A 72089-nucleotide genomic window follows, 5' to 3' on the forward strand; every position below is an offset into this window, starting at 1 on the left:
TGGACTTGACTCCTGGCCAGCCCTCAACTTCCCAGACCTTAGCCTTGGCCACGTGCCAGGTGCTTGTGCTTCGAACAAAACCTGATTCAGCCTCTGGGCTCTGAGACTCTAAGGACGTGGGAGACATGGGGAGACGAACTCAGACAGTGAAAAGCTGCTCTTTATCTTCTCTCCGATAGACTTGCAAAGAAAAGCAGGCGCTGTGCTATGTGCGCTCAGGGCAAAATATTAGGATTAAAAGGCAGGCTTGATTTGAGTTAATCTGTCAACGAGGAAAGAAAAAAAAAAAAGCAAGTCATGTAGGACTGTTCTGTTGCATGCAGCCCCGAAGCAATCACAATGTGGGTCATTAAAGAAAAGTGCAGACCTGAGCTAAGACCAAGTTCAGGAATTAGAGGGCACCGGTGACACGGTGTTAGGAATTTAAGTCAGTCCTAGAGGTGGTACCTGTCATGTGCTGAACCCCTCGATTCAAAGTAACAAATGATTGTAGAGCATTATTAACAAAAATATAAGCGTCATTAAAATGAAGGAGATGTGCATAACGGTTTTTGGGTTTTATTCAAAATTGTCTTTGATCTGGGTATTTTGAGAATCGATTTGTGTGTTTTCCTTGATGTTAACGAGAGTAGTGAACCTCCTCAGATGCAGCAGATAGAAGAGCTGTGTCTGGAATATTACTCAGCCATAAAAAGAAACGAAATTGAGCTATTTGTAATGAGGTGGATAGACCTAGAGTCTGTCGTACAGAGTGAAGTAAGTCAGAAAGAGAAAGACAAATACCGTGTGCTAACACATATATATGGAATTTAAGAAAAAGAAATGTCGTGAAGAACCTAGGGGTAAGACAGGAATAAAGACACAGACCTACTGGAGAACGGACTTGAGGATATGGGGAGGGGGAAGGGTGAGCTGTGACAAAGCGAGAGAGAGGCATGGACATATATACACTACCAAACGTAAGGTGGATAGCTAGTGGGAAGCAGCCGCATGGCACAGGGGGATCAGCTCAGTGCTTTGTGACCGCCTGGAGGGGTGGGATAGGGAGGGTGGGAGGGAGGGAGACGCAAGAGGGAAGAGATATGGGAACATATGTATATGTATAACTGATTCACTTTGTTATAAAGCAGAAACTAACACACCATTGTAAAGCAATTATACTCCAATAAAGATGTAAAAAAATAAAAAAGCTGTGTCTGCTGTTCTGCTGGGTGTTTTCATTTGCCTGGTTTTGGGGGGGAGGGGCACACTTCCCCGAGCACCTCCCTTTCTCTTTAACACAAGAGTGACTAAGTCACCAGTCCTTTGCTTCCGCCTGTATTAATCCCCAGGCAATGTCCCCAGCATTGGCCCCCTATACTTTCATCTGGAGGCCAGCAGGTAACTGAAGTTGCTTTCCAACAGTTGAAGGTGGTAGCTGTCAGCCCATGTTCCCGGTGGGCCCCCCTGGATGTGATATCTTTCCTCCAGACACAGCCAAATCCTGCGTGTCATCCGTCACCGAGCCAGGTCTTCCAGCATGGTGAGCCTGAGCATTTTTCTACTTCCCTGTTCCCCCCGCACTAAGTCTGGGGATTCCTGTGCTCTTATTTTCATAAGGCCCTTCTATGTTTTTCCACCTATTTCAACAGCATTTGAATCTGTCAGCGTCTGACGTGCTGGTGTGTGGTATTTGGACTTTCAAATGCAGAAGGGATGTTCAAATGTAAAGTAAATAAATAAAGCCCCACTCCCTCTCCAACTGGATTTGTGTAATTGTGTCAGACAAAATTGAGTGTGTGTATAAGTGCACGGTGTGTACGTGTGTTGAGAGATGGTTTCCACACACGTTGAATATAGGTTTGAACTCTTTACGGTCTGATAGATGAGAAATTAGTGGAACCGACTCTTGGAGGAATCAGCACCTCGTACTTGACAGCAAGAAACGAGACTCGAGAAGATTCAGGCGTGTGTGAGATCTTCATCTGAAAGTAGCATCGATCTGTCCTAACTCTGTCCGATGAGAAGGTCTTAAGGCAATGGATCCTCAAGTAATATGGCATCTAACACCCAGATGTCAGCTACTAGACACCATTCTCCACTGAAAGGAATCTGGGATCTTTAGAGAAATGGCTGGGGCAAGGAGAGGTCAAAAAGAGCCTGTAACGTGAGCTAGAAAGTGAAGAGGCACTCAGAGGATGGTGGGGCTGTATTAGTCCACTCAACTGCCATAGTCACAAAGACTGGGGACTTAGATAACAGGAACCCATTTTCTTAAAGTTCTGGAAGCTGGAGGTCCAAGATCAAGGTGCCAGTAAGGTTGATTTCTGGTGAGACCTCTCTCCTTGGGTTGCAGATGGACTGTGTCCTCACCTGGCTTTTCCTCTCTGCAGGCATGGAGAGAGAGACAGAGGCAGAGACAGAGACAGAGAGACAGGTGTCTCTTCCTCCACTTATAAGGACGACACCAGTCCTGTGGGATCAGGACCCCACACTTACACATTCATTTAACCTTAATTACCTTCTTAAAGGCCCCAACACAATCATATTAGAAGTTAAGTCTTCAACGTATGGATTTTGGAGGAAACAGTTCAGTCCGTAACAAATTCCAAAAGTACACAGGAGTCAGAAGGCAGGGTTTCTGCTAGCTAAATACGGTACCACTTGAGGATCAAAATAAATATTGGTAGCTACAGAGTATAACCTTGAACAAAATTAGAATTTATGCTCCCAGGTAACTAAATGAATGAATAAACAATTAACTGAGGTGGGAAAGAGAGCTCTTCCTGGCAGTAGAAAACCAGTTTAATAAATGTATAAAAAATAATGGAATTAGACAATCACAACCACCATTCAACAGGCAACCAGTGATACCTAATTCAGGCAAAAACTGAAAGTAGTGAGTAAAATTTTGAGGAACAGAATATTTACAAGATCTCAAAGTATGTCCCCTTAGAAATATACATTTTACAAAGAGAAAACTAGAGCTCTGCAACAGAGAAACTACCTTGACCAAGTGAGCAAATATAACTGAAGTCATGACAGACCCCATCCTGTGCCTCCTGATATGATGCACGGAGACCAGTACTGCCTTTCTGGGTTCTTCCTGTTGAAATGTGCGTAACTTGAATCTCTTCACAGGGAAACATCAGACAAACATAAAGTGAGCAAATTCTACAAAACAACTAGCACTTCACAAAGGACAGGGTTGTGAATAACAAAGACCAAGAATGAGAAAGCATTCCAGGTTTATAAAGACTCAAGAGGCAAGACAACTGAACACACAGTGTGATCTTGGATTGGGTTCTAAACCAGTAAACACACACATACCAAACAACACATATACACACAGATAAAGGATATTGGTACAGCTGATGAAATTTAAATGTGGACTGTGGATTAGATAACAGTATTACATGAACATTAAATGTCCTAATTTTACTAATTCTATTGTAGTTATGTAAGAAAATGTCCTTGTCCTTAGTAAATATACATTATAGTATTTAGGGGAAAAGGGAAACAATGTCTGTAACTTACTCTCAAATTACTTGGAAAAAAGAGAGTGTATGTATGTGTGTGTGTATGTGTGTGTGTGTGTAAATAGGCATGTGCATGTATAGCTGGATGGATGGATACATAGATAAATGATAGATAGATAGATAGATCATATAAATGGAACAAAATGTGAACTACGAGTGAATTTGATGAAAGGGTATATGAAAGTTCTTGGTACTATTCTAGCCAGATATTGTCAATTTATATCAGTTTATATCAGTGTATTTTAAAAGAGACTTGGGTCCAAAGAGGTGAGTGACTTAGTCACGTAGCTGAATAGTGGCAAAATGGGGACAGGAACTGAGATGGCATGCCTGTCGGTTTCCTAATCTTACTCCTTCCTTGGATGACAGGGGTTGTGGAAATCTACCGTGTTTCTATATTTGTCTCAGCTTTACCACCCAGTAACTCAGGCCTGTCTGAAATGCTTTACCCTTTCCACTTTTGGAAGTCAAAACACCAAACAATAGTGAACTCTTTGTACTGGCAACCTACCTGCTTTATGAAAATCACATGGACTTAAGGGCTCTCCTGATACAACCTCAACCACTAATTCTGAAACAGGAGGGAAGGAGGCAGGGCACAACCTAAAAGAATGACACAGCCATTGGATATGACATAAACTGTTTAGAACCAATTAGGTCCAAGATGGTGGAAGATTCAACTTCCAGTAGACCTTGAGCCACATTATATGCTCATTGTAATACATCAGCTAAATGACACACCCACAGATGCCATGACACTTCTGAGGCCGACCATAAAAGGCCAAAAGGTGGGTGGTGGCCCAATTTATGGAAATCCCCGCCCCTTCTCCAAGATAGTTGGAATAATCCTCCCACTCGTTAGACTATGAAATTACCCAGCCCATAAAAACTAACCACGCCATATTTCAGGGCCTCTCACCTTCTGAGATGGCCCACACTCTATCTGTGGAGTGTGTTTCTCTCTAAACAAATCCACTTCTTACCTATCACTTTGTCTCTCACTGAATTTGTTCTTTGATGAGACATAAAGAACCTGAGCTTCATTAATTCCTGAGACCAGGTGTGTGATCTCAGCTAAAAGACAGTGGGTTCAAGTCCCAGTCTGGGTTCTGGCTGGGTTAGAGTCATGGCCTGTGGGTTCGAGTCCCATATGAGGTGTGCAGTTTCAATTCCTCCCGAAGTGGGTTTAGTGACAACCCACCTTACACCAAATTCCACTTGATAGCAGTTAGTCTACACCATAACTCTATGAATATTTCCACTCTGATCTGATCTCAGACTGAAATAAGTTTCCAGATAAATAAAATTTTAATATGCAGACCCTCCTGAGGAGAGACAGAGTTTCCTCCAACTCAGTGGTATAATTCAACACCTATTCCAAAGCCCGAGTATAACAAGCAACATCTTCCTAAAATGAGGCTTAAAGTCAAGGTGAGATAGACACCAGGGGCCATTGTCATGGTAAAATCTGAGAGGGATTTTGATAAGGCTTTTGTCAAAAACATTGATTATCAATGGCAACCATTCTTCCATGATTGCTGTATGCTTTTAGTTCTTTGGGTCTTAAATATTTCCTTTAAATTACAACCCCTCACCACCCGCCTCTACAAAGTTAATTAGCCAGTGCTTGTCTCAGTTAATAACTTCATGATAGTTAATGTCAGCAAAGATGAGCCTGGGTGAATTGTTCAGATGGACATTAATAATTATAATGCTTTGGGAAAGGGCCTGCACCTGGTGTTTAGATGACCCTGGTGGCAGAATTGCAAGATCTGTAGACAGTGGCCATCCATCCACCACAGCCAACTCACCTGTCATCACCTCCTTTTATCCTGCTGGGAAGATGGGGCTGTGGGCTATCATCACACCTTTGCACAGCTCAACCACGTTCTTAGAAACGACAACTTCAAATGCCAGATTCACAAGTGGACAACCATTGGTAGGGCATTTCCCACCTTCCCCTCCCCTTCTCTCCTCTCATTCCACATTCCTTGCTCTGAGTACTAAATACACGAACAGGGAACACTGGTTTTCCAAAGCACAAATCCTAGAACAATGGTGCCATGCACTGTACAGCAGCGACCTTCAACCTGGGGAACTCTTACTCCTGGATGAAGGTGAACACCTTCCCACAGGTATTCAGGCAAGGATTGTGTAAGAACACCTCTGTTCACACCTTAACTCCTGCACAAGCATTTCCTAAGATTGATCTGAATAGTCCATGTCCCGCTCTCCATGGAAGGCAGACCCCTCCCCCATCCTAAATCAAGCTGTGCTGCCCTCCAGGGTGGAAAACCCTCCGAGGCATCAGCAGGAGAGGTGTGTTCCTTAATGATGAATCCAGCCATTATGACTCAAGGGAGATTCCCGTCTTTGACTGGCTTCTCCTAAGAGTGAAACACGTCCTTAATAGCACACATTTGGAGTCTTTTGGGGATATTCTGAGTTGCATATGTTGGATGGATATAATACACTGATGGGAGCTATCTGATGATACAGATATTTAAGGACAGGTGAGCCCTAGGACCTTTGTATGGCTAAACTTGACAATTCCAAATGAAGAGACCTTTACCCACAGAAATCAGTTACTATTTGCTTAGTTCCTTTCAACTAGAGCCTCAGTGCTATGTTTCTCACAAAGACCAGTAACCTAGGAAAAGTCTACTTCTTCTGCTAAGCACATCACCCAGTTATCAGAATCCCTAAACCTGCTGATTTGCCACCCTACCTTGATGAACAAAAGAGGTAGACCAGTTGTCTATGCTCACATAATTTTATGTTTGGGCTCAGTGATTTGTGCTAATTAGACATGGGGCAAAATAAACTCCAAGCCCCTTAAGAGAATGATCTCTCTTTATTTCACTTGGTTTGCCCCAGTGCTTGACCCTCCACAAACTTTTTTAACTGAAGGAATTACTGAACACACATATTACCAAGACCGAAGTGTGCCCGAGTCCGTATCATCATCAACACAACTCTAGAGAGAGTAACTGAACAAAAGCTTATATTCCTACAGTGCAGTTTTATTTGGCTTAAAATAAAACCCCCCATTTTTAGGTAGCAGCTTACAGCTTCCTGCCCACTTTCCCGCCAGGTAAGATGTTCATCTCTTAGTTGAAATTTCTTAGAGATGGGTTGGCAGTCAGGGCCAGTAGAGACCACTGCCAGTGTTAGGCACAAACCACAACTCCAACAAGAACCAGGAGGTGAAGGTGAAGGATGGAGGGGAAGGGGCTGGGAGCATGATAGCTGTTTTCCAAAATCTACTTGGCTACAGCACTGCTGGGTTCATCTTAGGGTTTTTGAAATACCCAGGAGCGTTCGTTTCGTTTTGTGGTTTCCTAAAGGAGACACCACAGAGCAGGGGGAAGAGCATGGATTTCACAGCCCATGAATTTCAATTTGAAAATCACTCCCAACTTAATAACAAACTAGTGGAGTGGTCAGAAGACAGGGAGATCTGAGTTTGGGATTCTGGTTCAACCACTTAAATTACCTTGCGAACCTATGCATGTTTCTAAACCTTTATAATCCTCAGTTTCTTCATCTGTAAAGTGTGGGTAAACCATACAATCTCCCAAAAGACTTCATAGCCAGGGTCTGACATACAGCACGTGCTCATGAAGGCTGTGTTCAAGTTTAACCATGTGAGGATCATTTAACTTCTCTGACCCTCATTTATCTTCCTCCTTGTCTGTGCAATGCTAAGGACAACCTCAAAATGTTTACAAGGGGGTCTGGCACCTGGTGGCTCTAACGAACAAGTTATGATTAGTAATCTTAGTGTTAATAGCATTATTAGTGTCATTGCTATTAAGTTTAATACTACTTAATACGAGTACGATTACTGGCTTTGGTGACAGTTTTAATAATATTTTAATAATCAGGAACATGTAAGAGAGAAGATACAATCAAGACGCAGACCTGGTCTGGAAAAGTGATGATCCCAGGTATATTTTTATTATTTTGTATTTTTCAAATCAAATGTAAGTTCGCCTCAATTCTCACCCCTTCATTTCTCTCTTCTGCCCTTTCAAGGCCATTCATCTCGTATTTTCAGATTGATTAAAAAAAGCAAGCCACAAGGCCAGTGTCTGCCCTCGTTCCTCAGCTGAAGTGATTTCAGTTTCCTCTAAAATATTAGATTTTTCTCTGGCTTGTATTTACTATGCACAGATGCAGAAGGAGAATTACTCAAGTTTTGCAATAAAAATAAGCTTGGCTTTGCAAGCACCTGCTTTCCGCCGTTTAATAATGCCGAGCTCCCTTCTCCTACGTGCTTCTGTTTACTCTTCTGCAAATTATTTTTGTTCTCAGTTGACAAAGATAAATGATGGGATTAATATATATTGAAGAAGTCTCTGGGAACAGTATGCCAGCCCAGAGGAAGGGTGGGTATTATTTCCCTCAGGTAAGGCAACACAGCAAACTGGATTAAGAGTAATTTGCTGTGGGGCTTACAGATGATTGTGATCCATTAGTGGTACACCATTTATGAAAATTGCTTTTTCTTAAATAAAAATTAGAATGACTTTCATTACCTTGTCAGGACTGAGCGGAGCCATCCGCATTTTTCCCCCAAGGGAAAACAAAACGCCAGTGACAAGGTTAAGATTTTTGATTTAACCTCAAAGCAATCTCCAAACTGTTGAAAGTAACAGTGAAAAAAAAATGTGTGGCAAGGAACTTCGGTCTGTAAGGCGCACGGATACTGTTGTACACTTAGAGCTGAAAACTAGAAAAGAAAATGTTTGTCAGAACAAGGAGGAAACTGAATCCAGGCTTGTATCTTTTGAGGATTGTTTTTAGAATTACACACACTGGTGTGATTTAAGCAGAGATTTTGCAAAATGGCGTCAAGACTTTCAAGACGAAGCCATTTTTGTTTCAATCTCACCGAATGTTTTTGAGTTATAAAAGTTGTATTTTCAACCAACTGATTCAAATTTCATCTAAATATCTCCCTTATCTTGGCATCCCCAGCATCAAGTCCAGAGACCCACACAATTGGTCTGATGTGTCGTAAACCCTTATTTATGATCTTGGCTGTCCAATTAGAGAACATTTTTCCCTTGTGAGGAATGTATCATTTATGGTTGAGCCCAAGATGAATGTTAAGACCTTTTAATATGTGGACAGATTTTTTAAAGTGCATTAATAATGATAGTGAAAAGTATCAAATGTGCTCTTTAATTAAAAGTGTGGAAATGTTTTTACCTTCCCTGTTTTGGTGACTGGGCAAAAGAGTCTTCCTCTTACATTATACTTCCAATTCGCATCTTAGGGTGGAGTTGCCATCAGGTCAATACCTTCAAAGAGAAACAAAAACAAGGTAGGGCTCAGCCATGCCCGTACACTGTGCTTACACCAACCCTGGGTTTGCCAAGATCAAAGGCAGCTGTGGGTTTGGTACAAGATTATGTCACGGGTGGCTGCAAAGTCATGGATCTCCTGCAAGAGAATCGGGGTGTGGATCATATTCATGATTCAGAAAAGAGAAAGGAAGACTTGTGTGTTCAGGGCAATTGGGTGAGGTTAGAATAACACACGTTTCTGCCCCGAGTTAACCATCAGGGGATTGGACTTCTCTTGAAGTGAGAAGAGTTACCAACCAGATGCATTTTAAAAATGGAGATTCTAAACCTCTCACTGGCCCTGACACCTTGATGGGCCAGGTGGGCCTGGCATGACCTCAATGGTTCCCTTGGTCGAGTGGATGGTCTTTAGCGATGGTGATAGGGCCCCTTGAGCAGCGGCTGGCTCCCACCTCTGCATTTGTCCAGCTCATGGACGCATAAACCCCAAGGTCACCAGCCTTCACCCCGGCACTTAGACCTGGGCAAGCACAGAAAACACAGACTCTGTGTGAAAGATTCACCAACAAGGGGAACTGGATGGAAGGATTCAGCAGAGTGTAAACCCCCAAAACTTGGCCTTATTGCTTCTGTAACTTTTATGGCGCCTGAGTGAACCAAGTTTTGGCCGGAGCCTTGGGAATATCCCACTGAGGCAAGTTCCACATAGGCCGATGGGTAATAGGTCTTCTCACACCCAGTGGTCCACAGCGGAATTTTCCAAAGCTGTCCTCGAATATTTGCTCAATGCCCAGGTGAGCCAGATACCTTCATGTTGGCTGGAGGCTAATAGCTGAATAATGATATAACCCAGGATCAATGAGGGGTTAACTTTCACCTCCACATGAATCCCCTCCTCCTCAAAATTACAAAGCAGGCCATTTAGTGCTGCACTTACACAACATCTAAGGATGGACTGGACAGGAAGAACAGAGACTCACTCGGTTCAGAGATACTGAGTTCTCTCTCCGGTAGAGAGAACCACAAGCAATTTCAACCGATTTCACAAGCAATTAAACCAACTCAGGGTCTTCTATCCAAGAAACTAGAAGTCTCTTGGTGTGCTTACCTGTGAGAGGTAAAGAAAAATGAGATTCATGGTGGAGATCAGTTCTCTCCTAGGTGCCACATGTCATAGAAATATGGGTTACCTGGGAGCACCCTTGTTATCACTGTCTTTTAAATATCAGGGCTGCATTTCATGTAAAACTTGCCTCCAGGAATCCTATAAATATTGGTTAAGAGAATGAGTGATTAATCACACCATCTTCTGCAGTTGGGGCTCAAATCAACCCAGAGACAAGATTTGGGGAACATGCATCAAAAGGATCCCTGAAAAACATACTTATTAAAGGATGAGAGAACAAAGTGTAGAGATCATCAGAGGCCAGGGCCTTTATTATAGGGGGAGGAACCACTTTAAAAAATCCCTTTGCCAGGACACCTCATAGTTCAAATTATCTTCAGTATTGTTTTCAGTATGTTCCATATAAAATAAAAATGCATACCAACAGGTATTCTGAACATATTAAATACACTAAAAGTAATTTTGCTTAGGACAGAGAAATTCCCAACAGCCATCACCTTTTTGTTCTTTTTTTTTTTTCTGGGTTAATTTCTGTACCTATAATCTACCTTCCTATGTTGTGCTGAAAAAGATACATCATTAAAAAGTAAAGTATGTTGATGGACAGTTACATGTAAAGGAATGAGATTAGAACATTTCCTCACACCATATACAAAAATAAACCCAAAATGGATTAAAGACCTAAAAGTAAGAATGGAAATCACAAAACTCCTGGAAAAGAACATAGGCGGAATACTCTTTGACGTAAGTCATAGTCATAGATTTTTGGATCCATCCCCTAGAGTAATGGACATAAAAACAAAGATAAACAAATGGGGCCCAATTAAACTTAAAAGCTTTTTCACAGCAAAGGAAACCATTGACAAAATGAAAAGACAACCTACTGAATGGGAGAAAATATCTGCAAATATGACTGATAAGGGGTTAATATTCAAAATGTATCAACAGCTCATACAACTCAGAAAACAAAACAACCCAATCAAAAAATAGGCAGAAGAGCTGAGTAGACATTTTTCCAAAGAAGACATACAGATGGCCAACAGGCACATGAAAAGATGCTCAACATCACTAATTATTAGAGAAATGCAAATTAAAACTATAATGAGGTATCACCTCACACCACTCAGAATGGCCATCATTAAAATCTTCAGATAACAAGTGTTGGTGAGGATGTAGAGAAAAGGGATCCTTCCTACACTGTTGGTAGGAACGTAAATTGGTGCAGCCACTACGGAAAACAGTATGGAGGTTCCTTAAAAAACTAAAAATAGGGTTACCATATGATCCAGCAATTCCACTCCTGGGCATGTATCCAGAAAAAACAAAAATACTAACTCAAAAAGATATATGTACCCCAATGTTGATAGCAGCACTATTTACAATTGCCAAGTCATGGAAGCAACCCAAGTGCCCATCAACAGATGACTGATGTAAGAAGATGTGGTAAATATATACAATAGAATATAACTTAGCCATGAAAAAAATGAAATCTTGCCATTTGCAGCACTATGGATGGACCTAGAGAATATTATGCTTAGTGAAATAAGTCAGACAGAGAAGGACAAATACTGTATGCTATCACTTATACGTGGAATCTAAAAAATAATACAGACAATTGTAGCAGAACAGAAACAGACTCACAGACGTAGAAAAAAAAAACTATTGGGAAGGGAAGGGGGAGGGGCAAGTTATGGGTAAGGGACTAAGAGATACAAACTACTATGTATCAAATAGATAAGCAGCAAGGCTATATTGTACAACACAGTAAATTATAGCCAGTATTTTTTCATAACTTTAAATGTAATATAATCTATAAAAGTATTGAATCACTATATTGGATACCTGAGAGTAATATAATGTTGTAAATCAATTATATTTCAATAAAAGGTTAAAATAAAGTATGTTGCTCCTGTGTCGTGCTTAAAAAGGTACATCATTTAAAAGTAAAGTATGTTGTTTTTGCTTTTCTGCCCTTTCTTTTGGTGCTTGTCTTCCTGTTCAAGGACTCACTTCCCTGGTCCCCTGTGCCCCAGAGCTAAACTCTCTCTGTTTTCATTTTGATTTTGGGAGACACAGAGCTGAGCTTATTCCCTAAGCAACAGCTGTGGTCCTCTGTCTGTTCTGTGTCCTCTCAATGCAGATGGGCAGGGATCTCTTCATCATCTCCTAGTGCCTGCAGACCAGAGAATGAGCTTGTTCTTGCTAAAATGTACAAGAATTTATTGAGCTTGTATTATGATAATTAACATATATTAAGGCTTATAGTACTTAATTTTTTTAAGTGCTTTCTTATATTGAAATCCAGAGCTGTTGTCTTACCTAACCTGTATCCCTCCTTCTGGTGGAAGAGCTGCCTTCGTCGTTTAGGGCAGGGCTTGTGGTTTGACTGAGGTGGCTCGTCTAGCAGGGATTAGCACCCCACCCAAGCCCGGTCATTGTCAGCCCACGGTCAAGGGTCTTCCGCTGAAAGAGACGTGTTCTCCGGGGTAGCCGAGAAGGAAAATCAAGTCTCAGGCTATTGGGATCCATTTTTCCTGCAATGTGGGAGAACCGGTCCAGTGAATTCAACAGAGTAAAGCAGAGGGGCCAGTGAGGGGAGAGCACAGTATCACTGGGCTGCTGGATCCTTCTATGCCTGCGCTCCCATCTGGGTGAGCCAATCAATCCCATGTTCTGCTTCAGCAAATTTAAATTAAGTTTCTCTCTCTTCCAACTGAAAGAGTCCTAATGAATACATAATTTGACAGCTACTTATTAAGCTCATACTGTGTACCACATGCATAGTCCTAGATGTTTTGGTTCTAGAATCACTTTACTTATCACTACAAACTGGGAGGTAAGGCTGCTCAACTTTAGAGAAATGTTAGACACATAGAAAAGAGAAGCAATGATAATATTAATAGTATTATTATTATTAAATTAAAAAGAAACTGAACAAAATTTAATAAATATTTCTAGAATTAACAGTTTTTTTGGAGCTAAGAGAAAGTGAAGTTAAAAGTCACTTTAATATGAGGCCAAGCAATTGTATACAGGTATCGAGTGGCTGAATGCTCAAAACCGTTAGGTTTGTTGATTCTAATTTCAGATTAAACTTGTTAGAAACAACTGCACTCATGTAAGAATTAGTTCAGCTAACTTTCCTTGCCTTCCAATCTTGTTAAATGCATTGCTTTTAAGTTCTAAATGGTATTCAAAAACCAGTTAATAAGAAGTAACAATATCTTAGAGGGTTTTTCTGTATCTATAGATCTATATATCTATATACGCATGCACATGTATACACACATATATACACATATTATATATGTTATAAAATTATATATAATATATAATAAATATATAATAAAATTATTTACCATTTTGATTTAATCTTGTTCTTATTGACTTTGACGGGGATTTATCATTTCAAATCTTACGTATTATGGTAATTTTGGTAGTTGATTTCTTTTCCTATTAAAGTGAACTAAAGTTGGTTAAGCTTTTCTTGTTTATAAAATAATTAAAATGAGAAAAATAAAAAGAATCACTTTACTTATGTTATCTTAAAGGGGGTAGTTTTATTTTTAACAGCACTTTGAAAATCGGCCAGCTGAGACTCCAGGGAGTAATTACCTCCATTTCACAGAGGAGGAAACTGAGGCTCAGAGGGATTTATTTAATTTATTTTTTAATTTTTGGCTGCTTTAGATCTTCGTTGCTGTGCTGTAGTTGTGGCGAGGGGGGGCTGCTGTTCGTTGCAGTGTGCGGGCTTCTCATTGCAGTGGCTTCTCTTGTTGTGGAGCACAGGCTCTAGGGCGCAGGCTCAGTAGTTGTGGCTCACGGGCTTAGTTGCTCCACAGCATGTGGGATTTTCGCGGACCAGGGGTTGAACCCGTGTCCCCTGCATTGGCAGGCAGATTCTTAACCACTGCACCACGGAAGCCCCTCAGAGCGATTTAGCCACATGCCTCTTTCCTTCTCCCCCTGCTCCCAGCACTCTCCCCTCCTCTCTCCTTTCCTCCCCACTGAGGTCTCCCATGTCCTAGTCCTTCTCAGACACCTAGGATCGGGAGCTCCAACAGAGGACACTGGATGTAGAATCAGGATATATTGTTCCCAAGCCTGTCTCCACTTACAAATATACGTGACCTGGATGAAGGTGTTTAGCCTCTCTTAGCCTCAGTTTCTCTGTCTGCAGAATGGGGAGAATCCTTCCCCAAATGCTTGTCAATGCCTGTCCCTCACATGAACTTTTGGCCCGTCTGGTTCACATTCTGCTTTTTGCTTTGAATGAGGTTTTCCAAGCACAGTAGAATCCCCTTGTCCCAGCCTACCTTCCACGGATCTTGGAGCTAAGACAATTGTGTCCTCAGAGGCCAAGTCCTCTCCCGTGGTCCTCACTTCCCAGCCTGCTCGTGGAGGGATTGTGGTCTCAGGCTGTCTCTCCATCAGCAGCTTCGGCAGCCCCTGGGGCTTGTTAGAAATGCACGGTCTCAGGCCCCCAGGACCCTTGAGCCAGAGCCCGCTTTTTAATTGGACCCAGGAAAGGGGCGTGTGGGCCCGAGGTGGGAAGCTCTGCTCAGACTCCGCGGTTTCACACCACATTGGCTCCCTGACTGCGTGAATCACACCTCAGTGCAGCTGATTTAAAAAGTGAGACACGCACATTCCATCCCTCCTGGACTCCTCCCTAAGGTTCAAATCACTCACTGGCGAGTCTCAGACATCAGGAGAAGCAGCAGGAAAGGGAGGGTCTTCCTATTGGATCGAACTTTGAAATCTGGGAAGCATTAATAAGATGCAAATTGAAGTACTCGAGGGTTCTGAATCCAAGGAAGGGTGTTGACAGAAGCTGGTCTGGCTTTAGTGTGTAGGGCATGGAAGTGGGGGACACCGGGTCAGAAGAGCAGGGGTACTGCCCCCGAGGTGCAGAGTGAGGGGACCACCGAGCCAGATGACAGAGCAGTATTTCTGTCCAGCTCCTCCTCCGATGTCCCTGGCCCCACCCCTGCTCCCTCAGACTCCAGAACCCCGTGCAGGGGACGGTCTGGTCCGGATCACCCCAGCCCACTTGCTCCGGAACCTGGGCTCCTGTCACTTCACTGTGGTTGAACCTGGGTGAGGAAAGCCAACCTGGGAGATGTATTCATCCTGGAATTTTAACCACCGGAGATGCTCAGGCTGAAGGAGTAGCCCCTGATGGGTCAGCCTGGGCTGCCCTGTGGTCGGGGGTTCTCTGTCCTCCCCAGGCCCCCTCTTCACCGGTTTTGGGTCACCCTTCTCCCAGTTGCTGGTGTCGTCTGGTGCCTGTGCCCCCAGACCCAGGCTGGACTTGCCACCCGGTGTCTGCAAGGCCCCCTTCCCAACAGGGACCTCACTTTCCATCTGCTGGGGGACAGCAAGTGGGAAACGATGCCCCAATCAGTCTCTCTCGTTCCTGCGTGATGAACGGGCCTCTCACCTGGGAACAGGGGCCGAGGGGCAGAGAAGGAGCAAAGCCCAGGAGTCAGCAGACGTGGGAATGTTGGGTCCAGCGGGGGAGCAGAGCTGGACATCCACGGAGCCGACCTCACATCACCAGGAGGGCAGACCCCAGCCACAGCTGCCTGTACCCCAACTCCCCTAGTAACACTGGAACCCCTGACTGCAAATGGTCTCAAATCCAGGGAAGCACTACACCCTGAGGCCTTCCAGACGCCTCAGTGAATAAGCCTGCTGACATTTTAGTAACTGAAATCATAGTTGAGTGAACTCACAACACTACCATCCCCATCTCAGAAGAGGTTACCTGCTCGCCGCTGGAGGGACGGAGGTGGGTGGTGCCTGTACATTTTAGTAAATGATCTGGAAATCGGTGCTCCCCCAGGCACCCAGGATGCTGGTCACTCCTTTGGGCCCTGTCGCTAATGTCCGTACCTCCTCACCCCACCTGGGTATTAGCCTTACCCAGAGAACTTTCTCCAAGTGTGAAAACTGTGTCCCACCCCCGAGACTCCCATTCAGCTGGTCTGGGGCAGGGCCAGGAACTGGTATTTTTTTAAGCTCCTAGATAATGTCACTGGGCACACACCATCACCAACCTTTGTTCTGTATTCCTGGAATCTGGGCAGCAGGGAGGAGGCTAAAGGGAGAGAGGACCGAGGCCCAGAGAGGTTAAGCCACTCACCCAGAGGTCACACAGCTTAACTAGTCCCTGAGCCAGGACTGGCACCTAAGAGGCAGAATCCTCACCTAGCTGCCTCCAGGGAGCTCTTTCCCTCCCTTTTCCTGCTGTTGACATCTGGGGACATCTATGGGCTTACTGCGGAACCTCAGAGCTTCCTGAGTCAAATGTTGGAATTAATTCCAGCTCCACCAAGTCAAGTCGGCCTGCGTCATCAGAGTCAATGCCGGGAGCCGGCTTCCTGGGTACAGTGCAGTGGGGTCTACCATAGTCGTGAGGAGGCCCCCAAAACAATGAGGGAATCCTTGCTGCTTTGATTTCCCAGACAGACCTTTGATTAAATTTGGGAGTTACAAATTTAGAAAAAATAAGCTTCCATATTCTATCCCTTCCAACCCACCCCAAACAGCGCTGCAAAGTGAACCTTGCAAAACTCAGTGCTTACCTGCCTTTTTGCTGGCTCTCCATCACCTACAGGACAAAATCCTGACTCTCAGATGAATGTCCGCTGCTCTCCTCTGGGCCTTAATGCTCAGCTTACTGCCCACCGGTATATTTCACAAACCTTCAGCGCCACCAAACCAGTCTATTCATTATTGCCCAGGATCCCTTGTTCACACCATGTCTCAGGATTTGGAAAGATGAACTCTCCAGATGCATTTCTCTGTCCTTCCTCTCTCAGTGACCCTGTAAAAGGCCACCGTCTCCGCCAAACATCCTGCTCTAGACAGCGACTCCCGATCCACATTCCTAGATTACTGTTTATTCGTCTGTTCCTGCTCCGGGGTCTTTGTACTTGCTTTGGTTCGATCTTCCTAGCTTTTTCTCCTAACACCTCCTTCTACAGTCTCACCCCCTTCCCACCTGGTGACACTCTTACATCACCTGTTTTACCTTCTTCCAGGGCACATCAGTATCTGAAATCATCTTGACTCTTTGGCCCACATGTGTGTTGTCTGCCTTGCCCCACGTAAACATAGACTCCAAATGTGGCGCTTCCTCTGTTGCTCAGGGCTGACCTCCCAGCCCCTAGCACAGTGCAAGCTCACAGGAGTCTCAGTCAGTGTCAGTGCGATGAATTAACCCATGACTGCAATCATTTGTGGCCACAGTGTGCCAGATACACCCTCTTGGGCTTGTCATGCAGCCCACACCTGGCCTCTGCTCAGCATCTGGGCTAACATCTGCCTCTCACCTCCACAGGTGAGCTCTTCTTTTCACCAATTAAATGGTAAGTGCATTCTGAGATGGGGCCTTAGACATCTGACTTCACTAGTGAACAACAGGTGATCAGGAAATACACAAAGCTGACCTGCCCGCCTCCCTGCTGTGATCCAGGAGGCCAAGCTCTGTGACCTAGGGGGTGAAGGACAGCTCCATCTTTGCCCAGGGAGAGGATAGGCTATCTTGAAAACAAAAAAGCTGCCTTGTTTGCAATAACATTGAGTCACAAAACTTTATAGTCTGCAAAATAAATCATAAGCAAGGACAGGGACCAGGAAACTACGACCCCTGGGCCAAATCCCGCCAGCCACCTGCTTTTTTGTGTCCCAGTAAGAACAGGTTTCATGGTTTTAAATGGTAACCTTTTAAATGGCTGTATATGCCCCCAGATAATATTCTTGAATTTTCCCTCTTGACCTGCAAGCCTAAAATATTTACACTCAGGTTCTTTAATGAAAGTTTGCCAACCTCTGGTTTAGAGGAAACTTTTTCTTCCAAAAATCTTACAAACCAACAAGTGGATGACTGCGCTGTTGCTCAGGATGAAGGGAGCACGTGGATACCGTGTACTTTCGCCAGGAGACAGACTGACAGCCTCGCAGGGAAGGGGCTGGTCAAGGAGCAAGCTGTCCACCACATGACGGGAACAAACGTCGGGGTCAGAAATCAGGTCCAACAACAAGTGAGGACTGTGGGACCCTGGATGAAATCTGTCCTATGGAAGAGGAATGTGCCCAGTCCTACGAATTCAGGGCTGAAAACGCCCACTTGACATGTTTCAGCCCGTTTTCACTCACCAGCATTCAGAACGGCCCCTGAGGTCTCACGTTTAAGCACAGTGGGCACGTCATCATCCTTTCCATCAGATCAGTGCCTGCGGGGTCTGTGGACCATCCTCACTTGCGTACTGAAGGCTCACCTGTTCTTCCAGCCCAGCGGCCGGACACGGAGCCGCAGGTCTGCGCGCATCCGCTGGGGGGCGCCATCGAGCCAGATCTGTGTTGCAGTGTCGATAAAAAATATGTAAACCAACAGTATCTCCACCGCCTGCTCGGGCTAAATGTAACCCATATCTGCATCGCCCGCCCAAATTTGTAATTTTTGCAGATACGTGAATAAAAATGATCCGATGTTTTCATTATTGAGAAAGAAGGGGTTTTAGGTGATATTTGTTCCAGCCAGAGAAGCGAATCCAGGAGTTAAGACATAAACCTTGCTCCCATTCACATAAGTGGACTTGGGGACTGGGGGCCGCCTGCCTGGGAGAAGCTGGGAGTTTAGGGGTCACTACCTCGCTGTCTCTGAAAGGAACACTCTCTCATGAGCCCCAGCACCGGCATGTCATACCAGACTGGGGCTGTCAAAAGTCCATTTTCTAAACCAAACGATGCCTGGTCTGAAAGAAGAGAGCATTCCTAGTGGTCCTAATTCCACTAGAAGTAACATACAAATGGTATCCTTTTGATAAGAAAGCTATTCATGTCATCTGGACCTCTTCAGAGTCTGGAAGACATTTAGTAATGATTATGATGTTCGTTTTTTACAGCTCTTTGTCATTTTTCTGGACTTTCACTTGTATATTTCATTTTATCTCTTAAAACATACATAGGCTAGTATGTGACTGAAATGAAAGTCCCTGAATTAAAGGTCTAACTTTTATAATCTCTGACCCAGTACTTACCATTCCTTGACTATCTTTCAGAGGTGGAGTTAGTTTACTTTAAACATCTGTATGCCTTCCTTTCAGACTTCCTGAACTTTATGAAGCATAACTGTGCGTTGTAAACAGATAAATCTGAGCTGTTTCGAGGCATCAATCGTTGGTACCTTAAGTCTGTAAAACCCTTTCCTGAGGCACCTGGTTACCCAAGAGGTAAGGCGGGGTCCTCTCCTTGGGGTCCTCCTGCATTTTTCTGAAATAAAAAACAAATATCACCAATTCCATTTAAACTCTATCCTGCTATTAAACTAGAACAATAACTGTATCCATGCTGTCATGGCCTTATAGTTCTCCTCCCCAGTTTGAAAAAATGTTACCAGTTTCAAAGCTTTTGGAATTATTACCAGATAATAATTTCACTAGCTCTCTGGGTTTAGAAAACAATACTTGGGGTAAGCCCGTTTTGATGGCCTGCTAATCCGAGATATTTGCTTGCGGGCTTCATGGGGAAGCTGAGATTCTCAACGCCGGATTCACTGAATGGCTCTACTGGAAGGGGATGTGTGGGGTGTTTGGCCTCTGCCAGCAAACCTGTAGAGGTTCTATAGCAAAAGTACCTCTTCCTTTGATGACCCCCAACTGCCAACTCCCTGATTGCATTCACTGAGCAATTCTAAGCTACTCTTTTACAAATTCCTTACTTCCTCCTTGCCTCTCTTTTCAGCTCTCCTTCCTTTCCATATTTCTTCATGTAGTTGTTTTCCAGTTGTTTAACAGGTGTCTGGTAAACCCCTAGCCAGTGGCCATCGAGGATGGTTCTCTGCTGCTTGGAGGATTTGAGTAGGTTTGAGTGGCAAAGCCTATCCCCGGGCTTGGCTTCTCGGTTCCTAGGAGGGAACATCAGGACGGTGTTGGTTTCTTTGCGGCTCTGCTGGTAATATCCCCAGACGCTCTGCCAGTTCGCTTTGAATTCTCTAACCTGCCACTTGGCAGTTGGTTCTAAGAATTTACATTAAACTCAGACCTCATCACCTCAAACAAAGAACGCTGAGGGGCCGGGACTTACTGCCCAGTTGCCCAGAAACTGTAATTTCAGGAATAGGGCAGGAGGGGCTGGAAATCGGAAGCGCAAGGCTCACGATGGAGAAGCAGCTTCTCCTAGGACCACGTGCGTGCTCTTTGCGAAAGTGCAAACCCAGCTGTTCCCCAGGCCCTGGAGTCTCCTGGATGCGGTGCTTTCACACTCTAGAAGGATTTCTCACACCTCCATTTTGCAGGAGAATCGAACATCATGGCCAAGGGCTCTGTCAGCCAAGTCAGTAAACCCACCCTGCAGCTAGTTTTCTTGGGAAATTCAGATTCATAACTGCTGTCTTTAGGCCTCAGAGTGTTTCCACGTGTTTGCATTTCTTCCCAGCTGCCTGCTTGTTCCCTCTGCAACGTGGAGGCCCAGGTGTCCCCTTGTCCCAGGTTGGCTATAAATTCCCCCTGGAGTTAGATTTGGTTTTTGGAGGTATCATCACAGCAGAACTTAAGGGACTACTAAGAAAGCCAAAGGTCATTGAATGTCTGTACTTCCTTTGCAGCCCAGGGGGTCAGATGTACTCCAGTGCAGAAAACGAATTTTGAACACTAACAACAAAAATCTTAAAGCCAGGCCTGTCTTGATGATTTTCCTGTTGGTTGGTTTGTTTGTTTTTTCATTCTCCTGTTGAAATCAAGCAATTAAACATTGAAAAGCCACAAAATTGTATCATTTTTCTAATATTTTGCAGTAAAATATATCATTCATATTAATCAATTGTATTAACTCTGTACAGCAGAGTTGATACAGTGTTCTAAGTTTCTTTTAATATAAGAATAGATTTAAAGTACATGATGTCTATGAAAGAATGTCCACCACACAATAAATGGTCATATGTGAAGGAAAAATTTATCTTTGTAAATATCTTCAGAGTTGATGTTTGGGCCTTTGTTACAAAAGAAGTGCATGAGGTATTATGTGATTTTTCTCCTTTACCCTCATGGGAAATACATCAGGTGGTAACTATTAGTGATTCCCCACCTCACAGAGAAGGAACTAACCTTGGACAGTTTAGGGCAATTTCCCAAGGTCATAGAGGTAGAGTCCACAATGATGTCCATCTCATGCTCTGTACAGTAAAGGACACCCATTTTGCAGGAAATGTCTCAGAAGGCAGGGCAAGCAGTGCTCTCCAGGGCTTGGTTATGTTATGTATGTTCATTGTTGAGGGACCAGAAACACCACCAAGAGAAACCTGTTGGCCCAACAGAGCTGAATTTATTACACATGCTGCAGCTGAGGGGACAGCATGTGACCGTAGGGCCTCCAAACGAGGATGTCAGGAAAGGTTATTTACCGGGTCTTGGGGCTGGAGTGATTTTTAAATCAGGTCTTGTGAAGTGGGGAGCTGTTGGCATTGGGCAGAGATTTTTTCCCTTATCAGCTATGGATTGGAGGACACAGAAATGTGGCGGGCATGAAATGGGCCTCGAGGAGCTAGTGTTAGTCTTGATAAGTAAGCTATTTAGTGGCTACAGAGTCTTATTTTCCGGGAGCAGACATTTCCTAGAGTACCCCGGTGAGTTATTTTTTCCTGTTCTCAATTTTTTTTAACAGGGCATGTTGGTTTCTTCTTTTTTTAAAAAAAAAAAATTAATTAATTTATTTATATTTTTGGCTGCATTGGGCCTTCGTTGCTGGGCGTGGGCTTTCTCTAGTTGCAGTGAGCGGGGGCCGCTCTTCATCGCGGTGCACGGGCCTCTCGCTGTCGTGGCCTCTCTTGTTGCGGAGCACGGGCTCTAGGCTTCAGTAGTGTGGCACACGGGCTTAGTTGCTCCGCGGCAAGTGGGATCTTCCCAGACCAGGGCTCGAACCCGTGTCCCCTGCATTGGCAGGCAGATTCTCAACCACTGCGCCACAGGGAAGCCCGGTTTCCTCTTTTTTTCAAATTTTTTTAAAATTGAAGTGCAGTTGATTTATAGTGTTGTGTTAATTCCTGCTGTACAGTAAAGTGATTCAGATATATATATACATTCCTTTCTTAATATTCTCTTCTATTATGATTTATCATAGGATATTGAATATAGTTCCCTGTGTTATACAGTAGGACCTTCCTTGCTGTTGATCAGGTCATATTGGTTTCGATTCTCAAGGATTAAGGACAGAAAGGTGACCACAAACAGATAAAATGGCTGTTTTCAGGGAACTGGGTCCCCTGCAAGGTAGCCACTGTCCTTACTGGACAGCTGAGAAAACAAAGGCTCAGGGAGGGGGTGACAAGATTCCAACTCACACGGGGGTGAAAGCTAGGCCTGGGCTTGGAGTCAGAGTTTGCACTTTGACCCCAGGAAAGTCAGTGCCCCACCTGGGAACGTTCCTCTACTTCAGGCCACTGGTGTACCTAGAGCAGGGTCAGTGGAGAGAGAAGAAAGTGCCCCTGGGAGGAATTTATTCAGAGATGATTCCAGAAAAGTAGTCTATCACAGAGTCACCTGAGGATACCAGTCACCTGGCTTCTCTTCTCTTCTCTCAAGGTCTTTAAACCTCTGGGAGTTTTGATGGACTTTATTAACCTACAGATCACTGAACTTTCACATTTTAAGTTATAAAATATCCTGGGTAGTGCAGTGGGTATATTGTGTCTTATTGAACAATAAAGGACGCTTGCTTTATATCAAATTATAGGTCACTAAAGGTCCACTGCTATATCTTTAGTCTCAGACGTGAACCCTCTGATTTGTCTCAACAGCAGAAACTATAAGGTAGCAGCAGAATATTAGAAAACAGCCTGGAGTTTGAGGCATTCATACAAACAACCAGAAATATGTGAAAAATCTAATAAAAAATGGAGTGACTTTTTTTTAAACAGAAACATATTTTTATCGCAGAAATGGTATGATTTTAATTTTTTTAGTCAGTTTTTTTTCATATTTTGGCTTTATACCTTTTTTTTTTTTTAAGTCCCTGAAGGTGGCAAGCCTGGGAACACCTAAGACACCTTGAGTCATTTGGCCACCAGGGGGCGAATTAGACCAGCAAATTGATATTGTACAACCTCCATCCGCAGTCTGCTCAGCCCTGGACACTTGGGGAGGTCAGTGAAAAACAGGAGCTTCCTTTTAAGATGGATTGAGGGTAAATAAAGATGGAGGTGAGCTTGATAGGGAAATGAGGAGGGTAGAGGATAATTGGAAACAGAACTCGGAGGTCCCTTTTGCTCAATTCAGCCAGGCGCTGTCTTTCTTTCCCCACCATCCGCGGATGAACTCGTGGCAGGGGCTGAGGCGGGGCGACCTCCTGAAAATGGCAGGGGCTGTGGTTTGCGCTGAGCCGCTCCAAACTGGTGGCCGGCCGCTCTTACAGGAACCCAGCTTTCTGGAGTCTCAGTCTCTTCAGGACAACTCAAGGAAGACTGGGCTGGGCAGATACGAGACAAAGTTACGTGAGGCCTCTTTTATGAGTCCAACAGGGCGGCAGTATTAGATCAGACAGGAGACCTGGTACCAAGTCCAGTGCAATAATGAGCCTGGGGCTTGTCACGGCAGCGGTCGGGCCATGCCCGACTCAGAGCCGGCCTTGGGATGCAGTGCTGGGGCCCTGCGGAACCTCAGTGCGGCTCTGCCAGCCGCTCCCCGTGGGCTCTGTCTCTGCTCAGCGTGCCAGAGAAGGACCAGCTCCCTCCCCCAGGACGCCCCTCTTCCCGCCAGCATCTCCAAGCAGCGCCTCTTCACCCCGGCAGTGGCAGCTCCTCCACGGCACCAGCTGAACTCTGTTTGCCGTTTTCCAACGCCCGGAAGCAGCCTCCAGCACAAGCCGCTATCCCTCCCAACTCCTGGTTGAACATCACAACCTCTTCCTCTTGGACCCCCCAGCCCAAGGGGGGGGGGGCAGCTGCCTCTGCTGTGGCTGCCTTGTGACACCTTGGGGTCCCCCTTTGCCCTTTCAGTTCTGTATTAATAGGAACAACGCTTTATTTTAAACTCTGTGTTACAGTAACTGCGGGGGTGTGTTTCTCTGCTAATGCATGTCTACCATCATCTGACAGCCCATCAGCAGTGCAGATAACTTGGGCTTCAGGTGTGAATTGGAGGAAATATGGAAGAAGGCAAGAACAGAGCTGGAAGAGAGGCGACAGGGTCCTGTTAGAGTTAGCACTCATTCCAGATGGGGGAGGAAGGGCAGAAACCTGGAGGACTAGAGGCAACTTTCAGCAGATCAGGTCTGGCCCACCAAGAGGCCTGGCAGACGGTGCTGATTCTCACAGTTGCAGTCTTCCCTTTCTGGGCCTTTCTCCTCCTCAGTATTAATCTGGTCTCTTCCCCTGGTAGAGCCTCCTTGGAAAATGATCTTCGGGTCACATTCACACTAAATATAAACAGTTGAAAAAACTTTAACACATCACACGGAAACTTGAATTTGAAAAATTACCTCCATGGTTAAAATCCCGAACACTGACAGCACCAAATGCTGGGGAGGCACGGGAACTCTCATCCACCGCTACCGAGTTACTGCTCATCCCTTCCAGCAACGCTCTCACATTCTGTTTATGTTACATGGAATGGGTTTACCCTTTTATTTAAAATGAATTACTAAATATTTTTAAATGTCTCAGTTTTAATATCCAGTACATGAACTCTCAATAGATAAAACCCACACAGTGCGAAGCTCTTGAAGTCCTCGATACTTTTTAGAAATGTAAAGGGGTTCAGAGACCACAAAGCTCGAGAACCTTTGGTCTAGACTCTAATATTGAGATAAAGAGCAGGTTTAGACGTTCGGCAACAATAGGATTAACAGGAAGATTTAAAAATATATTGACGTGGGCTTCCTTGGTGGCGCAGTGGTTGAGAGTCCGCCTGCCGATGCAGGGGACGCGGGTTCGTGCCCTGGTCCGGGAAGATCCCACATGCCGCGGAGCGGCTGGGCCCGTGAGCCATGGCTACTGAGCCTGCGCATCCGGAGCCTGTGCTCCGCAACGGGAGAGGCCACAACAGTGAGAGGCCCGCGTACCGCAAAAAAAAGAAAAAAAAAAAAAAATATATATATATATATATATATATATATATATAGACGTGTACACACTGCTCGTTTTAAAATAGATAACTACTAAGGACAGGGAACTATATAGCACAGGGAACTCTGCTCAATATTCTGTAATAACCTAACTGGGAAAAGAATTTGAAAAAGAATAGATACATGTATAACTGAATCACTTTGCTGTACCCCTGAAACTAATACAGCATTGTTAATCAACTGTACTCTAATATAAAGTAAAAGTTATAAATAAATTAATACATACATACTTAAAATAAGAAATATATTCATTTACAGAAGGTTGGGCTTGAATGGAGCCTTGACACCCAAGCAGGCCAGGTCCAGAAAGGCCATATTTCTAGTCTCCTGACCCTCCCTCCTCCTTCCTCATCAATTCTCATCTGCCAGGAGTTTGGATTTGACCTGCAATAATGAGCCCCTAATTTCAAGTCTCCCCCTATTCACCTTGTCCTTTGTACAAGCTGAATTCATGATAAACTAAGAGCAAGGAGGACGTTGAAAGATCTGCTGATGATAATTCTTCCTTCTATTTTTTTTTAAGATTTTTTTGATGTGGACCATCTTTAAAGTCTTTATTGAATTTGTTACAACATTGCTTTTGCTTTATGTTTTGGTTTTTTGGCTACAAGGCATGTGGGATCTTAGCTCCCTGGCCAGGGATTGAATCCACACCCCCTGCATTGGAAGTCAAAGTCTTAACCACTGGACCACCAGGGAAGTCCCATTCCTTCTATTTCTTAGACTCATTTTCCTAAGAGGTTTGCCAATCCATCATGGCCATTACTTTCTTTCTTACAACTTAACCAAAGATCAGGTTGGGTCACATAGAGTTATTTTTGTAGGTTGAAAAACCTTAGCTGGATATTGGCAATTTTCATATTAGGTAACCAAATAAAATAATGTCTTACTTAACCCAGAGGAAAAAAATGTGTTTTGCACAATTGAGTATACAGAGAATAGCTGTCCCGAACTCTTATTCTGACAATGGCAAGATGTCTGAGTAGCCTCTTACAACACTGTGCGTACGTAGATACTTCAGACAGCGCTGGGGAATGGAAGGAACACGAATCCAGAAATCAAAAGCCTGCTTCTTACTCCACTGCATTGCTCTTTGCTGTATTATGTTGGTTGCAAAATCCTTCATCCTCTGGGCCAAGTTTCCTCACCTGCAAAATGAAGGCATGGAAGATGGCTGCAGCCTCCTGGGGTTAACAAACTGTTCTTTGACAAACATGAACAATGGCTTCAGAGTCTGCAGGGCACGAGTTCAAACCCCAGCCTCATCTGGGGTATTTCCTTCAGGGCTTCATTGGAAGCCCTGCTTCCTCCTTGGTTATGGTGGGGAGCATTGCCAGCCTGGTGGGTCTTTGTGAGAAATAAAAGAAGTACAGGACACACCTAACCACTCTTAGGTTCAACAGAAGGACACCTACCAGGTGACACTCTCATTCCTCAGGCAGAGGCCCCGCTCCTTTCCAGACAGTGAAGCAGAGATCTTCCTGCCTTCTCTGGATGAACTTAACACCATGTTCAAGCATCATATAAGGAAAAAAAAAAAGAAGGAAACCCCTCACACCCACTCCGCTGCACCTTGATGTTTGCCATTATTAGAACAGCAAACTGAATGCTATTGATTTAGAGAGTTTGTGGTTTACTGACCTGGTGCAGCTCAGTTCCTCTTTCTACCCCATGACTCATGAATACACATCAAATCCTAAATAGTTCATTTACCTTTTGAATAGTTTTTTTGCTTCTTGTCCCATTTCCCTTTGGGCAGATAACACAGGATGTGTCCTTTAGCCACAAAAGCAAATGCAACACAAGAAATGCTGTTTTAGAAATAAAGGAAGATGTAAGACCATAAATTTTATGGGGTAAAAAACCCTCAGTAGAGGACCTTATATGAAAAACATCTCAGTTCCAATATGTCCCAATATAACGTATCTTTCACTCTCAAAGTGTCCCAGAATGGATGAGAAATTATATAGTAACTTCACTTAGAAGCAGAACGTTTACTTAGGTGGAGTCAAGGCAAAGATGGGGGAATGGGAACCAGGGCAGAACTTGGACTTCCACATGGGGGATGGGGGGGATTTCTCATGAACTCCTCCTAATTCACATGCTCTTTAAAACCTTGCTACTCAGAAGGTGGTACTGAGCCAGCAGCACCATGTCCTGGAGCTTGTCCCCCAAACAGAATCTCACACCCCATCCCAAACCCACTGAACCAAGATCTGGATTTTAACAGGCCCCCAGGCAATCCCCGTCAGTCAGAAAGCAGCTGCTCGGAAACCTTGCCTAGAGAACGTGGGTCAGAACTTCAAAACTTTATCAACATTTCACTGGACATTAAGGGATAACTTTTCCAAAGTCTTGGAATTAGAGAATTTCAAGGTTGAAAAGACCTTTCCTCTGTGTAGTTAATGCATGAGTTCCCTCGGAGTGGCCTCACAGCTCGGCCCCCTAGAAAGGCTTTTTAGAAGGGCTTCCTTAGGGCAAGTTGGAACTTGATTCTCTAGAAATACCACTCACCAGCCCATTGTTTACATCAGAGAACCACTCAGAGGTAAGACTGTCCCTTCCCGTGTGAAGATTTTTTTGGAGCACTAAGACAGGTCCCAAATTTGACCCTATACCCATTCCTTTTTGAAGAACTCCGGTAGGTCCAGAACCCCTACCTGAAGGCACAGCATCCCTCCGTGCCCTGGGTCCACGCCTCTTCCGGCCGGGCCGCAGGAAACCACAGCAGCAGGACGAGAGGTGGTTCCATTCATGTGCTCTGCTGCACCAGGGCATTGTTAAATTACGGTTAGCCACTTGTTTCCCAGACAGTCCAGTGGAGAGCTGTGGCTGGCTGGACCCTGGGACTGGTCCTTATCTGCCTGCTGTCAGCAACACCTTGAAGGTGACAGGCAGGGTGATGACAAGCGTTTGGGTCTCAATCAGCAGCAACAATAAATCTTCCTGGAGCAAGACTAGATTCTAGAGATGCCAGCTACGGCAGAAAATTCATAGACCAATAAGACACAGTCGACCCGAAGATATACCATGGGCCTGCAAGTATCAGCAGTGTCAGCCCTCTGTATCTGCGGGTTCTGCATCTGTGGATTCAGCCAACCATGGGTGGAAACCTATAAGCAAGTCTATCCATCTGGGTGGAGGGACGGGTACTCTTTTTAATCCATCAGAGTAGGGTGGACGCAGGATTTCAAGCACAGTTGGCAATGACTTGCTGTCATATTGTGGATTCAAATTCTTCTACACCACCATAAAACTTTTGAATAGTTAGGATGTTGCATCATCCTGAAGAGGTTAACTTATGTTTGGTGTGATCTAAGTGAGATGGCAGATAAATGTGTAAAGTGATTTTGAAATTTTTCCGTTAGAATGGTCAAAATAGTTATTCTTTATTATTCCGTGGTGCTGTACTGGAAATGAAGTCCTTTTGCATACAATTGGGAATGAGGCTGACCTGGCTTTAAATTCCAGCTCTGCTACTTACTAGTTGGTAAATTTGAGCAAATAACCAAACCTCTCTGGACCTCAGTCTGTCATCTACAGAATGGGCTTACTAATACCACACAGCAATGCATCTGGTACGTAACAAGAAAGGAAATTAAATTTATGAGATAAAAGTGAAAGGATCTATCCATCAGGAAAAGACAGTCCAAGACACAGCTGTGCACAAAAATATATTTGTATACCCTCTGGGAAAGAGAAGATGGCAAACGTGAGGGCTGGGGTTGGAACCGCAGGTGACCCATTCTGCTTCTTTTAGCACAGACTCATTGAGAAGTTGAATTTGAAGGCTGGGACAGAATGTCAACAGTCATTTGGGAGAGGCAGGTGCTCTGTGTCTAGAATATCATGGCTCAATAACAAGGATGAACGAGAAAGGAGAGCTGGAAAGAACAGTAACGGGGGTTGATCTTAGAGTGAGAATGAGAGCAGGCATTGGTAGGTCGTGGGAGGCTGGCTTGTATGCCCTACAGCAGGGGTAGGCTAACATTTCCTGTAAAGGGCCAGATAGTCAATATTTTATATTTTGTGTGCCGTACAGTCTTTGTCCCAATGACTCAGCTCTGCCGTGGTAGCAAGAAAGCAGCCATAGACAACCTGCGAATGAATGGGTGTGGCCGTGTTCCAATAAAACTTTATTTACAAAAACAGGTGGTAGGCAGGATTTGGTCCAGGGGCCATGGTTTTGCGACTCCTGCCATAACTGATGGATTTAAAAAAATCACTTGGAATCTCACCATCAAGAAACTTCCTAATACAAGAGATCCAAAAGAAGCTATGAAAGTCCTGAAATCCAGTCTGAGAAAATTTATAGGAACAGACGATTTCTGCCATGAAAAATAAACTCTCTTCCTACCTTGAGACAGACTCTCAGGAAAATCTCTCTGGTGGGGGAGTGTTTTCTCTACTCCATGTCTGAAAATATACCTTGACCAGAACGCTATTTCATCCAAACAGAGGTGTTGGTTGGGAGAAGTGACAGGCTCGGGAGCCAGAAGTCGCTGCTGAACAGAGAGGTTTGTGTTTGGAGGCAGAGGACGTCATGTGGTTCCCGTGTGTCAGCTGGGCTGGCAGCAATGGCCGCATTGCTGTAGCTGTGCTTCCCAAGCAGGACAAGCACAAGGAGACCTTCTTTCCCTCTGTGAAGGAGGAAGCTGGATGCCTGAGCCACTTCATGGTTCCATGACTGGCTTATTGAGAATTTATTGGACGAGTTGCACACATGGAGATTCTCTGAAGGAATTCTAAGGCATTTGCTGGGAGGGACTTCTATCTAAAGGTCAAAGGAAAAAATGGTTCCGTCTCCAGAAGAGCCCATGGTCACTACTAGCAAACCGAACAGTGAGCTGGGAATACAGGTTGTTTTCTCTAAGCTTCATGAAGGGACGGTGACTCACTTTGTCGTCTTCATCACAAGGCCAAAGTCGCTCACTCAGTAATGTTTGCTGCATGTGGGAACGTTGATTTTTACCACCTGGTGATGTATCTGGCCCTATGAACAGCTGGCAAAATGGTTGAAAGGATGTTGGTTGAAAGGATGGGTGAGCAGCACAGACCCAATTATTTCTGCTCCCTGCATCCATCCTACGACAGATGAGCCATCCCAGAATCCTGAGCTCACTCACCACCAAACTGAAAAGAATAGGAGCGAGGGGCCCAGCTGGCTCCCCAGCATTTGGGACCCTTCTGCATGAAGTCCATTTGGAAACTTCCCATGAGGTCTTGCTCCTTCGGAAAAGGGCACATTGTCTTGAATCTGCCCGGAAATCTCGTAAGTTTCAGAGGTAAAATCTTTAGGAGATGGTGGACCTCAGACATTGTCCTGCTTACTCTCAACGATAAACAGAAGGTCCTGTATGCGAGTTGGGGAAAAACAGTAAGCTCAGTTTCCAAAGTTCAGAGCTAGTTCTTGTTTTCACTGTTGACCTCTACCCTTCAAGATAGTTTATTCCACAATGTATTTTTTTAAATGACAAAATTTATCATTTTATCTAATGCCAACTAAATGCAATAAGATTTTTTCTTTTCCCATTCTGTATTTGTGTGTGTGTGTGTGTGGTACACGGGCCTCTCACTGCTGTGGCCTCTCGCGTTGCGGAGCACAGGCTCTGGACGTGCAGGCTCAGCGGCCATGGCTCACGGGCCCAGCCGCTCCGCGGCATGTAAGATCTTCCCGGACCGGGGCACGAACCCGTGTCCCCCGCATGGCAGGCGGATTCTCAACCACTGCGCCACCAGGGAAGCCCCTCCACAATGTATTTTTAACTGGAGTTTAAATGTGCTTTGGGTACTAGAAATTAAAAATTGAGGTAAATTTTGAGCTTTTGACGCCATATAAATGTTTGCTTTCCACAAACATATGATAGGATGGTTATCATGTAAATTCAAGCTATTTCTTAGTTCAACTGTAAAATGCTATAAATTTGTATTTCTTTGCTGAATCATACCAGATGTTTCACTACATGTGTGTTCTATGAGGAAAAAATATTATAAAGGCAAAGCACCTGCTATTTCCATTTTTATAAGTACATTATTTTCTATATCATTTAACTTCTACATATTTTACTCGAAGGAAGTCTAAGTTATTTTATTCTATGTCCATTGTTATCTTATCTTCAAACAAAATTGAGGGATTTAAAAAACTACTACTTAACCCGATATGTACCTGTATAAAGTATTTTCTGTATATTTTGACTATGAGTCAATTTGAAAGCAGCAATTTCAAACTCACTTGAATGCCTAGTTTAGTCTAAACAACAACCACAACATAAAAACCGTTTTACAACCAAATTAGTAGTCAACCAACAGCAAGTGGAAAATTGGTCAACATATTATTTCTTCTGTAATCTAATTCAAAACGTGACATTTGGGCTTCCCTAGTGGTGCAGTGGTTGAGAGTCCGCCTGCCAATGCAGGGGACATGGGTTCGTGCCCCGGTCCGGGAAGATCCCACATGCCGTGGAGCGGTTGGGCCCGTGAGCCATGGCCGCTGAGCCTGCACGTCCGGAGCCTGTGCTTCGCAACGGGAGAGGCCACAACAGTGAGAGGCCCGCGTACAACAACAACAACAACAACAAAATCCATGTTCTAAAATAAGTTAAAAATCTAGGGCTTCCCTGGTGGCGCAGTGGTTGAGAGTCCGCCTGCCGATGCAGGGGACACAGATTCGTGTCCCGGTCCGGGAAGATCCCACATGCTGTGGAGAGGCTGGGCCCGGGAGCCGTGGCCGCTGAGCCTGTGCGTCCGGAGCCTGTGCTTCGCAACGGGAGAGGCCACAACAGTGAGAGGCCCGCGTACAACAACAACAACAACAACAAAATCCATGTTCTAAAATAAGTTAAAAATCTAGGGCTTCCCTGGTGGCGCAGTGGTTGAGAGTCCGCCTGCCGATGCAGGGGACACGGATTCGTGTCCCGGTCCGGGAAGATCCCACATGCTGTGGAGCGGCTGGGCCCGGGAGCCGTGGCCGCTGAGCCTGTGCGTCCGGAGCCTGTGCTCCGCAACGAGAAAGGCCACAACAGTGAGAGGCCCACGTGCCGTAGAAAAAGAGAAAAAACAAAAAATAAACAGAAAAAAAACGTGACATTTAAAAATGTAAATCGCTCTTTTCAATGTTAGAGGAGCATTGATGAATAGTTCTGAGTAGGAAAATATTTATTAAAATAGTGGCCACCTATTGACAGTTATTCTTTTAACCGTCAACCCTTGGAAGAGACATCTGTGCCAAATAGGACCCAAGGGCAACGGTAATTAGAATGCAAAATACTGGCCAATTGTGATGACCCACACGAAGTGGGGAAATCACAGTTCCAATGCCGTCAATTTACAAACCTGGAGAACAAAGTAATAAATCGATATTTCATTACAGAAAAGCTGTCCCCAAAACACTGATTGGATGAAGGGTGGCTTCTTTGGGTTTGGTCTTTTACCTTTTTTTAAAAAAAATTTTTTAACTGGGTTGGTCGTATAGAATTCCAGTCCCTTTTCAAATGAGAAATGGATAAAAGTTAAGATAGTCTATCTTCCCAGCTCTTCCTCTTCTTTTCTGCTCTCCACCTTCATTCCCAGAATTCTGCCTGTTCTTACTTGTTCACTTCATACTTCCTTGTAATGGTGATATCAAGTCCACAGATGCATTAATAACTTTACGGAATTACAAGAAGTCTCGCAAAGTAGTGTGAGTGAGCTGACGATAACTTAAAACTTCTCTATACGGCTAAGCTTGGGCTCATGGCCAGCAATCTACCAGCTCATCATGTGACATGTTTAGAACCAAACTCCAAGAGCAAGCACGAATCACATCAGTAGGAAAAGCATTTTACTGGGGGTCAGAAGTCCTACCTTCTGACCCCACATCTACCAGACTGAACTTTGTAAACTGGGACAACTTACTTGTGCTCCTTGAGGCACAGATTCCTCCTCTGTCAAGTCTAACCAGGTCACATCTAACATGAAAATTCTATGATTCTAAACCTTATTCCTAATGGAGGTCTGGATGAAAGGTATTCTACTAAAGTTCCACTGAATTGAGGGGAATATGTGAAGTCCCTTGTGAAGGGGTGGAGTCTGCCTTGTTAGCTATTATTCTCATTCATTTCCCCCGTCACCTACTTCGATAGCTACATCCATAACTTGAGATGATTTTTCCCACCAAGTTTTTTTCCCTTGGGGACCTGGAGGTGAAATGTGTGTGCTGTAATGTGAGGGACGTTTCTCTGGGATGTTGAACCTCTTTAGCCAAACAGCAGTGTCTCTAGGAGTCACGGTTCGGTTCTCAGGACTAGAGTGATTATTCCATTTCCTCAAGGCACATGGGTGGAATTTGCAAATATCTGCAATCACATTTCAGATGGTTGTTTTCAGAGGGACAGCTGTGGCATATGAGAGCAATCTCTACTTCTAAATCAAGTTACAAAGGGAAAATGGAAAATGATGATTGATGAATACACTCACATCTGAATAGTATTTATTCTTGGCCTTCATGTTCACATCTATAGTAGGAAAAATTATAATAGTTTTCTTTATGTGTTAGGGGTATTAAATAAGCTAATGCATGTGCAATGAATGTAAAAGATTTGAAAAATTTAAAGTGCCACTCAGAAATTCCTAATTTTTATCATATAATGACCCCAAAACTGAGGATTTGGACTGTAGTGCTCCACATGGTGTCTCAGAAAGCCATTTGCAAAAGTATTGCAGCATATATTCACAAATTTAGAAGCTGGACTTACTCATGGCACCTAGCAAGACCACCCTGTGAAGTAGGTAAGAGAAATATTATAACCTCTATTTAATAAGTTAATCTCCATTTAATAATGGAGGCTCATGAGGGTTAAGTGCCTACTTAAAGTCACAGCTCTGGTGACAGTTTCAGGAATTATCCCAACAAGGAAAAACTCTGAATGAGATGGCTTATAATTGATTAATTCTACCAAACATTTAAAGATTTAACAGCAATTCTTCTCAAATTCTTAAAAAATTAAAGAAAACTCTTTCTAACTCATTCTGTGAGATCAGGCGTACCTGATACTGAATCCAGACAAAGACTAAAATAAAACTATAGACTAATATTCCTTACGAATATTGATGCAAAAATCCCCAACAAAAGTACTACTAAATTGAATTAAACAGCATATTAAAATGATCATATACCATGACTAAGGGGGATTTATTCCTGGAATTCAAGGATGGCTCAATACATGAAAATCAATCAATGTAATATACCACATTTACAGACTGAAGGGAGGAGAGACCACAGAGGATTATCTCAATTGATGCAGAAAAACCATTTGAAAAAATTCAACACCTATTCCTGATAAAAATTCTTAACAAACTAGGAGTAGCAGGAAATTATCTTGATAAAATAAAAACCACATATGAAAATCTGACAGCTAATATCATACTCTACAGTGAAAAACTGAAAGCATTTCCTTTAAGATTAGGAACAACACAAGTGTGTCTGCTTTCACCACTTCCAGCATTTATTGAAAGCTCTAGCCAAGGCAATAGGCAAGACAAAAAGTATAAGTCATCCACATCAGAAAGGAAGAAATAAAATCATCACTGCCAGCAGACGATATAAACTTATAAGTAGAAAACCCTAACGATTACACACACACACACACACACACACACACACCTGTTAGAATAACTAAATTTGCAAAATTTCAATATATAAAACCAACACAAAAAATAAATTGCATTTCTATACACTAACAATGAACAATCTGCAAAAGAAATTAAGAAACCAATTCGATTTATAATAACATTAAAAAGAATAAAATACTTAAGAATAAGCTTAGCCAAGAAGGTGAATGTCTTGTACACTGAAAACTATGAAATTTAATTTAATTTGCTAAAAGAAATTAAAGTAGACACATATAAATGGAAAGACATCCATGCTCATGGATTGGAAGACTCAATATTCTGAAGATATCATTAATACCCAAAGTGATCTACAGATTGAATGCCATCCATATCAAATTCCCAGTAATTTTTTTGCAGAAATGGAAAAATGCACCTTAAAATTCATGTGGACTCTCAGGAATCCCAAATAGCCTAAACTATCTTGGAGAAAAGAAAAACAACAATGAAGTTGGAAGACTCACATTTCCTATTTTCAAGCTTACTACAAAGCTATAGTAATCAAAACAGTGTGGTATTGGCATAAAGTCAGACATAAAGACCAGTGGAATAAAAAAAAGAGACCTCAGAAATAAATCCTTGCATATACAGTCAAATGATTTTCAACAAGTTTGCCAAAACCATTCAATGAGGAAATGACAGTCTTTTTAACAAATGGTGTTCAGTAAAATGGATATCCACATGCAAAATGAAATTGAACACTTACCTTAAACCATATAAAAAATGAACTTGAAACAGAGCAAAGATCTAAATACAATACCTGAAGCCATTAAACTCTTAGAAGAAAACATAGGAGAAAAGCTTCATGACATTGGATTTGGTAATAATTTCTTTGATATGACACCAAAAGCACTGGCAACAAAAGAAAAAGTAGATAAATGAAAAATTTTGTATATCAAAGGACTATCAACAGAGTGACAAGGCAGCCATAGAATGGAAGAAAATATTTTCAAATCATATATCTGATAAGGAATTAATATCCAGAAAATATGAAGGACTCTTACAATGCAACAACAAACCAAACAACCCAATTAAAAAATGGGCAAAGGACTTGAACTGACTTTTCACCCAAAAAAGTTTACAGATGGCCAACAAGCACATGAAAAGATGTTCAATATCAATAATCATTAGGGAAATGCAAATCAAAAGCACACATAGAGATAACATTTTACACCCATCAGCATAATCATTATAAAGAGACAAAAAGAAAGAAAAAAACGAAACGTGTTGATAATGATGTGGAGAGTGTGGAACCCTTGTGCACTGCTGATGGAAAGGGAAAATGGTGCTGGCATTGTGGGAAACAGGATGGAGATTCCTCAAAAAATTAAACATAGAAGTACCATATGATCTAGTAATTCCACTTCTGGGTATATACTCAAATTAATTAAAAGCAGAAACTTGAACAGATATATGTATCCCAATGTTCATAGTAGCATTATTCACACTAGCTAAAAGGAAGAAATGACTCAAATGTCCATCAAGGGATGAAAGGATAAACAAAATGTGATATGTACATGCAATAGAATATTGTTCAGTCTTTAAAAGGAAGGAAATCCTAAAACCTGCTACAACACTGATTAATCTAGAAAACATTATAATAAGCCACACACATGTCACATAAGTGTATGATTTCACTTATATGTGGTACCTACAATAGTCAAAATCATAAAAAAAAAAAAAAAGTAAAATGATGGTTTCCCAGGGCTACAGAATGGAGAGTTAGTATGTAATGGGAACAAAGTTTCAGTTTGGGAAGATGAAAAAGTCTGGAGATGGAGGGTGGTGATGGTGGCACAACAGTGTGATTGTACCTAAAGCTGTTGAATTGTACACGTAAAAATGGTTAAAATGCTGACATTTTGTGTTATGTATATTTTACCATGATAAGAAAAAGAGAAAAACCCCACAATGAGTGGAAATTCTGCTGTTCAGATGTTGAACCCCCCTTCCTGGACAAGGCAACTAAAGAAAACCCAGGTTAGTATATCTTTATGTGACTCACAGTGAAGCAGAACTCCCTCATCTTACATGTCTCCATCCACTTCATCCAGTTCAACTTCTGCTTTCTCTCCAAGGAGGTGTAGACTCTGAACTCAACGTGATGGAGTGAGCACGCTGCAGGCAGGGTTGTCATTCCATCCTACCTCTGCATCAAGCAAACCTCACAAGTTCGGAGGCTTTTGTTCTCTGATATAGAGGGGGCTTCATGGGAACATGTAGCTCAGATAGACCCTCTACTGTGTGGGTTTGCAGAGCTAATACTTGTGGAGGCAGATTACAAGCAGGGCTTGCAAACTCAAGGTACTTAAATGAGTGGAGTTGATGGCGAGACACCTGCAGTGTGTGTGCCCCACCTGAAGGGGGCAGCCTTGAAGAGGTGGGTCTGTACCCATTTCATTTCTCCAGATAAGCCAGAAAATATATAATTCTGTGACATATTCTTATTTTTACATGTAGAAACTTAATTTTTAAAATGCTGGCAAGTGAAACAAAACCTATCTGTGGGTTGAATAAGGCCCTTGTATTCCAGTTTGCAACCTCTGCCCTGTATGAATATAATTTATAATATGCAGCATTTCCATTTCCTAGGGTCCTGGGCATGTGGTGAATAATTAATTCATTCATCTGTGAAAAGAATGAGTAGGAAATGGATTTCTGCGTATTTGGTATCTTCCAAGAATCACGCTTCTGACCTGAGAATATCCAACTAGATGCCATTATGAGAAAGGTTACGTTTTCTTCTAAGGAAAAAATTTTAGAAGACAGTCCAGTGGATTTCTGTTCTTTCAAATCTTCTCTTCATTCTCTTCTTATGACTCACAGCCCTGGCAGGATCCTGCTCTCCTTACGTGGTGATGGGACCAAGGTTGTTCAATGACTTCCTGAAGCACCAGTGGCCCCCTCCTGCCCTTCAACCCTTAACCACACATAGCACAGACTACGACTGTACAGGCACCTTTCTGTCTTAAGAGCCAAGGACATTTGTCATCATTCTTTCCTTAGAAGAAAACATCACCCTTCCCAAAGTAGCTAGTTGGGTATTCTCAGCTCAGGTCTGTGAGGTTAAAACAATCAGACATGCTCTGTCCAGTTGCAACGAATCTTTTTCCTGTTGCAAGTTTTAAATGATTTTCCAGGCTCCTATAATTTCTACCTTTGAAGGAATAGTTTTGAGATGAAAGGATTAGGCCACTCACACTGAGCTGAAAGTTCTGAAAGTTCAAGAAAGTTTTAAATATACCGCCTTCCTGTTATTTTCTCCAAATAATAAACACATGGAGTAGACGTAGAGTTAAAATGATATTATTTGCTTTTATCAAGCTGCTTCTCTTCCTCCTTGGCCTCCTGCCTGTCCTCTGTGCCCTGGTGGGGTTCCCTCCTCGACCTATCCCTGCTCCTGTGATTAGGATCAAGTGATCTCATGTGTGTAATGCCCAGGGATGCAAAAATTATCAGATGTCTACGTGCAGAACTGTGAAATAATGAAACGAATTCCTCAAGACGTTCACACAATCCTGTTCCCGTGCAATCACATTTCTACACCCGTCCTTGCACACACATTTGTGATCCATAGAGAAGAAGGAAGTTGTACCTCCTTGAGGGTGATGATGTGCGTACATGCCAACAAGCACTGTTCTGAGTTGCCCGGTAGAGTTCTCCTAAGAACACCATGGAACCCCGATTGTCATCTGCCTTTTGTAGGTCAGGAGCTCAGAGGAGGTGAAGAAATGCACACCTCCCCCATCCCCGCTCCTTCCACTGGACATGAACCTGACCCCTTGGTGCCCCCATGACAAGGGAGCTCCATGGAGCCTAAGAATTGAGGTGCATGGGTTGCCACGCTGGGTTTAGTTTCTGGGTTTTGTTTTGTTTTGTTTGTTTGTTTCCTTTCAGGATCCACTGGTGAGGTTGCTCAGACTCCCTGCACGGAGAGAAAAATAACCTTGGGCTACAATTTCCAAAGTAGAATTACAAATGATGAGCTGTCTGGGATCCAGGCTTCCTGAGAATTCACTTGCTGGAACGTTCCAGAAAAAAAGATTAAGTTTTGGAACCAGATCTCCGAAGAATGCTCCTTCTTTGGAATGAATTCAACAAAAGTGAGTCCTTGGCTCTGTTTTACAGCAGGAAACGGCCTGTTCGATACTGTTTTTTTCACAGGCCTCTGGCCCTGTTTTGTCTGCAGAGGGTCATAAAGGCAGGTGCCAGGAGGAGCTGGAGAGCCGACAAGACTGACCTTTAAAGTTTTGTCTCAGGCCAGTGTGGACGGCTCCCCAAAGCACACTGACCAGTACACATAACTTTTGACCTCCGCCCTCCTCGCCTGTGTCCTGCCATTGTGGGCAAGGCATTCGTCTTCTGCAGTGACACGTCTTTTCAAGACAGAGAGATTGTGCATTGAGTTATTACGATTATGGTGACCTTCCTCTGTGACCTGTCATTTTCTTCCACACAATGAACACACTGGGAAGATGCAGATTTAAAATAATACGTATCATTATTTACTTTCATGCAGTTTGCACTGTTGCCTTCTCACCTGGGTCCTGTGTGTTTCTCAAGCTGTGTTTTACCTTCGACTTTTTTCTGTTTCCGGGATCTTCCCGGACCGGGGCACAAACCCGTGTCCCCTGCATCGGCAGGCAGACTCTCAACCACTGCGCCACCAGGGAAGCCCTCTTAGTTCTACTTTTATGTGGTATTTTATTCTTCTGCAATGAGCATGAATCACTCTTATAAAGGAGGATAAAATCTTTGAAAATTAAAGTCTCTCAAGAGTAAAGGACAAAAAGCCAAGGAAAGGACGAATTTATAAACAACATGTAAACCTTCAGATGATTTACACGTCTCCAATTTCTTTCAAAGACACGATTGCTCCAGATCTGCTTAAAACCAGGCTCCTCCACTTGGTGCAAAGCTTGGGCTGATCTCCTCTGGAGCTGGGATGGGTTAAGAAATTCACCTGGATAAAAGGATACCACCTGGATTTCTTCTGCTCTCTATACACAATGCTTTCACTTTTTTAATGTACCTCAGTAGTAGCTTATAGCATCTCTATAATAGCCAGTGAGAGATACAGCTGTTCCTAAATTTTAAACAAAAAGACACAAAGGCTTGTGAAGCTTGCGCTGTGGTCTCTCTTTGACTGGAAAGAATACGGGGGAACAATGTGTGCGTTGTCAGAGAGAGGTTTTATGGAAAGCTGAGCTGAGACAACCTTCCCCTCGTTACTTGCAGGAAAGGCTCCAAGAGACACTATAGAAAAGGAGGCAGGGCCATCTAGGATGATGGCCAAACACCTGCAGATCTTTGAGATTATTCTGCACTCTTCTCTGCGGATGAAAGTTTGGCCACTTTGTTTTCATTTTTTATGTAACAAATGAATTATATTTTCAGGCTGTCCTTTGAATTTCTACTGACTTGCAGTCAAGTATCTTGCTTGAGATTAACAAGCATATTTCTGAGAGCCATCAACTTTATTTTTCAAGCACTTTCATATTCTTTGAAAATTGATGGATAGCACCAAGGGAAGCAACCTAGGGATATAAAAGTAAGAGAACGTTAACATATAGAAAATCACTAGGTTTATCCTATTCCCTGTGAAGCAAGATGCTCTAATACACCAATCTCCAATCCCAGATTAACTGCAGGCACCAATACCCATTACTGTTCTCTTTGTTACTAAACCTACTCTCTTTGTTATGGACAAAATGGCCCCCAGCAGTTGCTACAAAGAGATCAGAGCTACTCGAAAACTGAAACCTCTTTGCTACACCTGCCCTCTTCAAAGTCTGTTAAAATTACCAGCAAAGGGGGGGGGGTACTCCAAGTGGCAGAAGCTGCTAGTTGTCTGTCAATATGCATTTGCTCCTTCCTTAGTCAAAGGCACAGATATGGCTCCAGCCTCCCTTGCAGGTTCTGTTGCCACAGAACTGAAGTCTGTCCAATGGGATGTGAGCAGAAAGGATGCCGTTATTCTCCTGGGGAAACAGGAGGGGAGCCCTTTTCCTCCTTTGCAAGGGCTGAGAAGGACTCCTGCAACCACGATGCACCCAGAGACGGAAGGCAGGCTTGGAGGATGGATCACTGAGTGCAGGAGGAGTAAGCTTCCATCCATACCAGTCACTGTATTTGCGGTCTTGTTGCTGTAGTCCTTAGCCCGCACCTCCCTCCACCAATGCATGTGGGCAGCAGGAGAACCCCTTCTCTGCTGTTCCTGGACCCTGTGCACTTTGCTACTCTCCCCCAGCCCTCCATGAGCTAAAGGCTTGAGAAAATAAAACACAGTCATTTTTTATGGAAATATCTAGGATTGCTGCTTTGGAATGAAATGCTAAAAAAGAGTGCAAGAAAGTAATAATTCAGGACGAGAGGAAAATGCTGACCTCACTCCTGCCTTTGACTCGTGTGGTCCAGGAGTTTGAAGAAGGGGCGCCCCACCCCCGACAAAGGAGTGAGGAGCTCACACTCCCTGAGTTCCTGCCTGAAGTTTGTCCTTCGCACAAGCGCTTCCAGATTATTTATTTTTCTGATTAAATGGAGTCTAACCCGAAGTCACTCTTTAATGCAAACCTGTGTTTTATGACCTGTTCTCATTCCTGCCCGGGAAGTTTTGTTTACAGACTCTCAAGACAACTTTCTTTGATATTGGACAATGTCAGTATCTCTAAGTTTTCGTTTTGATAGACAGAAAAAGATGAGTTAGGGCAGAATTCATCACTCATTTAAAAAAGAACATCTTTATAAAAACATTCACTTATATCCTGCCTCTGTTTGTCAGTATTGCTTTTTCTACAGGAAGGAAGCATGGCACACCTAGACTGGGTTGAAGACGTCTTGTCCTTCACAGGAGACAGAGTAGGGAAATGGCCCTTTTTCTAAGTGTGAAAAGTCTTCCCTTTGTCATTAGCGATTTCTTGGTGACAGAGACAACAATCTGTATAAATTTGCCATGTTTTCTAACACCTGCTCTTTGGACAACAAACAATTGCCCGCATTGTTTTTTTAAGTCCAGGTGGGAGAGAAACGACGGGAATGACTCTGAGACCATCACACTGCTCCTCCACATGGGCATGTGCTCCCCTCCCCCCCATAGCAGCCCCTGACACCAGAGGGTCCCATTGTTTGCTGTTCTTTCCTGCCTATGACCTGATGATGATGAGGGAGAAAGCATCGCTGTCCTGGTCGAGCGCCATCCTTTTTGAATGAGAGAAAGAGAAATCGTTGGTTGGAGCCCCTCAAATGCCCTTTTGGCTAAATAAAGTGAGACGTTCCAAAGTCTTGCCTAGGGTTTGACATCTGAGTAGAGAACTCAGAAGTCAATAAAGTGACCTAAGCCCGAACCTTCACAAACAGTTTCTAAAGCCCAGCTGAGAAGAAAGGGCAGGTGCGGTATTTGATGGTGACTCTCTTTGCCACAAAAGATCCTGCTTGTTTCAAGTTACTCTGTTTGAAGTGCACTTTTCCTGTAGTTTTAATTTGCGTGTGAGTGCAAACCTCCTGAGAACAAGGACTTCTGTGACTCACTCTGGAGGCCTCCTCTCCCCAGGCTAGAAGCTGCATCCTGTATCCTCTCTCTCCTCCATCCTCACCTCTGGCTGGTGCTTCTGGGATCATCTCCCAAGTCAGTTACTACACTCACATCCTCCTTGAAGGCTCACTTCTGGGACAGCCCAAACTAAGATCACACACGTACACACACACGCACATATATTTTAACCAAACTCAGGGCACAAAAGCAGATATGTGAAAATACAATTTTCTTTAGTTTTCATGACAACTTAATTATTATTTACCCCCATTCCATTTGGAGTCTAAAGGAAACTGGTGTTAACCCAGCCCCCCTGCCCGTGCTCCCCCGGGGCTGTGTGGTTTGGGAGCCTCCGGCACTGAGTCAGCAGCGGGGTCTGGGGGATGCTGGGTCATGCTGTCATCTCCACCGCCGCTGAAGCTTCCTTCCTCCCTGGGTCTCCAGGGGTTCATCCTGAGACGTCCTCAGGTCTGCTGGCTCAGCACACCACGTCTGTGCTGCTCTTGGGCTTTTGGGGTACAGTCTATGCTCCCACACCATGTCACGTGGAAGTTCACAGGGATAGATATTTGGGGTTCCATGAAGGTGGGTGCATTGGAATTTAAAGTTTATGGCTGTTGAACACATACACCTGACAGTTGGTCTCAGGAGTCACAGACTATGTTTTTATCCCAGTGCATATGATTTATCCCTCTTAAGAACTAAAATCAAGACGATTTCCTAACATCGATTAAACAATATTCACCCTGGTAGGGTTTTCTGTGCTTGTGTTGAACAGTTTGGGGAGCAGGCCAAGCCACCAGGTTGCTCCAAGAATTTTCTGCTCCTGGAAGATAAGAGCCTGAACTAACAAAATAGTTTATTAATTAAGACTAATGCTTACGCATCAAAACTCACTTCAAGACCCTCGCCTTGCTGGGCCCGCGGATCCTAAGCTGTTATGTCATCAACCACCCAGGCCCTAAAACCCCGTAGGGACACCCCACCCCCACGGTTACTTCCCCATTCTGTAATTTTGCTGAGACTCTCAAGGCCATGGTTTCTCTACTGCCACCTTGAATAAACTTCACTTTGTTTGAATGACAGTTTGTTCAGATGCTCTGCAGAAATCCATGACAAAAGAAGTGGTAGGTCATCATGCGGCAGCTACCAGCTACAGCTTTCTTTGGAAATAGACCATTTCCTCAAAAATCCTGCAGCAGGGCGATACGTACACGTTCCGTGAGGCGTCTTGTACAATGAACATGGGGATGCCAAGCCTCAGTCACGGCTGTAAGTCAAGGGTATGTGTGCATTTTGTATTTAAAATTCATGTTGTTTTTTTAAATTTTTAAAACATTTATCTGTTTATTTATTTATTTTTGTCTGTGTTGGGTCCTCGTTGCTGTGTGCACAGGCTTTCTCTCGTTGCGGCGAGTGGAGGCTACTCTCTGTGGCAGTGCACGGGTTTCTCATTGCAGTGGCTTCTCCTGTTGTGGAGCACAGGCTCTAGGCACATGGGTTTCAGTAGTTGTGGCCTGTGGGCTCAGTAGTTGTGGCTCGTGGGTTTAGTTGCTCCACGGCATATGGGATCTTCCAAGACCAGCGATGGAACCCGTGTCCCCTGCATTGGCAGGCAGATTCTTAACCACTGCGCCACCAGGGAAGTCCCTAAAATTCACGTTGTTTTATTCCAGTAAAGCAGCAGTTAGGCTGTCACCTTATATTCCCTAATTACCCCCACCCCAATTCTTCTTTTTTCCTTGTTGCTTACCTATTTTATTTTATTTTATTTTTTATTGAAGTATAGTTGATTTACAATATTGTGTTATTTCATGTGTATAGCACAGTGATTCAGTTATATCACTGATTCTTTTCAGATTCTTTTCTCTTATAGGTTATTACAAAATATTGAGTAGAGTCCCCTGCACTATATGGTAGGTCCTTGCTGGTGATGTATTTTATATATAGTAGTGTGTATATGGTACACACTATTACCATATACACACTACTCCCCCCCAGTTCTTAAATGTTGGTGGGCAGAAAAAACACTTGGCATTTCCAGCCTCCATTGTTGGAGATCTGATCAGTGTGTCTGGAATGGGGCCCAGGAATCTGTATGTTTAGTAGGCTCCAGGTCAGGGAGCTCCTGGGAGCAATACAATGGAAGATAAAGGACCGTGTCTCTGATGGCACTGACCTTGCATCCCAGCTCTGTTCTTGGCTGGCGTGTGACTCAGGTCCAGTAACAGAACCTCTGACTCTCTTCATCAGCAAAGTGGAGATTGTAATGCCCGCTCTCCACGTTTACTTTAAGGATATAATGAGCTAGTAAGAGAGAAGCACTGGTGGCCTCTGTGCATTCGTCTTGTGTGTATCCATTACCCAGGAGCACTGGGGCAGGCTCTGAGCAGGGCTGTGCCTACAAGGGGTAGAGAGGGCACCGGTGTCCCCATGGCTGCAGACAGCAAGTCCTCGTGGCTTTGGGAGGAGAATTAAAATCCTCTGGCCTTGACGGTCAGCCCCACGTCTCAGGAAATGTGTCTGGCATCCTGAAGTTACTGCTGAACCAGCAAGCACCAGGAATTGGGTTGGGATCTTTTCCTTGAGCCACACCTTCCAGGTGCAGTCTTAGTTCAGATTCTCTGAGCAGCAAACCCTAGGCTGAGGGTCCTGGTGGGAGGAATTGATCAAGGAGAAGCTGGCATGGGGTGGAGGGGAGCGGGGCAGGGAAGGGAAGGGAAGGATGGTGAGTAAAGGGTGCCTTCCAGTGAAGTCCCAGCCTCAGCCCGAGCCCCCAGGGATCTCTGCATTGCAAATTACACTTCAGAGGTTTCTGGCCAAGGGGATGCAGGGGAGTTATCTCTCTGTGTATTTCAAGGAGATTCCAGCGCTGGTAAAAGGGATCCAAGGGGCTCTGGCCAGGCGCCAGGACCGACCATCCACTGTAGATGTTGGCCCAGCTCTGTGTCCACACCCAGGCTTTCTGCCCCATCACCAGCCTTGTGTTCTGACTATCTGAGTGGACGCCCAGCTTAAAGCCTTTGCAGGGGGGGTATGATGGGGACCTGTACCTCGTAGGTTCATGTAAACAACAAAAAGGACTTGTAATGTACAAACTGCTACGAATCCTCATTTTACCGTACCGTACCCATGTTTTGAGTCAGCCCGTTTCACCTGCCCAAGCACATACAGTGACAGATCATGGGAGCAGCTCCACTTGCTGAAGGATCCCCATGTGCCAGGTAGCCTTCCAGGTATGTTACATTAACTAACACATTTAACCCTCAAACAGACTATGACCTAACATTATCATTAGCTCTGCTGAGGGCATATTAATAATAATGATAATAACTTGCCCAAGGTCACAAGACTAGTGAGTGCAGAGTTGGGATTTGAACCCAAGTCTGTCTCTTGAACTTGTCGAGTTGGCCAGGCTGCCACTCAAAGTCTGGTTATTTATGTGCCTCCGGGGGCCCCAAGAGAAGCAGCCCTTTCCTCTTCACCTCATCTCCCCAACATGTGGCAGAGAAATCAGACATTTATATACATTTGCAGAAGGAAAAGAATAATGATCAAACAACCTTGAAACAGTTTGGTCTAGACTTTAACTTGTACTAGAAGGAGCTCAACAACAATGAAAACTGAAAATTCAGCCTTATTAACTCATGCAGTAAAAATGTACCGAGCGCCTATCACACACCTGGCATCCTGCTGGATGCCAGGGGAACAATGGTGAAATCAGAGACTTTCTCCCCAGCCCAGATTAGGCTTGATAAACTGAGCTGGGCTGTCCCCTCCTAGGGCCCCGTCCCCACCCCCCAACCATATGCTGTCTGACAGCGGGCCTGGCCGTGGTCTGCAGGGGGTTCTGACGTTGCCGGAGACGAGACCCACGGCCACCCTTCCTCTTCTGGTGTGTTAACGATGTAAATCCTTCTTCTGCCCTTCCCCACCCCCCTTGCCCGGCCACTGTACCAGGGAAAGGTCTCAGTTATGATGAGAAGAAATCGAGCTGAGGGGATAAAGTTTCAGAATGAATTCTGAGTCACCGGATCAGGTTTCTAAAAGGTGAAAACACTGTGAAAAATATTCTCCTACCACCGGGAATTAGAATCACTTCCTGCAACTCCTATGTGACACTACAGTCCATAGCTGGTAGTCCTGTCTAGGGGAGGGGATTTCGTTTGAATTGTTTTCCTTTTTCTCCATCTGCATTTTCCAGTGTATCAGCAATACATTTTTAATTTTTTGTATTTTCTTCAATATTTTTATTGCAGTATAGTTGATTTACAATGTTGTGTTAATTTCTGCTGTACAGCAAAGTGATTCAGTTATACACATATCCATTCTTTTTTATATATTCTTTTCCATTATGGTTTATCACAGGATATTGAATATAGTTCTCTGTACTATACAGTAGGACCTTGTTGTTATCCATTCTATATATGAAAGCTTACATCTGCTGACCCCAACCTCCCACTCCATCCCTCCCCCAACCCCCTCTGCAATGCTTTTTAATTAAAGAAGAAATTATATAAAAATATTCTCTTCTGTTCTCCTCTCAGGTTTGGTGAGTAATTGTGATGATGATTAAGTTTCATTCTATGAGGATGTAAAGGACATTCCCCTTGGCTTTCCCACCTTCCGCCCCCATAGTGGAAGGTGGCGGGGAGTGAGGGGTTTCAGAATTCCCAGGAGCAGACGGCAGGTCTCTGTTGCCGGAGTCTGGGGCAGAGTTAATCTACCCCTCCTGGCCCCATCTCCCAAACTGAGACATTTCTGAGAGTGAAAGGGGCACTGTTAGAATTACCCTGGGTTAGCTAGAAGCTGGATTTTCTTGGGTAAACCTTGCTGTGGTGTCACCATGGTCACAGGGGACTACAGATCTCTCCTGGCTGAAACGTCTTAAAGTATGGAAATTTGGGCCCTATGCCGTATCCCCCAAAAGCCTGACCAAGCTCCATGAGCCACCACAAGACACCAACCTTCAGCTGCAAAAGAGAAATGAGCTCTGCAGGGGACATAGCCAATTCTGATGGAAATTTAATCTGTGTGGCCAATTATTTGTATAATAGTGGAGGAAAATAAAGACTATTTCACCAAAGTCAACTCCGTAATTTTAGAGCCTTTAAGACATTTGAAAATGCCTTGTGCAATTATGTGGCGCTTAATACTCAGATAATGGAACAATGAAAGATGTATGTTTGCATTTTGTAAAATTAAACTGTATGCAGTTATTTATCTTTTACCTTAATTGTTTGAGCTTGTTTCTAATGTAAACTGTTGTAATTTTAAATAAATATAATAGAAAAAACTTTCCTAGGTATCAAGAATCCAGAGTAAATTTACTTTGCAAATAGGCTTTGCAGGTATGTTTTATGCTGAGGATTTTAAACTGACACTTTCATTCAAAAATATTTAGAATTACTCACTATTTGCCTCTCTGAGGTCAAAGGGATTTCAGGGAGACTCAATTTCACAATGGAGTGTGGGTGACTTCACCTTATTCCAAATTATGAGATATAGGAAATATTATAAAATCAATATGTTAGAAGGCGGGAAGTACATTTTCAGCTGACTTTTGTTAAATATGTTGAACTTTGTGCTTTCATTTCTATGTCCTTCCGTCATTCCTGGTCCCATTATACTTGCCTGATTTCTTCTCCCTTCTAGTTACACTTCTCCTCTACTCAAAATCTTGAGTAGATATATTATAAGCTTAGGTTGTTATATTATAAGAGGTTACAGATCCTGGGGGTATAAAGCAAGTACAGGTATATGAATACATTTGCTAATGTTTAAAGTCTAATGTTATGCATCTTTCTGATGTGATCCTCACATACTACAGATACTCCCAGGGTGAACAAAATGCAGGGGGTAAAGGAAAAATGATTCCCTCCAGATTTCAGGGCATTGTGGGCTCGTGCTCCATCACATGCACTTTTGCTGGCTGGCTTAATTGGTATTTATTCCTTCAGTGTCACTGGGTTACTACAGCACAGGATGTAGGAGTATGAGCCTTGAAACCAGGTGCATGTTCCAGCTCTGTCATTTACTAGCTGCGTGACCTCAGGCCGCTAGTCATCTGAACTCTCTGTGCCTCGGTTTTCTTACCTGAAAAACAAGAATCATAATAATACCTAAGTCATGGGGGAAAGGGTGGTTTGTTTTTTAATGAAAATTGAATGCATTCATATATTTTAAAATACTTTAAATGGTACCTGGCACATAGCGAGCCTTATATAGAGCACGTCTAGGGTAACATTTTATTTTGGAATGAATTCAGGTTTACAGAAAAGTTGTAGGAATGTACAGAGAACGTCTGTAAATTGTTCTCTACTTGTTAATATTTTTACATATTTGCTTGGATATCATGTTAGTTTTCTGTCGCTGTGTAACCACCTACTACAAATTTAGCAGCTTAAGCCAAAATACACATTTATTACCCCACAGTGTCCAGGGTCTAGAGTCCAGGTATGGGTCTATTGGGTCCTGTGTTCAGAGTCTCACCAGCATGGACTCAAGCCCCTGACCGGGGATGCAGTCTCATCTCAGGTGCAGGGGTCTCATCCAAGCTCACTTGCTGGCAGAATACAGTTCCTTGTGGTTGTGAGACTGAGGGCCCTGTTTTCTCGCTAGGTATCAACTGGGGATTGCACTTAGCTCCTAGAAGTCTCCTGTCACTTCCTTCCCACAACATGTCAGTCTGCCCTCCAGTTGGGGAGTATCTCTCCAATGCTTCACCTTTAGTTAAAGGCTTCACCTGACTGGGCCAGGCCCACCCAGGACACTCTCCCTTTTGATTAACTCAAAGTCAACAGATGAGTAATGTAACCAAGGGGGAGATATCCCATCAGATTCACAGGCTCTGCCCGTACTTAAGGGGAGGCGATTATACAGGCATGTACACCAGGGTGTGGGAATCTTAGGGACAGTTTTAGAATTCTGCCACGTGTATTTTTCCCTGAACAATTTAAGAGTAAGACAAAGACGTAATGCCTGATCACCCCTAAATACTTGAGAACGCATTTTCTGTGATGAAAGACATTCTTTTACAGATCCCTAACAATTATGAAAAACAGAAAACTAAAATTAATATAATTATCTTTTTAGAGGCCTATTCACATGTTGCACTTTGCCCCCAAATTGTCCTTTATATTTAAAGAAAGAACGAACATCTGATCTAAGATACAATCCACGTGTTGCGTTTCGTTGTCATGGTTCTTTAATCTCCTTTAATCTGGAATAGTTCTTCAGTCTGTATTTGTTTTCATGAACTTGATTCTTTCAAAGAGGGTAGCCTAGTTATTCTGTAGAATGTCTTCCTTTTAGGAGTTGTCTGATATTTCCTCATAATTAGATTTAACTGGTGCATTTTTTTTCCAGGAGACATTACAGAAGTGACATCCACCTTTTACGGTGCATCATATCAAGAGGCATGTGTGTTGGTTGGTCCAATTACTGGTGATGTTAACTTTGATCATATGAGTAAGGTGGTGTCTGCCAGGTTAGTTACCATAAAGTTAGTTTCCATAAAGTTCCACTAACTATACTAAAGATGTGCATTGTCTAGGATCAAAGAGTTAATAATAGGGAATACCCTGGCATTGGTCCAGTGGTTAGGACTTGGCACTCTCACTGCTGGGGACCCTGGGTTCAATCCCTGGTCAGGGAACTAAGATCCTGCAAGCTGCGTGGTGCAGCAAAAAAAAAAAAAGTTAATAATAAACTTTTGCACGTCTCTATACAGGCCACAAAGCCCTTGGGCATATAACCCTATAGAGTTAATCAGGGAACAAGGCTGACTTTGGATACCTGTCTGCCAGGCTTCCCAACCCTTGTCTTTCCAGGGTCTGTCTCATGGCCATGCAGCTCTGGCTACACCAGCATCACCTTCCTCTCTATTGATAGTTCTCTGCACCGTATCATTACACCTGAATTTGCTTCACCAGAAAAGCCCACCAATGGCCTCCTCAAAAGACTCATGGTCTTAACCTCCTCACCTCACTCCTGAAACAGTGCCCAGGGGTGTGAAGTGTCTCATCACACCCCTAAGAATGGGACAGGTCTGGTCTTGTTAAGGTCGCCAACCATCTCTGTGACACTAAATCCAATGGACATTTTCCTGTCTTCACCGTTTTTGAGCTTTCAACATCAGCCAACACAGCCACAGACGCCTTCAAGTGTCCCCACTCCTGAAAGAAAGATTTTCTTTCTTTCTTTCTTCTTTTCTTCCTTCCTTCTTTTCCCTTTCTTTCTTTCTTTCTTTCTTTCTTTCTTTCTTTCTTTCTTTCTTTCTTTCTTTCTTTCTTTCTTTCTTTCTTTCTTTCTTTCCTTTTCTTTCTCTCTCTCTCCCCCCTTTCTTTCTTTTAATATAAAGGACTATTTGGGGACCATTTGCAACATATGACTAGGTCTCTAAAAATATAATTATATTAATTTTAGTTTTCTGATTTTCATAATTGTATTAGAGTTCTGTAAGAGAATGTCTTTCATCACAAAAAATGCATTCTCAAGTATTTAGGGGTGATCAGGCATTACTGCTGTGTCTTACTCTTAAATTATTCAGAGAAAAATACACATATGGCAGAATTCAGTCTTGCCATCTCTGGTAGCATGTTTTGTGGGTTTCCTCTGGTCTTGTTGCCTGTTCCTTTGGAGTCTCTTGATGTCCTTAGACATTCCCTGCTGGGATCACTGGGCTGATTGGCTCTGCTCCCCTCGGCCCTCATCCTCCAAGTGAGCAAGAGATCCCAGGTGTGTACCCATGGCAGTAACTGGGTCCCCAAAAAGTGGGTCACAGAGTTCAGTATCTTAAGGTCTTGGCTCGGCTCTGACCCTCAGCATTTCTGCTGCATTCTGTGGGCCAAAGTGAGTCACAGGGCCAGCCCTGATTCAAGGCAAAGGAAAATAGATTCCACATCTTGAGGGGAGCAGCAAAGTCATTGCAGAGGAGGGAAATTCAGGGAGTTGTGGAGAATTGTGGCCATTTTTGCAGTTAGTCAACATAGACTTAGTCCATTAAGATTAGCCCTGGATGAGAATGCTGTCAGCAGCCCTGACGACTCTGCCCTCCGTTTCTGTGTTTTTGATCAGACGCAGTTCCGTGCTTCCCACAGCTTTTGGCACCCTAATGACACACGTTCATATCTTCTCATGTTCTTCTTTTATCCCCACTTTTACTGAGATGTAATTGACCTATAACATTGTATTAGTTTCAGGTGCACAACGTAACAATTTGATATTTGTGTATGTTATGAATGTTCATCACAATAAGCCAAGTGAACATCTGTCACCATGCACCATTACACATTTTTTCTCTTGTGATGGGAACTTTTAAGATCTACTCTTTTAGCAGCTTTCAAATATACAATATGGTATTGTTAACTATAGTCACCATGCTGTACATTACAACCCCAGGACCTGTGTATCTTATAACAGGAGGTTTGCTTGTGCCTTTCGACCCTCTTCACCCATTTCCCTACCCCACGCTCCTGCTTCTGGCAACCACCGATCTGTTCTCTGCATCTATGAGCTTGGGTTTTTTAAGATTCCACATATAAGTGAGATCATACAGTATTTGTCTTTCTCCATCTGACTTACCAATATTTCACGCCCAAGTCCTTCTGATAAAGACCTTGGCTTCTCCCACACCTCCAAGGTGATTCCCTCCTGACCCTGACCTCCACTGACTTCCATCTTTGCCTGATGTGCATCACACCAGGTTCTAAGGGTATCAAATGATTTGAGAAGCAAAATTATATAGAGGGGAGCCTTGTGGGTACCCAGCAGAGCAGTATGGTTGATCAGAGTTCAACTTCACCCAAATTTGAATTTTCTTTCTAAGATAATCACTTCCTCTGGCATATTCATTGATCCTTAGGGGAAAAAATTGGAATGGTTTTCCTTTGGTTGAGAAACCCTCTTTCTCTCTATTATTTTAATTTCTTTCTCCTCTATTTCTAAGCAATTCCTTGCCTACAACAGATCCACATTTGCAAACCAGATGAAATTACAAATGAAGACTATTTTTTTAAAGTTATACTAAAAGGTGGTACATGCAAACTGCACACAGATTTGGAGAAGGGTCCCCTTGCCATTGATCCCAGATCCATGAAGGCTGGGGGACCCATCTGAGCATCTTCCTTCTTGGAGTATCATTGGAAACACCCAGGGAGCTTAGAAAAAACACATGTCTTGTCATGACCCCAGGGATTCTGAGGGTCAGAATCACATGGGTCTGGGTAGAACCCAAGAAACTGTACTTTTCAAAAGCTCTGAAGGCCCTGGAATGTTGACGATCTACAGGATTTGAACCAATGCTGCTTGAATTCTCCACCAACCAGGGCCAACCTCAGTGTCAGGCAGGTGAAGCAGCTCCCTGTTCATCTGAAGTCAGCCAGAAAATGACATTCAGGCGTGGCCATGACAAGCCCAGAGCATCAGTCATGATGACCAAGATTCTGAATCCTGTATTCTCAGTGTAATCTTTTTGTCCAGTTTAGAGAATGGGATCAGTTTAGAGAATTAACTCTGACCCCATGGGTGACCCTCTGCCCTAGTAGAACTGAAAATTAAGAGATGGGCACGTCTGTAGGTTCCGAGGTTCCAGAGGATAAGATGTCTTGTCATACCACCAAGACAGAAGGAGGCAGATGGCAATGACTCTAACAAAGAAATGATGGTGCCTTGGTCCCACACATCACCAGAAGTGTCAGAAGTGTTTTATGGGCATTGATGGAGAAGAGGAGGGGAAAAGAGTGGGTCATGTGATACAAAACCAATTACTCTATTAATCGTGTGAGGTTCAGGGTGTTTGGGGCTTTAGGGTCTGTGTGAGGGTGGAGAAGCCTCTTCCAACAGAGAAGAAATATGGCAGTGCAGTTGCTCCAGACTTAAACAAACGGGGAGAGATAGCATGTAAACTATGCTACCCATTTTGTAAGAAAGGGAGAAATAAGACTCTACATTTTAATATGCTTTTGTGTGTGCTGGGAAAAATCTTGGAAGTTTATGTAAGGAACTAAGAACAAAGATTATCCAATCAAAGGTGTGGGGTTTGGTAGATGGGTGGACAGGGATGAGAGGGAGATATTTTTATTCTCTATCTTTTGACATTTTCTGGGTTTTGAACCATGTGATTTTCTTTTTTATTCAAAAATTTAAAAAATTTGAGAGCCTACACATAATGCTAGCTTGTCTTATCCATCTATTGAAAAAATAGCTAAAGAGGTTCCTGTGAATTCAGCAAAATGTTTACATCAACCGTATTGTACTGATATCAATCACAGCAGCATTTATAGATGTTTGAAGCAGAGTAGTGAGTATCAGCGCAAGACACGTTATTTACCCAGGCTGTGGCTGTGGCTTGGAGCACAGATGGATTCAGAGACCCTTCTCACGATTCCTTCACAGGCCACGCCCACGAAAGCCCCGACATTCCTGGATCACTGGTTTCTCCGGAGAGCCAAGCATTGAACAACTTTACGTCTTACTGTCCCTAATGTATAAACCTTATAATAACTGTAAAGGAGCTAGTGTAATGCTCAGAAGGAGCTCCAAACGTTGGGCCCTCCTTTCTCCTCAGGGCATGGCGGCTGGCTGGTCTCCCTTTGCTGTACGGCACACGCTGGGAGAAGCTGTTTTGCATTCTTCACTTGTGTCGCTGTGTCCCATGCTTTCAGCTGTGCTATTAATATGTCTGCCTAAAGCATTTTGCAGTTCAGCATTTGGGGGAAATAGAGCCCCACGAGCAGCTCCTCGGGCCCCAATCCGGCCACGTCAATCCTTTGCCTCCTTTGCCTTCCTGGGACCCAGATGCGACAGCGCTTTTGCCAAATGTGAAAGCAACCCCAGCACTTCCTCACAGCCCCACCTGGAATGTCACGGGCACCTTAGCAGATGAAAGACTCTAAAACGTCCTGCAGTAAAGTCGTCGGTTGAGCTTTGCGTAGACCAGCATCCCCCAAATTCACTGACTGAGAAACTCTTTTATCAAAGCATACCTGAGAGTATCCTGAAAAGTTCTGGCTTAAATCATATCCGCCTCCTGAAGAGAAGCAGGAGCTCCTGATCTCACCCGAGCCCTTGAATCCCAGGCTTTCTCTGTGATAAAAAGCATATCCCAGACTCTGTAATTGTTCTCTCCCGTGCACCCTCTCTGATTCACTTTGCATCATATAGTTGATCATACTTGAGTAACATGGATAGAGGCAAACTTTAAAGACAAAGCCTCCCCTGAAAATGTCAGGGAAAGAAATAAAAATCCCAGTCTAGTTGTCTGCAATGGAAAGACACATGGCGGCTTCCCTGGTGGCGCAGTGGTTGAGAGTCCGCCTGCCGATGCAGGGGATACGGGTTCGTGCCCCGGTCCGGGAAGATCCCACATGCCGCGGAGCGGCTGGGCCCGTGAGCCATGGCCGCTGAGCCTAAGCGTCCGGAGCCTGTGCTCCGCAACGGGAGAGGCCACAACAGTGAGAGGCCAACGTACCACAAAAAAAAAAAAAAAAAAAAAGACACATGGATTTCCTTCCAATTTAGGTCACCACAGGGCACTGAATAGAGTTCCCTGAGCTATACAGTAGGAAGGAAATCCAAAAAAAAGGGGATATATGTATACGTATAGCTGATTCACTTTGCTGTACAGTAGAAACTAACACAACATTGTAACGCAACTATACTCCAATAAAAATTAATTTTAAAAAATAAATACATAAATAAAGACACAGGCACCCAAATGTTTAATAGCCAAGACACGGAAGCAACCTAAGTGTCCATCAACAGATGAATGGCTAAAGAAAATGTGGTATATTTGTACAGTGGAATATGACTCTGCTATAAAAAAGAAGGAAATAATGCCATTTGCAGCAACATGGATGGACCTAGAGATTATATTAAGTGAAGTTAAGTCAGACCGAGAAAGACAAATATCCTATGATATTGCTTATATGTGGAATCTAAAAAAGATACAAATGAACTTATTTACAAAACAGAAACAGACTCACAGACTTAGAAAACACACTTATGGTTACCAAAGGGGAAAGGAGGGGGAGGGATAAATTAGGAGTTTGGGATCAAAATATATACACTACTATATATAAAATAGGTAACCAACAAGGACCTACTGTATAGCACAGGGAACTATACTCAATATTTTGTAATAACCTATAATGGAAAAAAAATCTAAAAAAGAATATATATATATATCTATATCTATCTATCTATATATCTGAATCACTTTGCTGCACACCTGAAAGTAACACAACATTGTAAATCAACTATATTTTGATAGGAATTTTTTAAAAAGTAAAGGGAAAGGCTCCAAACAGCTCTTTTCTCCTTGAAGAAAAAGCTCTAACCTTGTGAGGTGTGTATGCCAGGTTAATAGACATTTTCAAAGGAGACCACTTTGCTTTTGCCTGAATCACTGCCATCCTGGACCTGTAAGAAGGGAATGCTATATCTCTTTCTTCCTTTTGCTAAACCGACAGGAGACATTCCCACCAGGCCACTTGCCCTGACCTCCGTGTAGGGCAGGCAGTGCTGCCTCTGTTGCTATGGCCTCCAGAGTGGATGGTGGTGAGAACCCAGGCTGGCCGGTCCAGACAGTACAAGTGAGCTGGGGAGCAAGTGAGTCAGCATTTCAGACCATCTTCGTGAAGAAGGAGTGCCTTCCTCCACGTGAGCGCCTGCAGTGTGGTAATTTGTTCGTTAAATGACTAAAATTATTCACGGTCCCTTTTCCGATTGTACAAAATGCCCTCCATTCAAGGAACGCGCTGTGTGGTGTGCCACCCTGGGGGCTCTCGGGCACTTTGGAGATGCTATACTTAGCCTCACACCCCACATCCATTCAGTGCTGTTAACCAGATCTCCAGGGTGTGGGCGACAGCTCAAGTCAGTGTATTTTCACATCTATTAATACCCCTTGGTCACCAAGTGGCATTTGTTTTCCATATGTTTCCATGAAACAAGACAGCAAGGGCCAAGTTTTCTCTGGCTTATGAAAAGGGGCTCATTCTACTGAGTTTGTCAAAGTTAATGTGAAAGACCCATTGAGTGTCTCAGCCCTGCTGTCCTTGCATGAAGTTTTCACTTTGGGGTAATTTATTTTACCTTTCTATTTCACTCTCCTGATGTGTACAGATGAACCTGCTTGTGGAGACTGTACACGAAATTTCATATTGCACATCTCAAAGCAGAATATCTGGCACAAAATAAGCTTTGCATGCCCCTTCTCTCTCCCTGTTTTCTCTCTTCATCTCCATCCCCTCCCCCCCCCCACCTTTTCCCTTCCCCCTCCTTCCCTTCTCCCTCCCTCCTCTACTTCTCCCTCTGCTGGCACTAGCGTCAGGGACACTTCTCTGTAGTCTGTCGGAGGATGAGAAATCCATCCCAGGGAGGGGGGTTTCGGGGAAAAAGGTATCATCTGCCTCACCTCATCTCTACCAGATAACTATATTAGTAACAGTAGAATTCGATGCTGTTTTTTGAGTGAAAAATCCAAGTGCAGAAATCCAGCTGTGCAGGGTCTGAAAGAGGCTGTCCTGCTTGTCCCCTTTGCCGATGCCACCCGTGTGGCTTTGCTGTCCTCCTTTAGGTGGCACCCTTTGACTGCCGTGTAGCCACACAAGTTTTCTCTCCCACTTCAATTAGTATTCATTGTGCAAAAATAAGAAAATTCCTTCATTATGCCGGTGCCCGGCAGTGATCTGATAATTAAGGCTGTGCATCTGCATTTCCATTAAAAAACCCCATTTCTCACTCTGGGCTGTGGCTTAGCAATAAAAACTTGCTGGCGAGGTCTTAACCTTAGGACATTTTAAAGTAAACATTGCATTTAGCTTTTTAGAGGGTCTGTCTTCTTCCTAATTATACACATCAAGTCCAGTCCAAGAATTTGTATTTTCTCCATGTGACCAAAAGGGAATTGGGACTTTATCTGGATTTTGGGTCGTCTCAGCAAGGTATCAATTTGCATTGACATAAAATGCAAAATGTGAAAGATATTTCAAGAGACAATTGAGAGGAATGTAATCTTTTGAATTTTGAAATTTGTTTTCTAAGAGATGTGTGTGCTTTGTTGTTCTTTGAATCTCCTTTTTTTTTTTCTTTCTTTTCTTTTCTTTTTCTGTCTCTTGTCAAACCTCCCACAATCAGGCAAAACTAACTTCTGAGATGGTCACTCAGAAGAACTTCATCCAAAGTGCATTCCTTGTGGAATTACCGAAATAATCACTTCATTTGCTTACCCCACTTTTTCAGTAGAAACTTGATCATGGAATGAATGAAGAGGTGGAGACTTCACCTTCTAAGGCTCTCAGCCTTCCAAGCCTGGCACAGGTGTCTAGGATTGACACTTGACAGGTACCCCAGGTAAGTCTCCTTGTATTCCAGATCAGTCCCCGTTTCAAATAATCCATCCTTCTATCCGTCATAATAACAAATCATGCATCCGATATTTGGATCATAAAAGTCTCTGGTCGGAGTGGGGTATCTAGTCTGTTATATAACACCTGTATATTTTCACACCTTGCCTCTACACGAGCCACCCAAAATAGCATCCCAAACCAGTGCTGGCTTCCTATTATCTGTACAGAAGCTCCTTCCTTTAAAATCATGACGATTGACAGTTACTTAAATGTTTTCTGTTTAACTCTCGGGGAGAACGCCATTTAAGTTGGATTTTGTGAATTAGCATAGCATAGCAAAATCAAAGGGTTTAATCATTGACCAGGTTTCTCTGCTCTATACGTGCTCTGTGTGATCAGAATAAGATGTTCCAGGCACTGATTCACACGCAAGAGTGATGCTTAGATGCTCGTCCCCAGCCTCCCTGGTGTTGTAACTTGTGTTAAATAACAATTTGCTTCACTGAAGAGATTCAGATTTGGGGTGAAAATACCAGCAGTTCACAGTTACAAGAAGACGTGTCCTAGAATTCGCACCTCGGAAGAGCCCCTATGGGTTGGAGAGAGGCCGCGCATACTGGAGTTGGAAGAGAGACGGGGAGAGACTGTGTGGTGTCTTGGGGGCTGTCTAAAGGCGCTGGAACAGAGAGGCCCTGGAGGAGTGGACAGAGCTGATGCCTCTCACCTGTCACTACAGGCTGTCCCTAAGTTTCACCTCTTACATTTTCACATTTTGGCAAAGAGTAAGTTTGGATTTGCTTTTTGATGTTTTCTGTTTCAAAGCGTGGCCTGGATTTGAATGGCAGATGACGCATGGAGAAAGGCGTGGGCCGTGTGGGCGTGTGTGTGCTGCCCCTCTGAATGGCAAGAAGACCCCACATCCCTGCAGGGGGAGCCAGAGGGTTAGGGCCCCTCAGGTGAGCAGGGCGGTTGTCTTTGGCTCCGTGGCCTTTATTTGAGGGAAGAGCTAGAATTTTACATGCTCTGCTGTAACCATAAGACACAGTCACTGCCCACAACGCCCCAATCTCAGACTCTCAGTTTTCCATGATGTTCAGACATGGGGCTCTGTCAATAACTCCAGCTCCCAGAGAGAACAGATGATTTGAAGGTGAACCTTCTGGGAGCATCAGTCCTGCTGCCAGCCAGAGCGCAGCTATGACCTTGCCCACCTGGGCACCTTCCGATAGATGCACGCATGAACAGAGAGCCAGAGGTGGAAGAAGAGGGTGCAGGACAGGAAGAGCAGCACATGCTTTGTCGTCCCTGCGGCTCCCTGCAGTTATCCCGAAGCCTCTGAAACATGGACACAGGTGAGTCACGGGAAGAGAGGGGAATTATTTTTGTGTAACTGATGCCAACGTGGGAAACACTAACCACCCTTCTCCCTCTGGTATTGGCTTCGGACCACAACCACCGTTTCCCAACACTGAAAAAAAAAAAGCTAGATTTTTGAAATGGTAATTTAATTGAAAGTCAAGATGGATGACCAGGAAGGTTCATCTGGGTAAGACTCGCCAAAAGGGAGCTGGTGATAAAGTAGGAGCAGAGTTGTAGTGACAAAAGCTGTCCAGAGAAAGTGGGAGTCCCTTAGGTACATACAGGCAGCCCTCGGAGATACGGCTGTTTGGCTCCAGAACACCACAATAAAGCAAGTATCTCAATAAAGCAAGTCTCACGAACTTTCTGGTTTCCCAGTGCATGTAAAAGTTATGTTTACACTCTGCTGTAGCCTATTAAGTGTGCGATAGCATTATGTCTGAAGAACCAATGTACATACCTTAATGTTAAAATGCTCTATTGCTAAAAAATGCTAACCCTCATCTGAGCCTCCAGTGAGTTGCAGTCTTTTTGCAATAGTGACATCAAAGCTCACTGATCACCATCACAAATTTAATAATGATGAAAAAGTTTGAAATATTGCAAGAAGGTGTGTCACATCAAAATGTGGCACAGAGACAGGAAGTGAGCAAAGGCAGTTGGAAGAATGGTACCGATAGACTTGTTGATGCAGGGTTGCCACAGACCTTTAATTTGTGAAAAACAATATCTGCAAAAGCTCAATAAAGTGCAGTAAAACGTGGCATGACTGTACAAAAAGACATTGGGTCCAGGTCGTTTCACTGCAGTGAATGCCTCAGAGGAACAGCTTCACTGACGGGTCAGTTAGAAAAGTCTGAAGAGAGAAAAAAAAATGTATTGCTAAGGAGAAGTTTGGGGTAAACTCCTGTTACTCAATGAAGCAAGTGGGAGCAGAAACTAGGAAACCTACTTGACCTTTCAGCGTTTAAGTGTCTGCGAGAAGGGTCCTTTTTACCTGGAAACATCAACAGGAAAGAATGGAGCTGCAGTTGAAAATTTTACCAAGGTGATTTCATAACAAAACAATGTCTATAACTGAATTTACCTGTACCCTTAAGTTGCTTACAGATAAAAAAAAAAAAAATGAATTGTGCCCAACTTCACAGTGGAGGAGCGATCCCAAAGGGTAGTAACAAAAAACTTGTAGTTGTCTAAGCCAAAAATGGATTTGGCCTCCTTTTCTGCCAGATAAACTCCTATTCATCCTTTAAGATCCAACTCCACATGTCCCACTCCCTCTGGGAAAGCTTATTCAATTCTTCCCTCATATTGACCCTTTCTTCCACAGTGTTTTGTTCATGCTCCTTCTGTGTGAAATTTATTACTGTGGGACACTTACTAGATTAGAAAGCTGATCTTCTTGCCAGGCTGAGGTCTTCCGGATCAGATCTTATTCATCTTTGTATCCTCAGTGCCAGGTTCAAGCCTTAGATATGACTAGATAAAATACCTCAATGTTGGCTAACAGATAGATGGGTACAGGCTTGTATGCTGGCAAAGTCTTGCCCTCTCGTTGGTCCTTCACACTTGAGTGGGTATGAAGAAATCACCAATGGCAAAAAGCCAGAAAGTTTGTACTGTGGTTGCCGCAGACGCATCTGGCCTGTGTCCACATGGTAACCTAGTTTGAAGAGAATGGCCAAAACCCAACCTGTATTCCAACATAAATGCCTAAAACTTCTTGGGGCGGGGGCAGGGATCAACCTGGTTGAGGTTTTCATTCCATCATTAGCCCCGGGGGGCACACTGACCCTGCTGCTCTTAGAGGAAGGTGACTGCTCATTTACAGGAAGCATTTGGTGGCTGGAGATGCGGTCAGTCGGCAGTGAGTGGTTCAGATGCCTGGCAGCCGTTTCCTAGGAGACCACACGTCAAGTACCTGCTGAATCATGAGCTTCCGTTGGATAACAATGAGCTTCTCTGACAAGATGTAGGAGGGTTGGGCTGGAGCAGATACCTGGCACACATCTGAGCTGCCCAATCTGAGACCAAGAGAAGGAAAGGGGGAAATGTATGGCTTCACTCGCCGAGGATGTACTTTCATGGGAGTGGCTTCCAAGGGCAGAGTGTGTTCTCAGGTCAGAAACTAAGAGTTCGCACGCCACAACTAAAGATGCCCCACGCCGCAACTAAAAAAAAAGATCCCACATGATGCAACGAAGACCCGACAGAGGCAAATAATAAAACTAGTTAGAAACTATAAAACAACAGCTCTTTCAGAAATAGATCTTTATCCACCTGTCCCACCTAGAGCTGTTTGCTTTTCATCTTGGGCATCCCTTCTTCTCAGCTCCTAAAATGGTAGGCCCTGCATGAGGCTCATGGAAAATCCAGGGGTCAGAATGCTCCAAAGCATAGCCCTCTCGTTCTTAACCTCAGTTCTCTGGCTCATGGCTTTAAACGATCACGGTGATCCGTGGACTCCTGGTGCTGAAGGGATCCAGAAGTGCTACAGTTACATACGACCACAGTGGTTGAGAAGCCAAACTGTTGATCAAATTAGACAGTTCCTAATTCAATGCCATTCTAACTATGTGTTATTTTTCCCATGAAACTGACTGATGGCATGAAATTGACCTCTTTCAATGAATCAATTAGACACTGTTGCCTGTTGTAAAATATTAAGATATCACATGTATGGCAATCTAGATAATTTACATCCATAAAGTATTAAAGGACATGTTTTCAAAAAATATTTAATACTATGGGAAGCTGCTTACAATGTATCAAAAGGGAGCAGAGGAGAAAACAAAAGATCTACATACAGTAGGATCCTAAGTCTGTAAGAATGTGTATGTGTATATTTATATGTCAAAATGCTAACTGTGGTGACATTTCAGCTATATTTGCAAATTATCACACATTACTTGTAGAAACAAAAAAGAATCAAGAAAAACAATGTTTCCTAATTTTAAAGAGCTATACAGAAAATTATAACATGGAACGTTCTGAATCTCTGCTTATATTCAAGGGTCTTAATGGCTCACAGCATAACAAAGTCCAATCATGAATATTTGACTTACTAAAGTATATTGGAATTCTGCCTGTGTTTAACGAAAAAAATGATAATTTGTTTCAACACATCCAGATGTAAGATGAGATCACCTACATAAAAAATACGGCAGTAAAATGAAAAGAATGTTAGACATTTTGGGAAATTTTAAAAATATGATCCTTCCCCAAGATTCATACAGAATGTGAAATTTCAGAAAGGATTTCTGGATAAGGAGCTGCCTGGTTTATCAAGGAAGAAAAACATTAACATAAAATCCAACCTATTAGCTTTGTTAGATCAAATTGCTTGTCAATCTATAAATTTCCAAACGCAGTCTGTCCATAAAATGAATCGCACTATGATATTTCAAAGTTGAAATTTTTCTTGAGAGTATTCCAGTTTTCCTATGAATGAGAAGTAGGAATTATTTCTTTTTTAATAAGTCTTCCAGGAGCCGTAACCTATGTGACCCCATTTCTATGGACGACGGTTTCATCACTCCCTGCCACTGAGTGTTCTGTATGAAAACGCGACCTTCCCCTTGGTGAATAAAACCTCATTCGAATGGGTGTACACTCACTCTCACATTTTGAAATATGTTTGCATAAGAATTTATTTATGGCTGAAAAGGTTCATGAGATTTCTTCCCCCCGCGTACTCTCTCCGGGATTTGTGATATGGTTCCTGCATTGATTCTATCAAATGAGCTCATACTCCTGCGTAGGCCTGAGCTTCCTGGGCCTTTACTTCCCCACATACAAAGTGGTCATCCTGACCCTGTCCCCTTCCCAAGAGAAATGGTGACAACATGACAAGAAGCCCACGTTGTACAGAAACGTTATTCAGTTGGCTTGGTATTTGCAGATTTAACATTTACAAGTGGCCGTGCATTCATTGTTCGTTTTGCAGAGGGACAAATTTGAATCGGACAAATTCAGAGGCTGGTGTACTGAAGCAAACACCCAAACGACTGATCAAGCCAGCCACACACACCAAACACGCCCACATGCCTGGCCTTCGTGTGATCTTCTGGGTGTGCATTCCAAAACTCCCTGGAGGTAGAATGTTGACCTCATGACAATAGACAAGGAAATAGGGTCTCTGGTTACAGAATTATTAATAAATGGCTGGGAATCACCGTACCTTTTGAGTTATATAGTCCTAGATTTTAAGGAATTGGCAGATGTTATTTGCTAAGGTGAGATTTTCAAATCTAGGGATGTGTGACCATCTCAGGACGCATATCTAGCAGAGGTATAGGGCCCGTGATCAATGACTCCATGACAGGGATAGGAAATACGTGGACTTCTTCCCTGAAAACTGCTGCCTATGCAGAGTTCTGACTTGAAGGAAATAACTACATCTTATGCCTAGTGAGGCTTTCTTTGGTGGGCTCCCCAGACTTCTGCCAAGTTAGGCTGTTAATCTTTGCAGAGCTCACTCAGTCGGATGCCAGGGTGAGCCTGACGTCTCCCAGCCTCCCTGCAGCTCATCCATGCCGGGAAGGTTAACCTGAAGGAGATTGGGGAGCACAGGTCCCTTTAGCACGCAAGGCACAGGGCAGTCCTGGCAGCACTGGGTGCATCGCTGGAAGCCAGGCGCATGGTCCTTCCACCGGGCTCCTGGCCAGCTTTGGAGTTCCCTGGTAAAGGGGCTCCTGGGCGCAAGGTGGGAGGTCTGGGCTGGCCTGGGGGTTGTTTGATCAGCCCCTAATCCTTGGGCTTCATTTCTGGACAAATGAGGCAGAATAATTCTACTCCATCAAAAGGCAACTCTAATGAGTGGGGTCCTCTCCCTCTGCCTCCCTGCCCCCGATCCTGGCCAGACCTCAGCCACAGGGAGGATGGAGCTTAAAGCCAAAGGAGCCTTGTGCCAGTGGCTAGGGAGCTCAGCCACCTGTCTAAACGAAATGTTTCTGCCAGGCTGAGGTGGAGAGAAAATGAATGCCTCCGGCTCCCAAGGGTGGGAACCCCATCCTGGGTCAAGGAACAGGGCTCACTGGTATTGGGGGGTGGGGAGAGGCTGCACGTCAATTCGGGCACCACCCCTGGAGAGATGTTGGCCTTGAAGTGCTGCCTCCCAGGTGCATCCCCTGCTGGCAGAATAAACAAGGAGGGGCTTGTGCCTGCGGACAAATATGGCCCAGTTGGAGGGCTGCGTGTGGGAGGAGCCAGCCCCCTTTTATCCTGGGTGGGATGGGAAACTGGGAAAGCAAGGACTAAGAGTCTCATCCTTCTTGGAAGGGTAAATACCTCTCAGGTCTCCTCCCCTGATGGCAAACCACCTGTGTGCTTTCCCATCTATTCAACTCCTTTGATTCATTCTTTCAATCCACCTTGCCTAGGTGCCTGGGGAAGAGAGCTAGATGCTGGGGAAGAAGATGGTATCGCTGGTCTCATAGAGCTTAAGAAATTGTGTCCTCTTCACCCGGTTTTCTTTTCCTGTGCCATGATTCCCAAACTCCGGGCTAGCAGGTACAGTGAGCACTGTTCCCACGTGACACTGGGAAATTGGGTGCTGTTACCAAGTCATAGGAAGCTAGGATGGCAAAGACCTAAGCGATAATCTGGTCCCAAACACCCTTGTTTTCAAAAGAGGACATTGAAACCAAGGCACAGAGGCAGTTCAAGGCAGAGTGAGGTCAAACCTCGAAGCCCCGATGTCCCAGCCGGTGCCCTGTGCCTTCCATCCTTCTCTCCCCGCCCCATGTGGCTGAAGGTTTTATTCAGAGATGAGCACAGGTGAAGGAGTGACTCAGACAGCAACTTTTTATTGCTACTACTACTCATAAAGTAGTTTTGGAAGACACAGCTCAGCAGCTAGTGAATCTACTGAATCAGTACTGAGTCTCCTTTACAACGATGCTACATGCCCTATACACCTCCAGTATGAAGATTCGTCTTGAAATAGGTTTTTCCTCCTGAGACCAAAAAAATATATATGTTTTGAGTTTTTTTTTCTGAAGCGTTTCTTTCTTTAAGAAGTAGGTCCTAGGGTTGCATGGAATGTTCTAATGATGATTCTTCTAAATTATTAGCTAGGGTTGAAAACTAAACCTATAACTCTTTCTCTCCCCTCTTTTAAACCAGGGATACTCATTTTTTAAAACAATGTTACAAAATCTGAGGTCTTCCTTACTCTGCCACAGGAAGGACAAATTATTTCCTCAACAACATTTGAGATGGAACTCAAGGGCTCTGATATAATCTCACTCGTGATTCTGGGACACTGCTACGAGATTGGCAAAAAAGGGTGTTATAACCTCAATTTTAGGTATGCTACATACACATTTTTAAATGAGGAAATATTTTAAAAATTTTAGGGGACTCTATATCACCCAGCAAATCGATGGCAATGCCTACATTAGGACGTGAAACTTCTGATTTTCAGTTCCAAATTTTGCTGCCAGACCACATTAGAGGCACTATTATCATCCTGCCATTCTTCTTTGAAGATTACTGCTGTGTAAAGCCGATATATTATTACACCAGAATAATCCCAATATAAGAATAGACAGGTTAATGGAACAGAACAGAAACTCAGGGAGTGCAGCATGTATAGAAATTCAGAATGTGATAAGAGTAGCTTTCAAAATAATAGGAAAGGGAAAGAATGAAAGCTAGTGAGAGAACTGGTTATATCTCTGGGAAAAATAGCAAACTTAGAGCCCTGTAGAGTATCATACATGCACTCACATATATTCCAGATGAATTTGATTTCCTAAAAGTTAAAAGATAAATATTTTCATGCAATAGAATTAGAAGAAAAATCAGGGGGTTAGAGGAATAGATGATTTCAGGATAACGAAGGGTTAGGTAAGTAGAATAGCAAACAGAGATCCCACCAAGAAGATGAATGCTATTTTTGGATACATCAAATATCAAATTTCAAAATACACACACACCCCCCACAAAACACATGGTAGACAAAAGACTAATATTTTTCCTATATAAAGAGATTTTATAAATAAATAAGAGAAAGATGAACACATCAATAGATGAGTAAAAAATTTGGCAAAAGATATAAACTCATTGAAAAAGAGAAAGAAATGGTTGGTAAATATATGAAAAAAATGTATTTCATTTGTAATCAAATGTCAGTAACTTCAACAAATTTAGCATATGTATACATATATTCAATATTTATCTTATAAAACTGGTTAAGGTTTTTCTTTTTAATGAATATACCCAACACTTTATAAAAGTGCAAAAAACAATAATAATGAGCATTGCTGTCAGCTCAAGCAATGTAAATTGGAATAAACATTCTAAGGGGAAAGTTTGCAACAATTTGTATTGTTTTAAGTTACTAAAAAAAAAGTTCATTCCCTGTAAGGTAGTATATATGACATTAAGATATCAGATTATCCTAAGGATTATAATAAGAGATTGTAGAAAAGATGTTAACTATAGCATTGGTTACAACTGAATAAGAAAAGGAAGCAATCTAATTACCCAACAGTAAAAAATGCCTAACCAAGTCATGGTATTTGTGCACACAGGATTGGAATAATATGAAGGTAATAAAAATCATGTAGTAGACAAGCACATTTAACTATGAAAATAATTTGCAATGAATTTTTAAGGGGACAATTACCGAAGAGTATATGCATTCATTTGTTTATCCAACATATTGAGTGATGAACTTAATTACATAAGTAATAATAACTTATGTGTATATGTAAAAAAAGACATAAGGATAATAGCAGTGGTTACTTTTGAAGGTTGGGTATTGTAAAGATGATAATGAATATCATTCCTAATCCCACCATTGTTCACTTCAATAAACATGTGGAACTTTGGAAATCGGAGAGTTATAATGAAGTTATAAGGTGTCCTGCTCTCACATGCCACGATCTTTTCATACGGCACGCTTTAATGTCATGCATTTTTCCCCTAAGTTAAAACATGTCAGGCTTTTTATTTTGCAAAACTCCTCTGAAGAACTTAATAATAATGATAGAAGGAGATGATAAACTAGTTCTAGCTGATTTTTTTTACTAATTGCCTGGAGCCAGTGTAAGAGCTCTGATGCGTGACCAGCAGTTTCAACCATCGCTTCCTGGAGGCTGCAGAGGCAGCAGGAGGACTTGCCTTGGCCTCCGGGTCTCCAGGTCCCTCTGAACCCTCTGTACGCAAACTCTCCCATGTTTCTCTGCCACAGGGTGCATTTGGGTTGGATGTAAAGTGGGACTCACAGAGAGAGAAAAGCTATGCCACAGAACCAGCTGGCTCCATGGCTTTGAGTTGCTTAGAAACTTTTTCCCCCTTTTTCTTATAAAAACAGAAGTTTTTGTGAAGTGTGTGTTTTCAATACTACAAGATTAGGGCCATCCTTCCAAGACAATCAAGACCAGAAATATAGATTTTCCCCCCCAAAGAGATGTCTTACTCTATGAAGTGACTGTACTAGAAATTATGGGACATTATTATTCAAAAACTGCTCTGTACCAGATCCACATTAGATGTTACAGGGATATGTAAGGCAGGGTTCCTGCCTACAAAGGATTTATCACTTTGTGTGTCAGTCTGTCTTTCCAATCTCATCTCAGAAAACCCCACAACCTTCCTGGGCCCTCCTGCCCACTCAACTACAGCTTCACAATTTCCTCTTCAAGCCCCACCTCTAACTCACTCTCTCTACTTTCTTTCTTTCTTTTTTACTTTTTAAAACTTTTTCTGGTTCTGTGTCTTGTTGGATCTCAGTTTCCTGACTGGGGATTGAAACTGCGCCCAAGGCAATGAAAGGGCAGAGTCTTAACCACTGGACCTCCAGGGAATTCCCACTCTCTCTACTTTCTGACCAGCCATTAGACCATAACCCATCAGTCCGGTTTCCATCCCATCTTCCATCCATAATCCATTGAAAGTGATCTCCTAAAGCCAACTCCCGCCGACAGCTGTGAGGCGCGGCAACGTCACTCCATCCTCCCGTGGCAATTCCTCCCTGAAAGACCCCTCTGCCAGCCCCTGCCAGCTGCAGACTCCTCTCTCTGCTTCCTCACCAGCATCTGAGAATTTGTGTACTACTCGGGATTCTGCTGCCAGACCTGTCTTATTTTGCTGCAGGGTCTTTCTCATGTAAACCCACCAGTTCTCTTCCCTCCAACTACCTTCTCTATATGTGACTCTGAAATCTGGGTCTCAAGCAAAATGAAATGAAACAGCTCCCTAATCCCCACTGTGCCTTCATCCTCATCACTAAGCCCTCCCCCTTTTCACTGGAGTCATTGCCGTCACCCCCTAACTTGTCTTCCTGTCACTGGCCTCATCTCCCCCTTCTTCTGCAATAAGCTTTCTAAATCCGTTATGGTCACCACCACTAAAGGTCCAAATAGAAACTCGGGGCACATAAGAAATAGCTACTAGCCCTTGAAACTCTCCATTGACATCTTCAGGAAAACTGTCCTAGTAAATATTCAAACCCATGATGTGTGTGGATGTGAAGTGTGACCTGCTCTGGAGTTGTGCAGTGCACAACCTACACAACCAGATGCAGGGACTCCCGTTCCCTTCATAGGACTCTGTAGTCACCACGTCAGAATCCTGAGGTTGAAAGAATACATAAAGGTCATTTGAGCCCAGTACTTTAGACCATCGATGTTTCCAACCAATGGTCTTTGGCCCCTGCATGACCATCTCCCATGACTGGGAACTCACTATTTCTGAAAGTCTCTGTTCTTTACTGAATACAGAAAATGAACTTGCTGTCCCTGAAGCTTCTGCTTATTGGTAAATCTGACATACTTTGGGACTATTCAGAACAAGAAAATAGAATAGGGTAGCGGTTAAGGACCTAAGTTGGATAATCAACAGGGTTGTGTCAGAGGAGTTTTGCCATTTACTAATTGACTTTAGACAAATTCCTTCATTTCTCCATCCCCCAGTTTCCTCATCCTCATGGGGGTGACACTACTGCTTATCATCTTGCTCTTAGGACTCAGATGATTAAATGAAGTGGTACCCAAGCAAGGGGTGATGCTGCACATTGGCTATCATGCACCTTCTGCTCCTGCCCACCTGGATGTCTCATGTTTCCTTCAGCCTCTCATGATTGGCAGCTCCTCCCACGTCTTGACCATATTCTTCCAAACGTGCTCCTTCTGCACGGAGGTGTCTGGACTTGAATGCTGCCCTTTGGATGCTTTCCATGCCTTGGGGTGGTGAACTCACCCAATTTGCGTTCAAGACGTTCCATTTTTCGTGGAATCAAGAATCTTGTTAGGCGCTTCGCTATGGTATATATTTGCCTCTCTCCTTCTGGGCTGTGGGTTCAAGAGGCTTGTGTTTTGCCTTTGGCCGCCAGGCTGGCATGTCACAGATGAGCCACGGTTACGTATCACTTGTATGTTCAGCTTTGATTCTGACGCTCACTCCCTTCACGGGGTGGAAACAATCTGAGGGGGGAATGACGTCCACACGGTTCTCTTCGGAAGCTTTTTCTTGGCTCTGCCTGTCAGTTTTTGTTTTTATTTTTTAAATATACAGAAGAAGTAATTGCTACCTTATTTTTCTTAAAGCAATGTTATTGAGATATAATTGACATATCATAAAATTCACCCATTCCAAATGCACACTTCAGCCGTTTTCATACATTCACAGACTCGTGCCACCATCACGGCAAGCTAATGAGAAAGACAAATATATGATATCGCTTTACATGCTGAATCTAAAAATAATGATACAAATGTACTTACTTACAAAACAGAAACAGACTCACAGACATGGGGAACAAACTTATGGTTACCAAAGGGGAAAGGTGCAGGGGTGTAGATTGGGAAGTTGGGATTGACAAGTACACACTGCTATATTTAAAATAATTTAAGAACATTTTAATCACCCTACAAAAGAAACCTCACACCCATTTCAAGTCATTCCTCATTCCCGCCTCCCACCCCAAGCCCCTGGCAACCACTAGGGTTGACTATTCTGCACCTTTCATAGGCATGGAATCGTACATCATGTGGCCTTTTGTGGCTGGCTTCATCCTATTTTCAAGATTCATCCTTTGTCACTCTTTCATTCTTTTTTGTTTTCTGCCAAGTAATAACCCCTTATGTGGCTATGACACATTTTGTTTATCCCTTCATCAGCTCGTGAGCATTTGGATGGTTTCCTCTTTTTCTAGTGATTGCTTTCAGTACTGTGTGGATCTAGTTTAAGGAGGTCTCCAGGGAGACAGGTAGAGGGTAGATTTCATGCTTGAGAAAACAGTGCCCTCCGGGTGCATCTTGGGCAGAGATGGCCCACGGTTGGCAGGAGGACTCCACTGCCTTGAGCCACTGCCCAGATCCTCATTCGAGTTACTCACACCCCTGTCCTTTGGCCATTATTCTTTCCTTTCTCAGTTATTTTTTCTTAGAATCACCACGTCCCAATACTCTGTGTGTGGTGGGCAGACTTTGCTTTCTGGAAGCTCTGAAGCTCAGAGCCGAACATCTTGGGGTTGGAAAAGGATGGGCCTGTCCAGTTCCTGGTACCCTTTTCTCAGCTTAGAGCCTTTTTTTTGTGGCGTTTTACAATCGCTTCAGAATCGGTGTCGTGTGCAACACTCTAGGTGTGCAGGGTGTGAGCGGAGGTGTCAGAGGAGAGGTTCTCAATCTTCCCTTTTCCTCAAACATATACAACCCCGTCCTACCCACTGCCCCACTGCCCTGCACACACACACTCTTGCCAGTGTAGACAACCTGTCAGTTTCCTTTCAAACATCATTTGAAAAACCCAGACACGGTTTTGTTAGTAATGAGTGCCTTCTCCTTAGTTACAGTCGTTCCTTAAATTCCTACTTGCTTAAGCCTCGAAAACCTGAGCTCTGAAGAAATTGCTAAATATGCTTAGCTATTTGTAATTAAGAGGCAAACTATACTCAGATATGAAGTTCTCGTGGGGTTTTCTGCTAAAACTCTGCGCTATTCTGTGCGGATATATTGCTTATTTAAAAAACAATTATTTTGTGGGCTATAAAAGTAAATGTATAAATATGTCCTGCAAGGATATTCTTTGATTTTCTAATTTAAATTATTTATAGCTAGATATGCTTTTCACTGCTCTACAGTGGGCAGCTTTTCCAAAATAGCTCAAATTAAAAATATCTACCAATAGCTGGAGGGGTGGGATAGGGAGGGTGGGAGGGAGGGAGACGCAAGAGGGAAGAGATATGGGAACATATGTATGTGTATAACTGATTCACTTTGTTATAAATCAGAAACTAACACACCACTGTAAAGCAATTATACCCCAATAAAGATGTTAAAAAAAAAAAAAAAACTATCCACCAATAGATAGATAGATACTTAATCCCCCATCACCTTACTGTATATTACGCCATCAACTTTCCTCCAGAAGAGAACATAATCACATTTCGCTCCTTCACTTTCTGCAGTAAAGTTTTGGGTGTGAGAAAGTGAAGGGGAAATATCAATACAGTTGTCTGCAATTGTCTCTGAATATTTTTCTGTGCACTCAAAAGCCTTTGTTTTGAACAAAAGTCTGATGTTCCTTCACACACTGATGAACGTTGACTTAGCTTTGGAAAAAAAACTAATTAAAAATGTGGAAAATGCAAACGTGGTTGGTTCAAACAGCTTTCAAAAGGAATTATCCTCCTACAGTGTAAACTACCTATGGAGTGTTGCAAGTTCCTCGAATCAATTACATTTTCTAGAAATCAAGCAAACAATGATCTTAGTCTTGTCCCCAAATGATAAAACAAAGGTTTGGTGAAAGCTCACTCTACCTTAAAGTGTTAATGATGGTTTTTAAGATTTATGCTTTTTCATTTTTAGATGAATAAAGATTAAAACTACCAGTAAATAGGATGTTTTAATTCATGGTGGTTGACAAAGATTCGTGAAGTGGGATTTTTTTTTTTTTATCCTTTTTAATTCACCAACCCCTCATTCCACAGAATTCCATTCAGAGTTTATCAGAACAAAATGCTTTCAGTTCTGTTCTCTCCGGCCCTGTTTGCTGAGTTCCGCAGGGTTTGCCCACAAGTTCTACTTGAGTAAATCGTATTTAGACAATCCCATATTTCATTTGGGCCTTTTGCAATGACTGGGCCAAGGTCAGTTTTATATT

The sequence above is a fragment of the Leucopleurus acutus genome (assembly GCF_964270905.1).
Source record: "Leucopleurus acutus genome assembly, chromosome: 16".
NCBI lineage: Eukaryota > Metazoa > Chordata > Mammalia > Artiodactyla > Delphinidae > Leucopleurus > Leucopleurus acutus.